Source organism: Ranitomeya imitator, chromosome 3 (genome assembly GCF_032444005.1).
Source record: "Ranitomeya imitator isolate aRanImi1 chromosome 3, aRanImi1.pri, whole genome shotgun sequence".
NCBI lineage: Eukaryota > Metazoa > Chordata > Amphibia > Anura > Dendrobatidae > Ranitomeya > Ranitomeya imitator.
Genome location: NC_091284.1, coordinates 544,181,563 through 544,253,651, shown reverse-complemented (window position 1 = coordinate 544,253,651; position 72,089 = coordinate 544,181,563).

Below are 72,089 nucleotides of genomic sequence, written 5' to 3'. Positions count from 1 at the left end.
AAGGCACCTCAATGGTAAGTCTGTTGGAAGGAAACAATGTGGCAGAAAACGCTGTACAACGAGAAGAGGAGACCGGACCCTGAGGAAGATTGTGGAGAAGGACCGATTCCAGACCTTGGGGAACCTGAGGAAGCAGTGGACTGAGTCTGGTGTGGAAACATCCAGAGCCACCGTGCACAGGCGTGTGCAGGAAATGGGCTACAGGTGCCGCATTCCCCAGGTAAAGCCACTTTTGAGCTACAGAGAAGCAGCACTGGACTGTTGCTAAGTGGTCCCAAGTACTTTTTTCTGATGAAAGCAAATTTTGCATGTCATTCGGAAATCAAGGTGCCAGAGTCTGGAGGAAGACTGGGGAGAAGGAAATGCCAAAATGCCTGAAGTCCAGTGTCAAGTACCCACAGTCAGTGATGGTGTGGGGTGCCATGTCAGCTGCTGGTGTTGGTCCACTGTGTTTCATCAAGGGCAGGGTCAATGCAGCTAGCTATCAGGAGATTTTGGAGCACTTCATGCTTCCATCGGCTGAAATGCTTTATGGAGATGAAGATTTCATTTTTCAGCACGACCTGGCACCTGCTCACAGTGCCAAAACCACTGGTAAATGGTTTACTGACCATGGTATTACTGTGCTCAATTGGCCTGCCAACTCTCCTGACCTGAACCCCATAGAGAATCTGTGGGATATTGTGAAGAGAAAGTTGAGAGACGCAAGACCCAACACTCTGGATGAGCTTAAGGCCGCTATTGAAGCATCCTGGGCCTCCATAACATCTCAGCAGTGTCACAGGCTGATTGCCTCCATGCCACGCCGCATTGAAGCTGTCATTTCTGCCAAAGGATTCCCGACCAAGTATTGAGTGCATAACTGAACATTATTATTTGTTGGTTTTTTTGTTTGTTATTAAAAAACACTTTTATTTGATTGGATGGGTGAAATATGCTAATTTATTGAGACAGGTTTTTTGGGTTATCAGGAGTTGTATGCCAAAATCATCAGTATTAAAACAATAAAAGACCTGACAAATTTCAGTTGGTGGATAATTAATCTATAATATATGAAAGTTTAATTGTAATCATTACATTATGGTAAATAATGAAATTTAACACTATATGCTAATTTTTTGAGAAGGACCTGTATGTGATATAAACATCAGACAAACACTAATAAAAACCAGAGGGCAGCAGAATATGTGAAAATATAATTTTGGTGTCATTCTCAAAACTTCTGGCCATGACTGTACACATAATCAAGTATAACCAATGGTAAAGCTCACACTCACATGTGCATAATCCGGCGCTTGATTCACCGCCGTCAAGCACGGCACCATGTCACCGGTCCTGCGGCAACGTCACTAGAGGGTGCCGTCGCACCCTCTGCAACGTCACAGGCAGGGCACGTGACTAGGCACACGTGCAAGGAGGCAAGCCAAGCGCGCAGCACTGGAGCAGCCGTTGGAAGTATTGGCAAAGAAGAGGGCACAAAAAACATGCCAGAAGAAGGTGACCTTATGCAGAAACTAAAAAACAGGTGACGCACATAAGTTCAGAGCGGCCAAATACATCAAGAACAAAATATATAAACACAAAATATACATATATGTGAAAAATAAATAAAAGTGAAAAAGTACACCAAAATAAATAATGTATTACAGAAAAATAACAATTAGATATACAAAAAATCCTCATACATAATTAAATATAAATAAAATACATTACCATGGTGCCAAAATAATGTGTATGTGATATAATATACAAAAAGACATACAAGAATATATAGATTTAATAAATATATAATATATATCCACAATCCAGTGATGCTGTGAGATTCTTGAGAAGGAAGGTGATAATTCCAAATGTATTTTCCCGATCTGATAGACTACATCTTCTTATTTAATACAGTCCAATCAACGGTCACTCTTATTCTATACTAATAGCGAACCTAAAATACTGAGACAGAGAATTAGTTATAAAGAGATACAATAAACGGCACATAGATCTCACATATAAAGAGATTAAAAATAAATAAAAATAAAAAGAGAATAAAAACAATATATACAATAATATGATCAAATATAAATATAAGTATTGAATAACCACATAAATAATCCATATAACCATATAACTATATAACCACTGGCACAGAGGTCGATGATCAGCAAGAGAGGGAGATCTATAGAAAGCTGGAGAAACCCCATTGGTCATTAAGACAAAGAGGTTTCATTGTTCTGAGAGTCGTTATCCAACGACACTCCTTCCGCGTCAATCTATTCATGAGGTGGCCACCACGAGCCCCTAAATGGACCACATCAATACCTCTAACCTGCATTTCAATTGTTCCCGTGGGATGAAAATCACGATAGTGGGAAGTAGTGTTGAGCATTCCGATACCGCAAGTATCGGGTATCGGCCGATACTTGCGGTATCGGAATTCCGATACCGAGATCCGATATTTTTGTGATATCGGGTATCGGTATCGGAAGTGTAAAATAAAGAATTAAAATAAAAAATATTGTTATATTCACCTCTCCGGCGGCCCATGGACATCAGCGGGAGGATCCGGCGTCCGGCACGGCTTCTTTCTTCAAAATGCGCGCCTTCAGGACCTGTGGTATGACGTCCCGGCTTCTGATTGGTCGCGTGCCGCCCATGTGACCGCCACGCGACCAATCAGAAGCCGCGACGTCATTCCTCAGCTAAAGTCCTAGAATAAGCGCCTTTTAGGACCTGAGGAATGACGTCGCGGCTTCTGATTGGTCGCGTGGCGGTCACATGGGCGGCACGCGACCAATCAGAAGCCGGGACGTCATTCCACAGGTCCTGAAGGCGCGCATTTTGAAGAAAGAAGCCGTGCCGGACGCCGGATCCTCCCGCTGATGTCCAGGGGCCGCCGGAGAGGTGAATATAACAATATTTTTTATTTTAATTCTTTATTTTACACTTTAATATGGATCCCAGGGCCTGAAGGAGAGTTTCCTCTCCTTCAGACCCTGGGATCCATGAGGATACATTCCGATACTTGATGTCCCATTGACTTGTATTGGTATCGGATATCGGTATCGGCGATATCCGATATTTTTCGGGTATCGGCCGATACTATCCGATACCGATACTTTCAAGTATCGGACGGTATCGCTCAACACTAGTGGGAAGGTATCGTCTTCAATTTGGCAACTTCTTCTCTGTGTACATCCTCAAATCCAATCAATCTAGCTGCCCGTATATCTTTTACATGTTCTAAAATCCGTACACGCAACTGCCTTGATGTAAGACCGATATAAATAAGCCCGCATGGGCAGGTGATATGATATACCACTGATGTGGTTCTACAATTGATAGGATGTACTATCTTAAATGTGTGGGAATTTGAAGAATTCACAAATACATCTGTTTTAACCATATATCTACATGCACTACATCCCCCACATGGCCGTGAACCCCAAGCTGGTCCACCGGAGTTGAATATAAATTGTGACCTTGGTGGAATGTAATGGCTATGTGTGATCATCTCACCTATGGTTTTACTCCTCCTCGCGACGATCCTAGGTGTTCCTTCAATCAATTTAGACAGCTCGGGGTCATCTTTCAAGATTGGCCAATAACGGTTCATGATGTCACCCATATCTCTCCATCTGCTATGATAGTTCGTGATCATCCGCAATTGTGGCTCCTCTTTCCCCCGTGTCTGATAATGAAGAAGGCTGTCACGACTCCTGTCTTTGGCCTGTTTGTACCCTCTTTCCACATCATCCGGCCTATAGCCTCGACAAAGGAATCTCTGCTTCAAATCCTGAGCCTGGTTTTCAAACTCCTCCTCAGAATCACAAATCCTCCTGGCTCTAATAAATTGTCCCTTAGGGATCGCTTTAATGGTATGTCTGGGATGTGCGGATCTTGCATGTAGTAAAGAGTTCGTGCTCGTTTCTTTACGATAAATGGTGCTGTGAATATTACCCAATTGGTCAACGGATAGTTGTAGATCCAAGAAGTCTATTTTTCTCTCTTCCACTTTAAAAGTAAACTTAATGTTCCAATCATTTGCGTTGAGGTATGTCAGGAAGCCATCCAATTCCAACCGAGTCCCCTGCCAAATTATAAGGACATCATCTATAAAACGCATCCAACTTAATACATTAGGGCCCGATACACCAGATGGATATGTTAGCATATATTCTCGCTCCCAATGGCCCATAAATAAGTTGGCGTACGAGGGCGCGAAGCACGCCCCCATCGCCACTCCCCGTTCCTGTTTAAAATAACGGTCTTTGAAAGTAAAATAGTTGTGCGTGAGTGCGTATTCCAGTAATTCCAACAAAAATTCCAGTAAATTCGAATCCATACCCTTGTTTAGTAAAAAGAACCTTACTGCCGCTATCCCCCTCTGATGTTCTATACACGTGTATAGTGATTCAACATCGCCAGAAATAAACAACATGTCTGGTTCAATGGTGATGCCCTGTATCCTCCTTAGCACATCACCAGAGTCCTTGATGTATGATGGTAGTTCAAATACACATGGTTTCAGATAATAGTCCAAAAATCGGGAAATCATCTCATTTAATCCTCCACACCCGGAGACTATAGGCCTCCCGGATGGGTTTAGAAGACTCTTATGGACTTTCGGTAAAAAGTATATGGTCGGAACCACTGGAAATGCTACCCGTAATCCTTCCCATACTGTTTTCGTAAGGATGGTCTGCAATGAGCTATATCAGTTGCAGACCAGGAGACCTTATGATAATCTGACTCCCGTACAACGTAGGGCCTTACAGGAGCTCAAGGATATGAAACAGGTGGTATTCAAACCGGCTGATAAATGCGGTAATGTGGTGGTCTGGCCGATACAATTATATGAAAAAGAGGCCTTTAAACAACTAAGTGATGATGCTTGTTATTAGAAAATGCCATCAGACCCCACATCCGCCTTTCAGCTTCAACTGTTTCATATCCTTCACACTGCACTGGAGAATGGGTGCATTACGAAAACAGTATGGGAAGGATTACGGGTAGCATTTCCAGTGTTTTGCACGTGTTTCTTTAGAGATAACCATGGTTAACTGAAGAGAAACAATGATACCAAGCACCAGCCTCCTTTTAAAGTGTCCAGTGATGTCATTCTTACTTAATCATGACTGATTGATTGCCAGCCCTGTCCTCATCAACACCCACACCTGTGTTAATGGATCAATCACTAAAACGATGTTAGCTGCTCCTTTTAAGGCAGGACTGCAATGATGTTGAAATGTGTTTTGGGGGTTAAAGTTCATTTTCTGGGCAAATATTGACTTTGCAAGTACAGTAATTGCTGTTAAGCTGATCACTCTGACATTCAGGAGTATATGCAAATTGCCATTAGAGAAAATGAAGCAGTAGACTTTGGAAAAATTAATATTTGTCTCATTCTCAAAACTTTTGGCCATGACTGTACATATATATATGCGGCCCAGGCCCCCACTTTCTATCACTCCCTGACGAAGCAACGTGTGAAACGCGCGTTGGAGTGCAGGGCAGCAGCAGCACCACGTGGAAAATGAATTTGGGTTAGTATATGGAGACTTCTCCTCTTACTATGTGCTGGTTACCGTCCTATTAGGGAATACTATGGGTAATGTCACTAGATGCACTTTATTCAGGGGTTATATATGCCTGATTGTTTATGCACTTTGTGTAATACTACCTGGATTGGATTAAATAAATATTTATAGGCACTTTATTTATTTATTTGTTTAGATTTATGAAATTTGGTATATGTTTCCCCTTATATGGAACTATTACATATGGTATTTTTTTGATTGATGGTTCAGATTATGAGTGGTGCTCTGCTCCCTTTGGTTTTTAAATTGTCGTTTATATGTTTTTTATTATGTCTTTCTGTTAGTCTGGATTGGTGTCTCTAATAAAAATATTGATATTTGTATATTATGGTTTTTGGATTTATTATTTATTATTTTTTCAAGTGGTTCTTTTTTATTCATTTCAGGCTGATAGGCCTGACCGCTGTCCAGTGGGGAAGCTGTTTGTTCCTGATAGATGGACAAGTAAGGTAATTTCTGAGGTTCATTGTTCAGTGTTGGCTGGTCATCCTGGGATTTTTGGTACCAGATATTTGGTTGCTAGGTCCTTTTGGTGGCCTTCCTTGTGGCGCGATGCTTTTGTCAAGTCCTGTGGGACTTGCGCCCGGGCCAAGCCTTGCTGTTCCCGCGCTAGTGGGTTGCTTTTGCCTTTGCCGGTCCCTGAGAGGCCCTGGACGCATATCTCCATGGATTTTATTTTGGATCTTCCTGTTTCCCAGAAGATGTCTGTTATCTGGGTTGTTTGTGACCGGTTCTCTAAAATGGTCCATCTGGTATCTTTGCCTAAGTTGCCTTCCTCCTCAGATCTGGTTCCATTATTTTTTCAGCATGTGGTTCGTTTGCATGGCATTCCGGAGAATATTGTGTCTGACAGAGGTTCTCAGTTTATCTCTAGATTTTGGCGGGCCTTTTGTGCTAGGATGGGCATTGATTTGTCTTTTTCTTCGGCGTTTCATCCTCAGACTAATGGCCAAACTGAGCGAACTAATCAGACCTTGGAGACCTATTTGAGATACTTTGTGTCTGCTGATCAGGATGATTGGGTGTCTTTCTTGCCGTTGGCCGAGTTTGCCATTAATAATCGGGCTAGTTCGGCTACTTTGGTTTCACCTTTCTTTTGTAATTTTGGTTTTCATCCTCGTTTTTTTTCTGGGCAGGTTGAGCCTTCTGATTGTCCTGGTGTTGATTCTGTGGTGGACAGGCTGCAGCAGATTTGGACTCATGTGGTGGACAATTTGACGTTGTCTCAGGAAAGGGCTCAACGTTTTGCTAACCGCCGTCGGTGTGTTGATCCCCGGCTTCGTGTGGGGGATTTGGTTTGGTTGTCTTCTCGTCATGTTCCTATGAAGGTTTCTTCCCGTAAGTTTAAGCCTCGGTTTATTGGTCCTTATAAAATTTCTGAAATTATTAATCCGGTGTCTTTTCGTTTGGCTCTTCCAGCATCTTTTGCCATTCATAATGTTTTCCATAGATCTTTGTTGCGGAGATATGTGGTGCCCGTTGTTCCCTCGGTTGACCCTCCTGCCCCGGTGTTGGTTGAGGGAGAGTTGGAATATGAGGTTGAGAAGATTTTGGATTCTCGTTTTTCGAGGCGGAGGCTTCAGTATCTTGTCAAGTGGAAGGGTTATGGACAGGAGGATAATTCTTGGGTTGTTGCCTCCGATGTCCATGCCGCCGATTTGGTTCGTGCTTTTCACTTGGCTCGTCCTGATCGGCCTGGGGGCTTTGGTGAGGCTTCGGTGACCCCTCCTCAAGGGGGGGGTACTGTTGTGAATTCCGCTCTTGGGCTCCCTCCGGTGGTTGTAAGTGGCACTTTTGGGAGTTCTGCTCTTGGGCTCCCTCTTGTTTCTAGTGGTATGGCTGCTGCTTGGAGTTAGCTGTCATCAGCTGCCTCCACTTATCGTCTCTTCTGCTCTGCTATTTAGGCCTGGCTCTTTCTTCAGCCAGTGCCACTTGTAAATGGTTCCTGGATGGATTCACATCTCTTTGGAGTTCCCTGTTATCCTGTCCAGTTCAGCAAAGCTAAGTTTTTGCTTGCTCTTTTCTGTCCATAGATTGTGGACTTATCCATTCTGTGCTTTCTATGTTTGTCCAGCTTATCAGTGTGAATTAATTCTGTCTTTCTGGAAGCTCTGGGAGGCAGATTTGCCCTCCACACCTTTAGTCAGGTGTGGAGATTTTTTTGTAAACTCTGCATGGATTTTTGTAGTGTTTTATACTGACCGCACAGTATTCCATCCTGTCCTATCTATTTAGCTAGACTGGACTCCTGTGCTCATCCTGGTTTCATTCTGTGTATGTCTTTTCCCTCTCCACTCACAGTCATTATTTGTGGGGGGCTAATTTATCCTTTGGGGATTTTCTCTGAGGCAAGATACCTTTCCTGCTTCTTTCTTTAGGGGCAGTTAGCTCTTAGGCTGTGACGAGATGCCTAGGGAGAGTTAGGAGCATTCCACGGCTACTTCTAGTGTTGTGTTGAGCTTAGGGACTGCGGTCAGTATAGTTACCACTTCCTTCAGAGCTCGTTCCATGTTGCTCCTAGACCACCGTATCATAAAAGTGCAGACTGTTGTGAATTCTGTTGTCGAGCTCCCTCCTGTGGTCGTGAATGGTACTTCGGCGAGTTCTGTCTATGGGCTCCCTCTGGTGGCTATGAGTGAAGCTGCGGCTTCTGAGGTTCCTTACACAGGTGACGTGGTTTATCCTTTGGTTGGCTGCTCTATTTAACTCCTCTCAGATCGTTACTCCATGCCAGCTGTCAATGTTTTTGCATTTGTTCAGTTCACTCCTTGATCTCTCTGGTGACCTGCCTTCTCCTGCAGAAGCTAAGTTCCTGATAGTCATTATTTGTTCTTTGTTTTCTTGTCCAGCTGGTTATCATGATTTTGTCTTGCTAGCTGGAAGCTCTGGGATGCAGAGTGGTCCCTCCGCACCGTGAGTCGGTGCGGAGGTCTTTTTTGCACACTCTGCGTGGTCTTTTGTAGGTTTTTGTGCTGATCGCAAAGTTACCTTTCCTATCCTCTGTCTATTTAGTAAGTCTGGCCTCCCTTTGCTGAAACCTGTTTCATTTCTGCGTTTTCATCTTTACTCACAGTCAATATATGTGGGGGGCTTCCTTTACCTTTGGGGAATTTCTCTGAGGCAAGGTAGGCTTTATTTTCCATCTCTAGGGCTAGATAGTTCTTAGGCTGTGACGAGGCACCTAGGTCTGGTCTGGAGCGCTCCACGGCTATTTCTAGTGTGTGTGATAGGATTAGGGCTTGCAGTCAGCAGAGTTCCCACATCCCAGAGCTCGTCCTGTATGAGGTTTAACTATCAGGTCATTCCGGGTGCTCCTAACCACCAGGTCATAACAGTACAGCTGGCCCAAAGTATTAATGCATCTCAATAGAGGGATAAGAGAACTTCTGAGACCATTTTTTTTTCTTTGCACTGTGTTTTGTTTCTCTTTTCCCCTAGACCTTTGGGTGGTTCAGGACACAGGTGTAGGTATGGACATTCAAGTTCTGTCCTCTTGTGTGGATCATCTCACTACAAGGGTACAAAACATTCAAGATTTTGTGGTTCAGAATCCTATTTTAGAGCCTAGAATTCCTATTCCTGACTTATTTTCTGGGGATAGATCTAGGTTCTTGAATTTCAAAAATAATTGTAAACTGTTTCTAGCTTTGAAACCCCGCTCCTCTGGTGACCCTGCTCAACAAGTAAAAATCATTATTTCTTTGTTGCGTGGTGACCCTCAAGACTGGGCATTTTCCCTTGCGCCAGGAGATCCTGCATTGCGTGATGTTGATGCGTTTTTTCTGGCGCTTGGATTGCTTTATGATGAACCAAATTCAGTGGATCAGGCAGAGAAAATCTTGCTGGCTTTGTGTCAGGATCAGGATGAAGCGGAGGTGTACTGTCAGAAGTTTAGAAAGTGGTCTGTGCTTACTCAGTGGAATGAATGTGCCCTGGCAGCAATTTTCAGAAAGGGTCTTTCTGAAGCCCTTAAGGATGTCATGGAGGGATTTCCCACACCTGCTGGTCTGAATGAGTCTATGTCTTTGGCCATTCAGATCAATTGGCGCATGCGTGAGCGCAAAGCTGTGCACCATCTGGCGGTCTTCTCTGAGCATAGGCCTGAGCCTATGCAGTGTGATAGGACTTTGACCAGAGCTGAAAGGCAAGAACACAAATGTCGGAATGGGCTGTGTTTTTACTGTGGTGAATGCACTCATGCTATCTCCGATTGTCCTAAGCGCACTAAGCGGTTCGCTAGGTCTGTCACCATTGGTACGGTACAGTCTAAATTTCTTTTGTCCGTTACTCTGATTTGCTCTCTGTCGTCCTATTCTGTTATGGCATTTGTGGATTCAGGCGCTGCCCTGAATTTGATGGATCTGGAGTTTGCCAGGCGCTGTGTTTTTTTTTGGAGCCCTTGCAGTATTCTATTCCATTGAGAGGAATTGATGCTACGCCTTTGGCCAAGAATAAGCCTCAGTACTGGACTCAATTGACCATGTGCATGGCTCCTGCACATCAGGAGGATATTCGCTTTTTGGTGTTGCATAATCTGCATGATGTGGTCGTTTTGGGGTTGCCATGGCTACAGGTCCATAATCCAGTGTTGGATTGGAAATCTATGTCTGTGTCCAGCTGGGGTTGTCAGGGGGTACATGGTGATGTTCCATTGCTGTCTATTTCGCCTTCCACTCCTTCTGAAGTCCCTGAGTTTTTATCAGATTACCGGGATGTATTTGAAAAGCCCAAATCCGGTGCCCTACCCCCTCATAGGGATTGCGACTGTGCTATTAATTTGATTCCTGGTAGTAAGTTTCCTAAGGGCCGTCTGTTTAATTTATCTGTGCCAGAGCGCGCTGCTATGCGGAGTTATATGAAGGAGTCCTTGGAGAAGGGGCATATTCAACCGTCATCGTCGCCATTAGGAGCAGGGTTCTTTTTTGTCGCTGTATAAAGGAATCCTTGGAGAAGGGTCATATTCGTCCGTCGTCATCACCATTGGGAGGTCATAACAGCAGACACTGCTCCTAGGCCCTAAACTAATAACTTGATTAGATGCAGTGAAAATAGAGATACACAGGCGGTATAGTTTTTTTCACAGGCGGGCTACTCTGCTGAAGTGCAGACACTGCTCCTAGGCCCAAAACTATTAACTGGATTAGATGCAGTGAAAATAGAGATACACAGGCGGTATAGTTTGTTTCACAGGCGGGCTACTCTGCTGAAGTGCAGACACTGCTCCTAGGCCCAAAACTATTAACTGGATTAGATGCAGTGAAAATAGAGATACACAGGCGATATAGTTTGTTTCACAGGCGGGCTACTCTGCTGACGTGTAGACACTGCTCCTAGGCCCTAAACTAATAACTGGATTAGATGCAGTGAAAATAAAGATACACAGGCGGTATAGTTTGTTTCACAGGCGGGCTACTCTGCTAACATGCAGACACTGCTCATAGGCCCAAAACTATTAACTGGATTAGGTACAGTGAAAATAGAGATACACAGGCGGTATAGTTTTTTTCACAGGCGGGCTACTCTGCTGACGTGCAGACTCTGCTCCTAGGCCCCAAACTATTAACTGGATTTGATGCAGTGAAAATAGAGATACACAGGCGGTATAGTTTGTTTCCCAAGCGGGCTACTGTACTGACGTGCAGACACTGCTCCTAGGCCCCAAACTATTAACTGGATTAGATGCAGTGAAAATAGAGATACACAGGCGGTGTAGTTAGTTTCACATGCGGGCTACTCAGATGACTATCAGACAATGCTACTAGCCCAAAAGGATTGGCTGAGCCAGAATACACCAAATCCTGTGACAAACACTTGCACAGCACTGGCGCAGACTTGCCTGGCAAACAGTGCTATGAACTGCTGTAACCTACCCTTAAAAGGGCTGATATTACAACTAGTCCCGACTCTTCCCGACTCCCTAAACCTATCTTTCTGACAATTCGCTAAAAAAAAACACTCTTTGGCTGTATAGCGGCCACAGCAGCAGAGGTGCCGTCTAACACTAAGCTGCAGCAGTGAGGAAATGGTGGCGACGGGGCAAATGGCTGGTTCTTATAGGGCAAGGACATGTGACATACACAGCCACTGACACATGCCCTTGCTTGTGTGCATCACATACACATTGCTGTATGTGTGTGCACTGCTGATAGGCTGAGAGACTGCACCGCCCCACTGTAGATGCGGGAAAGAAAAAAAATGGAGATCGGCGTTATTTCAGCACAGATCTATCCCCCCCCCCCGCCCACTATACACTGAAACAGTCTATTAACAATGATAAACAGTTTTAATGTGCAAATCAAGCGAAGCTTTTGCTGAACGAACAGTTATCGTACAGAAACTCGAACAGCCGATTTTTAAGCAAATTGTTCGGGTTCGTCGAACGACTCGAACACCGCCCAAAACAGCTTGAATTTGAGATTGGCGAACAGTTCGACTCGAACACCGCTCATCTCTAATTTGTATACTCCATTAAGGGACTTTTAACTTGTGACCTGTTTTTCCCCAAACTTCATAGTGACACCCACTTTTATGATAAGTTTAAAGGGACTCTGTCACCTGAATTTGGCGGGACTGGTTTTGGGTCATATGGGTGGAGTTTTCAGGTGTTTGATTCACCCTTTCCTTACCCGCTGGCTGCATGCTGGCTGCAATATTGGATTGAAGTTCATTCTCTGTCCTCCATAGTGCACGCCTGCGCAAAGCAATCTTGCCTTGTGCAGGCGTGTACTATGGAGGACAGAGAATGAACTTCAATCCAATATTGCAGCCAGCATGCAGCCAGCGGGTAAGGAAAGGGTGAATCAAACACCCGAAAACTCCGCCCATATGACCCAAAACCAGTCCCGCCAAATTCAGGTGACAGGTTCCCTTTAATAACAACTTCCTTTTCACAAGTCTCTTAGTCAGATTGTCTCAGAAAATATGAAACTAAATGGAAAAGGGGGCTGGCAAAAAAATTAAAGGAATGTTTCAGTAAAACTGATATACTTTGTTTAGTATAGTGCAGGTTGTGAGGATGTGCTACAAAATGTGGAGTTTTCTTGATGATATATTCTTAATCACTTTGCACTATGTCGTATGCCCATTCCTTAATCCCTGTCAGGTTTGATGGGAAGAGTAAAGTTAAAACACATTTTTCCATAAAAACAAATAACACCACAATGAAGCCCAAAAGACCACTTTTAGGCTAATTGGATCCATGAGATGCTTTTGTTATCAAATGTGACATGGCTGTGGTACTAGTGTATGTAATAATTTATCTTATTAACTGAAAAAAACTATGTAAATGTGAACTTGACAGTGTACAGTCATGAGAAAAGCTAAGTACATCCTCTTTGATTCTATGCATAATGTATCAGGACATAATAAAAATCTGGTCCTTTGAAGATCTTAAAATTTGCTAAATACAATCTCAGATGAACATCTAAATACATAAATTACACCGTGTCATTATTTATTTCACAAAAACTAGGTCAACAGCAGTGTGTGCCGCAGGTGTGTGTGAAAAATTAAATACACCATAACATGACGAGAATAAAGAGAGTAAGTAGCACCCTAATGCTCTTAATGAATTGTTCTCCAGAAAGTGTGTCTCACAACCTCTAAAAACACAGACGTTTTGGAAGTTCACTGGTCTGCAGCATTTAGGCATGTTTTAATACAATGCCAAAAAGGAAAGAAATCAGTAACAGTTTTAGAGAAGCAATTGCAGCTGCCCATCAATATGCCAAGGGTTAAAAGTAGAGATGATCAAACCTTTTGAAATTCAAATTTCGTATGTGCTACAATTTTTTTTTTTCAAAACAATTCAATCATTTCTAGTTATAAAGCCATTTTCAAACAATTTGGAGTTCATCTCACTGCAGTGAAATATTATTTTCAAATGAAAAACATTGAAGACAGTAGAAAATATACCTCAAAGGTTAGACCATGAAATCCCAAAAGAAAGCCTCTTCTATCTAAAAAAGAACAAAATAGCATGACTAAGACTTTAGGAACCAACCTCATACCAACTGTCAAGCATGGTGGTAGAAGGATGATGATTTGAGCTTGCTTTGCAGTTATAGGACCTGGGCACTCTGTACTCATTGAGTGCACCATGAAATCTTCTGTGTGCCAAAATATTCTATTATCAAATGTCTCCAGTTATTAAACTGCTTTAATCAGTTAGCATACAAATAAAGAATTTTATAATTGACCTGATTTTTGTATCTGGTATCATTCTCCTTTAGTAAGAACTTTTATCTTTTAAAGTAACATAGTTATTATTAAGGTTGAAGGAAGACTTTAAGTCCATCTAGTTCAACCCATAGCCTAACCTAACATGCCCTAACATGTTGATCCAGAGGAAGGAAAAAAAACTCAGGTGGCAAAGAGTAAGCTCCACAGTGGGGAAAAAAAATTCCTTCCCGACTCCACCTACGGCAATCAGACTAGTTCCCTGGATCAACACCCTAACAAGGAATCTAGTATATATAACCTGTAACATTATACTTTTCTAGGAAGGCATCCAGTCCCCTCTTAAATTTAAGTAATGATTCACTCATTACAGCATCATACGGCAGAGAGTTCCATAGTCTCACTGCTCTTACAGTAAAGAATCCGCGTCTGTTATTATGCTTAAACCTTCTTTCTTCCAGACGTAGAGGATGCCCCCTTGTCCCTGTCTCAGGTCTATGATTAAAAGGTCATCAGAAAGGCTTTTGTACATTCCCCTCATATATTTATACATTAAAATAAGATCACCCCTTAGCCTTCATTTTTCCAAACTAAATAGCCCCAAGTGTAATAACCTATCTTGGTATTGCAGACCCCCCAGTCCTCTAATAACCTTGGTCGCTCTTCTCTGCACCCGCTCTAGTTCAGCTATGTCTTTCTTATTCACCGGAGACCAGAACTGTGCACAGTATTCTAAGCGTGGTCGAACTAGTGACTTGTATAGAGGTAAAATTATGTTCACCTCATGAGCATCTATGCCTCTTTTAATGCATCCCATTATTTTATTTGCCTTTGTAGCAGCTGCCTGACACTGGCCACTGAATATGAGTTTGTCATCCACCCAAACACCCAGGTCTTTTTCATTGATGGTTTTGCCCAGAGTTTTAGAATTAAGCACATAGATTCTGTTCCCCAATCTATTTCAGGGTAGTTGAAGTCCCCCATAATAATGACTTCTCATTGAGTCACAGCTTCATCTATTTGCTTTATGAGGATATTCTCCATTGCTTCCATTATTTTTAGTGTTTAGCTAATTTCCAAGGAGCTTGATCACTAGTATATGTCCAGACCTTTTCCCAGAGTATGCAGTAACTACATTCCAGAGGAGACACCTTAACTCCTACCAGCTATCTATTTTCAAATTATTGATTTCTACACATCAGTTAGTTGTTCACTTCCTTACCCCACTCTGTCAGCTATCAACAGGCTGCTGTTATAAATATTTCAAAATCACCAGCCCACAGCATTGGCTTCTCCCCTATCAAGATTTCTAATCATGGCTTTGTCTGTCCAGAGATGAGGGCTTGTTCAAATACCCTGTTATCTCTACAGGATTAGCAGTGTAAACCACTGAGAGCTGAATATGTTATAGCAGAACTTGTGCTGAGCTTTAAAGTTATACTAATACTACAGCTCTGCTACTCACAAGAAATGTCAAATAAGGAAAAGTATCCATGCTGCCAGGAAGTTGGAAGTAAAGGCCCCTTCACATTAAGCGACGCTGCAGCGATACCGACAACGATCCGGATCGCTGCAGCGTCGCTGTTTGGTCGCTGGAGAGCTGTCACACAGACAGCTCTCCAGCGACCAACGATGCCGGTAACCAGAGTAAACATCGGGTAACTAAGCGCAGGGCCGCGCTTAGTAACCCGATGTTTACCCTGGTTACCATGCTAAAAGTAAAAAAAAACAAACACTAGATACTTACCTACCGCTGTCTGTCCTCCAGCGCTGCGCTCTGCTTCTCTGCTCTCCTCCTGTACTGGCTGTGAGCCGGAAAGCAGAGCGGTGACGTCACCGCTCTGCTTTCCGGCTCACAGCTAGTACAGGAGGAGTGCAGAGCACAGCGCTGGAGGACAGACAGCGGTAGGTAAGTATGTACTGTTTTTTTTTTTTTTACTTTTAGGATGGTAACCAGGGTAAACATCGGGTTACTAAGCGCGGCCCTGCGCTTAGTTACCCGATGTTTACCCTGGTTACCAGTGAAGACATCGCTGGATCGGTGTCACACACGCCGATCCAGCGATGTCAGCAGGAGTCCAGCGACGAAATAAAGTTCTGGACTTTATTCAGCGACCAACGATCTCCCAGCAGGGGCCTGATCGTTGGTCGCTGTCACACATAACGATTTCATTAACGATATCGTTGCTACGTCACAAATAGCAACGATATCGTTAACAATATCGTTATGTGTGAAGGTACCTTAAGGAGTCCGCAAAGTGACTGCCTAGCTCTGAGCTGCTCAAGGGACAATTTGAGAACAATCCTCTAAGCAATACTGCAAATATGAATAGGCCAATATTCCTCTAGAACAATCTGAGAAAGTAATAATTGAGTAATAAAGAAAAATAAAAAATAAAATTGCCTACCCTTAAAATTATAGACCGTTCATGTCTTTGTCAGTGGGCAAACTTACAAAATCAGCAAGAGATGAAATACTTATTTTCCCCACTGTGTATCATATTGTTTTTTTTCCTTATTTTGAATCTTCTTTGTATATTTTTTATAAGCATTGCTTACATTTCTGTAATAAATATATGAAATTTAATAGATCTGTTCTTCTAGCTCTGTAAACCAAACCCCTGAAGCCATATGTTACCTATAATGAGTGTACAATCGGCCTATTTATGGTGCCTTGCGAAAGTATTCGGCCCCCTGGAGCTTTTCAACCTTTTCCCACATATCATGCTTCAAACATAAAGATACCAAATGTTAATTTTTGGTGAAGAATCAACAACAAGTGGAACACAATTGTGAAGATGAACGAAATTTATTGTTTTTTTCAAATTTTTGTAGAAATTCAAAAACTGAAAAGTGGGGCGTGCAATGTTATTCGGCCTCTTTACTTTCAGTGCAGCAAACTCAGTCCAGAAGTTCATTGTGGATCTCTGAATGATCCAATCTTGTCCTAAATGCCTAATGATGATAAATATAATCCACCTGTGTGTAATCAAGTCTCCGTATAAATGCACCTGCTCTGTGATAGTCTCAGGGTTCTATTTGAAGAACAGAGAGCATCATGAAGACCAAGGACCACAACAGGCAGGTCTGCGATACTGTTGTGGAGAAATTTAAAGCCAGATGTGGATACAAAATGATTTCCAAAACTTTAAACAAGGAGCACTGTGCAAGCGATCATATTGAAATGGAAGGAGTATCCTACCGCTGCAAATCTACCAAGACCCGGCCGTCCCTCTAAACTTTCATCTCAAACAAGGAGAAGACTGATCAGCGATGCAGCAAAGAGGCCCATGATCACTCTGGATGAACTGCAGAGATCTACAGCTGAGGTGGGACAGTCTGTCCATAGGACAACAATCAGTCGTACACTGCACAAATCTGGCCTTTATGAAAGAGTGGCAAGAAGAAAGCCATTTCTCAAAGATAGCCATAAAAAGTGTTGTTTAAAGTTTGCAACAAGCCACCTGAGAGACACACCAAACATGTGGAAGAAGGTCAGATTAAACCAAAATCGAACTTTTTGGCAACAATGCCAAACGATATGTTTTGTGTAAAGGCAACACAGCTCATCACCCTGAACACACCATCCCCACTGCCAAAAATGGTGGTGGCAGCAGCTTGGTTTGGGCCTGCTTTTCTTCAGCAGAGACAGGGAAGATGGTTAAAATTGATGGGAAGATGGATGGAGCTACATACAGGGAGAAAACCTGTTGGAGTCTGCAAAAGACCTGAGACTGGGACGGAGATTTGTCTTGCAACAAGACAATGATCGCAAACATAAAGCAAAATGTACAATGGAATGGTTCCCAAATAAACGTATCCAGGTGTTAGAATGGCAAAATCAAAGTCCAGACCTCAATCCAATCGAGAATCTGTGGAAAGAGCAGAAAACTGCTGTTCACAAACGATCTCCATCAAACCTCACTGAGCTCGAGCTGTTGGCCAAGGAAGAATGGGCAATAATTTCAGTCTCTCAATGTACAAAACTGATAGAGACATACCCCAAGCGACTTGCAGCTGTAATTGCAGCAAAAAGTGGTGCAACAAAGTATTAAGTTAAAGGGGCATAATAATATTGCACACCCCACTTTTCAGTTTTTTAATGTCCACAAAAATCTAAAATAACCAATAAATTTCGTTCAACTTTACAATTGTATTCCACTTGTTGTTGATTCTTCACCAAAAATTTACACTTGGTATCTTTATGTTTAAAGCATGATATATTGGAAAAGGTTGAAGAGTTCCAGGGGACCGAATACTTTCGCAAGGTACTGTAAATCATTGATGGTGGCAGCTACTGTTTCTTTTTGTTATTGTGGAGCTGGCAATGACCTACCAGAATATATGAATATATTCCATGCGTTGGAATCGGGACTGTATATACTATATGCTCACTGTGAGTTCCCCAATAACTGGCCTAGTAGTGGAAACAGTCACGGCCACGTCCATCCCTCATCAGTAAATTACGTAATTGTCCTGATGATTGGAGGCAGCGGAGTTGCGTTCACTTGATAAACTGGTAACAGTGCTGGGATCTAGGCGACCCCTTTGCTGTTATTTTTGACAACTGATAACAGTGGTGGGCTCTGTATGACCCCCCCAGTTTTTATCCTTGACACTTTGTAACTTAGTTTTTCTCACCACTGTATATCCATTTTGTCCAATGTGCTAAGCTGTATCATTCAGCTACATAGATCAAAAATTTCCAGCTGCCCTTCTGTAATTTTACAATTCCAAAAGCAACAACAAATAAATACATACACACCTAGATAATTGTCTATATATGGTGAATTTAGGAGAAAACACATGATAGCAGGCTAACTGACATGTAAGACCACACATAAAAATAATGGTCAGAAACATGCAATAGAAATTGCCAAATTTCTGTTGATGAATGTGTTCCTTGACTTAAATAATCTTCTATCCAACAATTATAAAATACTAGATTGTGGCCCGATTCTAACGCATCGGGTATTCTAGAATATGCATGTCCCCGTAGTATATGGACAATGATGATTCCAGAATTTGGGGCAGACTGTGCCCGTCGCTGATTGGTCGAGGCAACCTTTATGACATCATCGTCGCCATGGCAACCATTATGACATCTACGTCGATACTGTGCCCGTTGCTGATTGGTCGAGGCATGGCGGCCTTGACCAATCAGACGCGGGATGTCTACGTCCTTTATGACATCATCGTCGCTGTGCCGGTCGCTGAGTGGTCGAGGCCTGGCGGCCTCGACCAATCAGAGACGAAGGGATTCTACGTCGATACTGTGCCCGTCGCTGATTGGTCGAGGCCTGGTGGCCTCGACCAATCAGAGATGCGGGATTTCCAGGACAGACAGACAGACAGACGGAAAAACCCTTAGACAATTATATATATAGATAGATAGCATCTGTTTGGAGGCATCTACAGAGCTAAATATTTGATTGAAAATTATTGATAAGTGGAGTTTAGAATAAAAAAGCATATTTTTAGATTATGCATCTCTCACTGTATCTTCTTCAGGATTTTCCTGCTTAGAGGCCTTTGTCAGGTCTGCGATTATTCCTTTATGGTAAGCCTAGCTCAACTGGGGGCTGTTCACAAGAAGTGCTGTGATGAGAAAAATAATTGACAAAGGATTTAAAAAAAAAAAAGAAGGAAAACAGACTGGATGCGAGTGGAGATGGTTCCATAATCCTTATGAATCACTCATTATTGCTAGTTAATGAATTATTACTGTGATATTGTACAAGGCAGCCTCCTAATCACCACTGTCCATTGAGAATATCAAGGCAGTGTATGTTGTAGTAAGTATTCGGATCTCATCCCACTGGCTTCTTATTAGCATACATCCAGCAGAAAATCAAGAAAACAGAACAGTATCTACAGCATAATTTAATGTGTTTTTTTTTTCTGCAGGCATATTATTTTTTTTCGACATTAGCAAGCGGTAAGCATGCAAATGAAGCAAGCTTCCAGTGTGTACCATATCAATTATAGGAATGAGATTATGTCTGTTAATTTGTTTTAATTCCAACAAGATGTTTTAGAGTTTAATGTTCCCTTCTTTATCTTTGTCTTTATATGTATGAAATCAAATCATCGGCGGTGCCTGCAACATTTCGTAAATCTTTAGCTGAGCTCCACTAATTGGAATAAAGCAGAATTTAGTTAGCTAATAGCATTTGAATCGTAGAATTATGGATTCAATCATTTATGCTTCGGCAATTAAGATGCGCTTAATGCAACATTTTATAATAACTTACCCAGGAAATCAAGGAGGCAAAAATAAAAATGTAACAATTGTTTTAATAAGTATTTGGCAGCATATTAAATTGCTATTGATACGGATTTTGGGACTAATTGCAGAGATATATAGGTATTGTGTTAAGGTGTTGCCATACCAATATAGCTGATAATAGAACGCAAAGTTTTGCCTCCATCCAAACCAAAGGTCTCAGGTGAATTTTAAGCCTTAATTATTCAGCATAGAGATTTTTCTCCTTTCCCTTTTAAAATGATAGTCATGCTGTTAGGCATAACAATTGTTCATGAGTGAGAGCTGCTTATTGTCCCTCTTGATTTTGCCTCTAAGGCAAGCTTCTTACTCAGCTGAGGTCAAGGGTCACCTGCTAAATCATGCATACCCAGAATCCCATGTGAATTATGCAGTTGACAAACTGCCGCTAATGATTAGTAAAACCTGCATTAAAACCCTGGCTCCAAATTGATATTACTTGAGTGATGGATTACACCTCTAATGAGCGGATTATTGCCACAAGTGACCTTGCTGACTGAAAAGAGTGTTGCAATAAAACTAACATCTTTCAGTATCTCATGTCACTGCAGAACTTCGATATATTAGCTATTTGTAGCCATGTAACATTGACGCGTTTCCGGGCCAAAACAATTGCTTTCAAGATGAGAAGATAAAATGGCAAACAAGCTACAGAATACAGGTTCATAGTAGCAACACCTCATTACATGAAAATGAAATACACTACTTTTAATTTTCTATCAAGATACAGAGCTAAAAATTTTAGATAGGATTTTAGAATAATGAATATAAAGTTATTATAGATACCAGTAATGATTATTTGTAGCCACATAAAAAGGAAAATTATGATAAGATCAATAAGGGTATATACCCAATGCCCAAAACTCTTATAAAGCACACAGTACTTATTAACAATGTGCATATGGAGTGCCCACAAGGACTGTGGGGTACTCGGTACCGGGCCGATTCTGTTCTTAAAGGGGTGGTCATGGTGGCAGTGACCTGGTCCATGGCCCTGGGCGTCTAGTAAAAGGGGGTTAATGAAAATGGAAATAAAGTCTAATGTAGTAATGTTCGTGAAGCCACCTGTGGTATTCTGCCAGGGGTGGCCAATGCTGCTTAAAGGGGTCCTCTGGGGCTGATGGTTTTTCAGCTTATATGGTATAGCTCCCCACAGGTACAGCTAGATCCCCAGGGCTCCCGCTGTAGTTGGTAAGAGGGATGATTGACGATGGGGTGCAGGACTGAGGGTGCAGGAAATAATTGCAGGACACAGGGATAGCAGTTTCCTTTATCTTTTACAGGTAGAATTCAGTTACAGTCCAGGGTACAGGTAACAGGTGATGGTGGTGTCCGGACAGCCTGAAAACAGCTTGGGATCCACTTAGCCAGGTGGGTTCGGAGGCCTTCCTTCTGCACTGTATATCTGACCCTTGCTGCCTGAAGCTCTGCACGAGTACTCTCAGTATCTGTATTCTCAACCTGTATGGCTGACAGCATGAACCTTTCATGGGCACTGTCCTCTCTCTCTGGCAGCCCCAGGCTCCTGACTTGCTGTGGTATCTGCAGGTGTTAGATGGGACAGGAGACTTGCAATCTCCTGCCCTCCGGGTTCAGTGGCTGGGTCTGCAATTCCCACGCCACCACTGACCCTTGTGTCCGGTCTCTTGACGCTTTCCTCTGGGGTGAGTCCACTCACAGCTCCAGAACCCAGGCTCCCCTCCTTTGCCTCCTCTTTTCTCACTGTCCCTAACAGACTGTCTAACCCCTCCCCCAGGCCAGAATTTTTAAGGAAGTTCCCCTGAAAGCGGGTTTAGAGCTCACCCTTCTGGTCTGGAGTCAGGACAATATTGCATGTTATTATTACCTGATTAAGGGATCCCTCCTTGTTTCCAGGCATGACATCACCTCCCCCATGAGTAAGACAATTCCATTGTGGCATCCAGACTCCTGAGATGCCACACATACAAATGTCTTTTGAATATTTGATGTACACATGTTGAATCATGACACTAAGGCCATATTCAGATGACTATATATATTTTCTAGTCGATTTTCATCGAAGAAATAGGACAACTTCCATCTATGTGCCATTTGTTTGTAATCTATGTCCCCATTTATAACATCTGTATGACATGATCTTTGTATAGCTTCCAAAATTATGCATCAAGAGTTTAAATTGTACATGATCAAATACAATTTGCTATTAATAATGGCAATATATCTGTAAAAATTTGATGCAATGTGGACGACCCATATGGGATCTGATTTTGTTTGATTACCCAAAGACTTGAATAGGTGAGTCTTATCCAAAATAAGTAACAGAAAAGTGCATGCCACAATTTTTTTTATACAGACACTTGGTCCATGTGAAAAAAACTGTCATCTGAACAGCCCTATTCAATAACATTGACCAGTGTCTGATTTTATGACTTTCACAATTCCATACCTCAGCTTGTCTGGGATGCAGTTACTGACAGCTTAGAATCTGATACAGGGGAGGGTGCTGGCTGTCTCTATGTGTTCATTATCCCAGGTGATTTTGAGGCTGTTTAACTGGGCTGTTAGTTCCACACCTTTGTCTGACGTACATTCAACTTTTGTGTGATGTGTCTCTCTGTGCCTTGTATTCTGTTTGTTTATCTTTTATTGCCTGACCTTGGACCTAGTTCTGACTATCTGTCTATTTAACCCATTGCTCTGATCCACTGTCCTCCTGGTATTTTGACCTCAGACCGTTACATGACTACGCCTTTGTCTCGTCCTTCTGTTTATGGCATACTCACCTGGCTTTTGACCTCGGACTCCTTGACTATCCCTTGTCCATGACAAGTGACTCAGCATCACAAAGACATTACTGGTTGGTATAAAAACGTTGGAGACAAATACAAGCCAACAAAATGTTTTGCTTAAGTCTTGTGGCCAGCACTCTACCTTCAGCGAGCCTTGGGTATTCATAACCCTGTTGCAGACACACTGATTGTCTTTCCTTTGACCACATTTCTATACATTCAGGGAATGATACACAAGATCTGCCACTTTGGAAACATACTGACCCACTCAACTAACAATTTACAATTTGGCCCTTGTCATTGTCGCTAAGATCGTTATGTTTCTCTATATCTTCTGATAGACAACTTCAATATCTGACTGTTCAGTTACTGCCTAATGTATCATAACCCTTGACAGGTACCCTAGTTATGAAATCAATGTAATTCACTTCACCTTATAGGGCTATCTGTATCAATATTTTTATGCCAATTTGTTCTTTTATGCCAATAGAATCTTCATTCTGTTTTTCACTGGAGAAGGTGCTCTGGAGAGTCGCTCTTAGTAGTTTTGAGATTGTAGCAGGCGGTTTCCTGTGGATACCTCTAACCTCCCTTTTGGTGTTCTTTTTGTTTTGCTTTTCTGCCTCATTACTGTGCACGCTTTGTATTTTATCTTTTGCGTCTTCCGTTTATTTGTGACTTGGTTCCTCCTGTCTATCCAGCCTGTGTTGACCCTTTCACTCCTGCTCGTTTCCTCCTTGGGGGAGCAGTAGTTTAGGATTTTGTAGGAGCACAGAGAAGTACAAGACCCGGGTATCTCTACCCTGGGATTAAGGATAGTCTAGGGCTCCTGTTCTGCCTTCCTCCACGTAGGATGCTGTGTGGATTCCAACATACGGCTAAACCTTCATCCACATCCCAGTAAACAGACTGTGTTGATGCTTAAGTCTTATTTATTAGGGTGATGATAACCAAAACTATAACGTTGAACAACAATGGTGGACAGTATTCATAGTAGATGATCAAATAGTGAATGATGTTGATGTACAAGGTGGATGTTCAGTGAATAATCATAGTGAATGACTGATCATAGTGGATGACTGGTGAAAAACTGTAAAGAATAACAGCATTTCAGTATATGCACATACAGGGTGCAATCACATAAATAACTGGGACATTACAGCAAGAATTATACAGAGTGCATTACACAGTAATTCTAACAGCACTGCCCTATTCTATACAAGAATGCATCTATCTACATGCAGAGTACACCTGAACCTAACTGCAAGCTGCAAAGCACATCTGCCTAACTATATCTGACTATAGGAGCTGCATAAGGCTTAAATACTAACACAAACATAAGATGCATTAAACCTTTATAAACGTACCGAGATCCGTTAGGACAGGGGTAAGAAAGTAAGCGAGACAGGAGCACGTGTGCCTCTCTGCAGATCTGAGGAAAAATGGCTACTGAAGCTTGTCTTCACAAGAAGAATGTGGGCGGAACTAACCCATAAGACATTGCTCTTAGGAGGGAAAGGTTGGTAAACAACATGAAAAGTAGGCAACTGATGACCTCCAGTGGCCACAACTTGAATAACATGATAATTAACTCTTTGCACATTAAGATGGGCAGAACACTCCCCGCTTGGCGTCAACAGATGCCACAATTAGGTTCTTTTGGGGAAAATAATAATACAAGCTCAGTAACGGGTCTGAGGAACAGTTTGTTTTCTCCAAGCTTGCACACTCTGACCTCTACTTTCCGCACTTTCCCATCTTTACTGGGCAGGGTCTTAATGACTAGGCCGAGTGGCCAACTGTCTTTGACGAGTACAACATCGCCAGATTGAATGTTTGAGCGGTCTTTCTGCCACTTTGTCCTGCCTTGCAGAGTGGAGAGATACTGTTTCCTCCATCTATTCCAGAAGACGTTGGACACGCTTTGTACTTGCCTCCATTGTCGTCTGTAGAGGTCTTTGTCATTGAATTCTCTGAGTGGAGCTTTCGGGACACAGGTTTTCTGTGTGAGTAACATTGCAGGAGTAAGGATGGATGGATCTCCAGAATCACTAGAAAGTGCTGTCTTGTAGGACTGGGTTGCAAGAAATAGACAAGCTATAGCTCGAACAAGTGACTTCCAGGTGGAGAACCTGCTGAACCGGTGAGATTCGAGGTGGCAGCTTGAAATCTCTGTATGTAGAGCAGACACTTGAGGTCGGATCTCTTCGTCTGTGTCTGGACCCACTAGTTCGAAAGTTTCAGGCCTGTTGATCTGGGACATCGAACGGTACAAAGAGGTAGGACCTGTGAACCATGAAGTGTCCTTCAGATGACTGGGTGCAACGGATCTAGTCGCGTGGTCCGCAGGATTGTGATGAGTAGGTACGTAGTGCCACTGATTAGGGTCGGTGGATCTTCTTACCCGAAGTACCCGGTTGCTGACGTAGACATAGAAGCGTCGTGTCTCGTTACAGATGTACCCCAGTACCACCTTGCTATCGGTGTAGAACTCTGCATCCCCGATCTTCAGGCCCATCGCATCCGAGACCAGCTCGGCCAACTCAACTGCGAGGACAGCAGCACAGAGTTCCAGTCTGGGTATCGTGTGTTCACGAAGTGGCGCCAATTTCGTCCGGCTCATAACGAACCCGATATGGCATTGTCCGCTTACGTCTGTGGATTTGAGGTACGCTACTGCTGCAATCGCTTTGACTGATGCATCACAGAAAATACAAAGTGTTTGCGTTTTGACCTCTGTGGATGGCACAGGAGCATACGGTCGTTTCACACGAAGGTTGGTCAGGGCTTCAAGAGACTTCCTCCACTCTGCCCACAGGTCAGCCTTTCCCGCTGGAAGTGGATCATCCCAACCAGTAGTGTCTTGGGTGAAGTCCCTGAGCATCAGCTTTCCTTGGATGGTTACTGGAGCTACGAACCCCAAGGGGTCGTGTAAACTATTCACGAAGGAAAGAACTCCTCTGCGCGTGAAGGGTTTCTCATCCTTGCTGATCTGAAAGGTGAAGGTATCTGTCTTCAGGTCCCACAGCAATCCAAGGCTCCGCTGCATAGGAATGGGGTCGATGCTGAGGTCTAAATCCTTTAGATCGCTGGAATAGTCTTCAGAGGGAAAGGCTTCCATCAACTCTCAGCTGTTGGAAGAAATCTTGTGTAACCTTAGGTTAGACTGAGCGAGCATGTCACGAGTCCTCTTTAGTAGACTGATTGCGGCCTCACTTGTCGGTGTGGACTTCAAACAGTCATCCACGTAAAAATCCTTTTCCACAAAGGACCTGACGTCCGAGCCATACTCTTCTTCACCCTTTTTGGCAGAATGTCGGAGGCCGTAGATTGCGACCGCTGGGGAAGGACTGTTCCCAAAGATGTGTACCCGCATCCGGTACTCTGCGATGTCTTCGTCCGGGTCGTTGTCACGGTACCAGAAGAACCACAGGTAGTTTCTGTGTTCCTCTTTGACGAGAAAACAGTGGAACATCTGTTGTATGTCGGCCATAAATTCCACTGAATCTCTACGGAAACAGAGTAATACTTCCAGAAGTCTGTTGTTGAGGTCTGGGCCCGACAGTAAGACATCATTCAATGACACGTCTTCGCATTTGGCACTTGGGTCGAATACCACTCTAATTTGACCTGGCTTCTTAGGATGGTACACTCCGAAGATGGGCAGGTACCAACACTCCTCTCCGTGTCGAAGTGCAGGTGCAATCTCTGCGTGGTTGTTCTGGAATATCTTTCCCATGAAGGTGAAAAAATGTTCCTTCGTCTCAGGTGACTTCTGAAGCTTGTGTCTTAGGGAGATGAATCTGCTGTAGACCAATTCCTTGTTGTTGGGTAGGCGTCTCCTCTGAGGTCGAAATGGTAGAGGTGCGATCCAACTATTTGCCGTATCCTTGACTATTTGTTCGTCCATGATGTCCAGGAATATCTTGTCTTCTATAGACATCGCTACCTTGTTGTCTTCCTTCGTCCTGTGGAAGACTGTACATCCTATGTGGTCTTGTTCAACTTCACAGGCGTGGTCTTCGTTGATAGGAACTGAGAAAGGGCAAGGTAGGGGAGTGCTGCTCGGTAGTTCCTTTACCAGCAGACTATTGTGACACGGCTGGAAGAGAGATGGATGTCCATTTTCTAGTGTGCTGGTAAGCATACTGTTGACTGAGACCGGCTTGTGTGCTCCTCCTAGACAGACATCTCCTACAATGACCCATCCAAGGTCTTGCCTCTGCGCGTATGGAGCATTCAGTGAGCCGTTGATATATTCTCTAGTCTTGTGGACTCGTAGAATATCTCTTCCCAGAAGTAAAGCTATTGGCGCTTCTGGTTCCAACTTAGGTATCAGGTGGGCTATACGCTTCAGGTGGGGGTGAAACGTTGCCACCTCTGGTGAAGGTATCTCAGACCTGTTGTCAGGAATCTGGTTGCACTCCAGGATGGTCGGTAGTGACAGACAGGTCTGGCCATCCATGGACTCCACTTTGTATCCGGTTGCTTTCCTCCCCGCCGTCTCGACGGTACCTGAACATGTCCTAAGGGAGTAGGGAGAACTGGGGCCTACAATGCTGAAGTTGTCAAAGAAGATGGACCTGGCTAAAGACCTATTACTTTGGTCATCTAGGATTGCATATATCTTGAGCGCTTTGTCTCTGTGGCCTGTTGGATAGACTCGGACAAGGCAGATTTTTGAGCAGGATCTTCCTCCCTTGAGTCCCTTACAGATCTCCGTACATTGAGAGGTGACCGCAGGGGTGTCTTCGTCGGTGTTCTTCTGTTTCTCATCGTGCTCCTCTGCTTGTGACAACACTCCTGGAGGTGGTCCAGGATGCAAGGCTGTATTGTGATCCGTGCTGCTGCATTCTGCACATTTCACGCTAGCTCCACAGTTCCTGGCGAAGTGAGAGGTCGTAGCACAGCATTTGAAGCAGATGTTGTTTTCCTTGAGGAATCCTTTGCGATCCTCTAAAGTCTTCTCCCTGAAGGCTCTGCACTTTAGTAGAGGATGTGGTTTCCTGTGTAGAGGACACTGCTTACTGACATCCTGAGGTTTGCTCTCTTCCGTAGGGGGCTTAGTTGTCTTGTGTGGAGGACCTGTGGAATCAATATCAGTTTTATGGACTGCCACGGGTGTCTTACTGGGTTTGACACCAGGGGTAGTGGAGCATGACAGAGTGAAATCAAAACTAGGGTCATTTCTGATCTTGGCTTGCTGGGTGACAAACTCAACAAATACAGCAAAAGGAGGGAATGGTACATTATGAATTTGTTTATACCGTGAACCATGTATAATCCACCTTTCTTGAAGATTGTAAGGAAGTTTTTGTACTATTGGATTGACACCCCTAGCAGTGTCTAAGAATGCCAATCCAGCCAAGTGACCTTCCTTCTGGGCGACCTGTAACTCTATCAATAAATCATTCAATTCTCTAAGTCTTTGATAACCCTTGGGCCCTATCTTAGGGAAATCATCAATTCTTTTGAATAAAGCATTCTCTATTACTTCTACGGACCCATAGCATTCGTCAAGTCTTTCCCACACTTTACGTAAACCTATGTGTGGGTATTCTATGTTAATGTCTCTTAGTCTTTTAGCATGCTCGACCGATTCAGTTCCAAGCCACTTTACCAGGAGATCTAACTCCTCACTACTAGAAAGGTCCAGTCCCTGAATGGCGTTCTGGAACGAAGCTCGCCACGACCTGTAGTTTTCGGCTTTGTCAGTGAACTTTACAAGTCCTTTTGTTACCAGTTCTCGACGGGCAAAGAACTTTGCTAAGTCTATGGTGGCTTGATCAGTGTTGGTACGAGCCGGTATGTTATAGCCATGTCTAGTGTGTGGTGCATCACCATACCTGTGAGACGCTCTTGGCTTCGGACAGTCTGCATAGTACCTTTCTGGTGAAGAAGATGTCTCTTTAAGGTGAGGTGGGAGCTGTACCTTCTTCTCAGTGGAACGGTAGCTGTGGTCGACTCCTCTGTCTTGGACGTCTTCTTGTTTGTAGTAGTGAAGTTCGGGGTTGGATCGATGATAATCGGCGTAGGCTGATCGTTGTAGTCTGTCGAGGGTGTTCTCCATGCTGGAGTGTCGATGAACGTACTCTGCGACGCGCTGAGCTGGATTTTGCTGCTCTAGATCTGTTCCAAGAACGTTGCTGCGTCTCTCATAATCAGGATCCTTCATGGCTTCCAAGTACTCTGCCTTAGCTATTGCAGCTGCTGCCTCTTTGTCTACCATAAGTCTTTCTAGAGACACTTGCAGGCGCGCACTTTCTGCTTCTTGCTCTGCCCGCAAACGTGCATTTTCTGCTTCATGCTCTGCCCGCAAACGTGCGGTTTCGGCTTGCAGGCGTGCAGTTTGTTCTGTCTGCAAACGCACCTTTTCTGCCTCATGCTCTGCTTGTCTCAGCTTTAGATGCATTTCTTTCTCGGCAAAGGAGGACCTCGCTTTGGCTGCTTCAGCTTCAGCACGAGCGACAGCAGCCAGCTCTGCTAATGATGACCTGCTCGAGCTTGCTCGTGACCTTGTCTTGAGTGAGGATGTGCTGTTTCGAGACATTGTGCGCTTAGCTGCGTACTGCTGAGTGTTTTGGCGGGAAACTGAGTCTAGGTGCGGTGAGCTTCCGCGTGGCGGGAATGATGTAGCTCCTCTTGGCGGGCTGCAGTATAGTCCCGCGGCTGTATGGCGGCTGCTGTGATACCCGAATGCGGAGCAGTGTGGGTGTTAGCGGTTCCGTACAGTCTGAACAACTACAGCCTGCGACCGGCTATCAGTTTCACTGAAGGCAGCTAATCTGTTCTTACTTTACAATCACCGCCTGCGACTGGCGGTCTCGTTTTTCACTGTTCTGCCTTCCTCCACGTAGGATGCTGTGTGGATTCCAACATACGGCTAAACCTTCATCCACATCCCAGTAAACAGACTGTGTTGATGCTTAAGTCTTATTTATTAGGGTGATGATAACCAAAACTATAACGTTGAACAACAATGGTGGACAGTATTCATAGTAGATGATCAAATAGTGAATGATGTTGATGTACAAGGTGGATGTTCAGTGAATAATCATAGTGAATGACTGATCATAGTGGATGACTGGTGAAAAACTGTAAAGAATAACAGCATTTCAGTATATGCACATACAGGGTGTAATCACATAAATAACTGGGACATTACAGCAAGAATTATACAGAGTGCATTACACAGTAATTCTAACAGCACTGCCCTATTCTATACAAGAATGCATCTATCTACATGCAGAGTACACCTGAGCCTAACTGCAAGCTGCAAAGCACATCTGCCTAACTATATCTGACTATAGGAGCTGCATAAGGCTTAAATACTAACACAAGCATAAGATGCATTAAACCTTTATAAACGTACCGAGATCCGTTAGGACAGGGGTAAGAAAGTAAGCGAGACAGGAGCACGTGTGCCTCTCTGCAGATCTGAGGAAAAATGGCTACTGAAGCTTGTCTTCACAAGAAGAATGTGGGCGGAACTAACCCATAAGACATTGCTCTTAGGAGGGAAAGGTTGGTAAACAACATGAAAAGTAGGCAACTGATGACCTCCAGTGGCCACAACTTGAATAACATGATAATTAACTCTCTGCACATTAAGATGGGCAGAACAGCTCCCCTAGAATAAGGGACAATATATGGTCTCTTTGTCCTGCCTTTTCTATGTCATAGCATGACATTATTGCTGGACGCATAATTTTTTATCCTAATATGGATCTGGTTGTTCCACTGCAAAAACAAATGCAAACTCAGTCTTTGGAGGTGACAGATCTGTGGTCTTTAGTTGTACAGCAACAACAGCAAACTGCAGGTCATCCAGACACAGCATGAACCCAAGGTGACCCTCCTAGACCAGTTCTCTGGGGGCCAGGTTAAGTTCTTGGCTTTTCGGAAAACTGTAAACTGTATTTGAGGCTATGTGCTCATTCCTCTAGGAGGGAGGAATAATGGGTGGGGATTGTTGTCTCCCTAATTCAAGGGGATCCCCAATCCTGGGTCTTATTCTCTTCCTGGAAAACTCTCAGTCTCTCAGATTGGTAGAGGAATTTTTTGCAGCCTTAGGCTACTTTCACACTAGCGTTTTTTGCAATACGTCACAATGCAAAGTTGTTTGCAGGATGCGTTTTTGCCCCATAGATTAACATTAGCGACGCATTGCGACGCATTGCCACACGTCGCAACCGTCGTGCGACGGTTGCGCCGTGTTGTGGCGGACCGCCGGGAGCAAAAAACTCTACATGTAACGTTTTTTTCTGTCGACGGACCGCTTTTTCCGACCGCGCATGCGCGACCGGAACTCCTCCCCCACCTCCCCAAACCTCACAATGGGGCAGCGGGTGCAATGAAAATCTGCATCCGCTGCCCCCATTGTGCGGCGCAAACAACGCTAGCGTCGGTAACCTCGGCCCGACGCACTGCGACGGGCTGAGCCCGACGCTAGTGTGAAAGTAGCCTTAGGTCTCATCTTTGATGACCCTGACTGGGTTTTCCTTGCTCAGTCAAAGCTATCCAAGCTCCAGCAGGGGTGTCGGCCAACAGAGGAGTTTTGCTCTAAGTTCCAGAGATGGACCACTGACACCAGATGGAATGATCAGACCTCAGAAGCCAGGTTTTAGCCCTGTCAGTAAGTCTAAGGGTATGTGCACACTTTCAGGTTTTTTCACATTTTTTTCACGTTTTTTCACGATAAAAACAAGATAAAACCGCATTAGAAACTGCAGACATATGCATCTTATCATTTAGAATGCATTCTGCAATTTTTGTGCACATGATGCGTTTTTTTCCGCGAAAAAAACGCATTGTGGTGAAAAAAGCAGAATGTTCATTAATTTTGCATTTTTTTTTCGCATTTTCCTGCTATTCTATGCATTTGGAAAAAACGCAGGAAAAAACGCTTAAAAACGCATCAAAAACGTGCAAAAAACGCATCAAAAACACGCAAAAAAATTTGAAAAAACGCATGCGGATTTCTGGCAGAAATGTCAGGTTTTTGTCAGGAAAATTTCTGCCAGAAATCCTGACGTGTGCCCATAGCCTAAAGGACGTGTTGGTCTTGTACGAAACTCCTGAGTACTTGGAGGCAGCTATGGCCTTAGTGATCCAGATTGGCAGACACCTCAGAGATAGACCAGTGATAACCCTTCCCCCAACTGTACTCCCTAGAGGGGACAGCTCCCTTATGTGTACTGATGAACCAATGCAGTTGGGGAGGACCTCCGTACAGTCCAATACTCCTGCGGTACACAGCAGAATGGGTGTTTGTTTCTTTTGTGGTCTTTTGTGATTTGTTGTTGTCTGTCCCTCAGCCTTTAAACTAATGAAACAGGTGGAATACTTTTGGCCGTAGTTTGGGTGAAGAACTACAACCTGGGTGTATACTGTACATTTCCTCCATGAGCTCGATTTCCCCTCAGTTTCTCTTATCTGCAGAGGTTGTTGTTGGTACTAAAACTGAGAGAGTGTCTATTTTTTGGATAGTGGGGCGGGGGCCAATATGGTGGATGATCAGTTTGCCCGGACTCATAGATTATCTTTTAGTGTTCTGGAAAAACCTATTCTCATATTTTCTATTGATTCCGTGACTCTTGGTAAGCGGTGTTTAACACAGGTGGTGCATAATTTGGGTCTTCACATTCCTCATAAAGAACGCATTTTTTGCTGTGTGCTGGAAGGTCTTACTACTCCTATTGTATTTGTCTCCTGTGGTTTATTATGAATAACCGTCAGACTAGTAAAATAGTTAAATTAAACGATTTCTGTAACAATAACTGCTTTAATTCTTGTCTGTCTACTGTCTCCACCATGACCCTACCCTCATATCTGTCCGATTTTTAGCATTCTCTGAAGAAGGGTGCCAGGAACTGACTATTCATCAAGCTTATTACTGTACCATTATCTTGCTCCTTGGAGCTAAACTACCCAAAACCAGGTTATACAATTTTTCGGGGCCCAAAAGACAGGCAATGAAGGTGTATATCATGGAAAGTCTTGCCTGCGCAGGCGTGTACGACGGAGGACATAGAATGAACTTCAATCCAATATTGCGGCCAGCATGCAGCCAGCGGGTAAGGAAAGGGTGAATCAAACACCCGAAAACTCCGCCCATATGATCAAAAACTGGTCCCGCCAAATTTAGGTGACAGGTTCCCTTTAAGGGGAACATCACCTGGTTCTTGCAGGTCACCAAGGTAATAAAGCTATTATGGATTTTATTTCTCAGAATTTCTGGTAGCCCAGGCTGCGTCAAGATGTTGTAGATTTTGTGTCTACCAGCAATACTTGTGCATGCTATAAGACCCTGCTTACTCGTATATCTGGGTCTTGCTGCCTATTGTTACCTAATAGACCATGGACTTATCTATTTATGGATTTTATTAAGGATTTTCCGCCATCTGCAGATAAAATGGTGATGTTAGTGGTGGTGGATAGTTTTAGTAAAATGGAACATTTTGTTAATTCACCGGCTCTTTCAAATGCTAAAATGTTGGATCACGTATTTATTAGTGAAATTGTGAAGCTTCATGGGATTCCCTCCTATGTTGTATATGATCAGGGAACCCTGCCTGTATCTAAATTTTGGAGGGCTTTTTGTTCTTGCCCAGGAATTCAACTTTCTTTTTTTTCAGTATTTCATCCTCAATCAAAAGGTCAGACTGAACAAAGCCTAAATACATAGGTGTTTTGTTTCTGATGATCAGGAGAATTTGTTGTTATACCTACACTTTGCAGAGTTTGCGCTTTACAATTGCCGCCAATAGTCAACTGGTAAGTCACCATTCCTTGGTGCATGCGGGTTTCACTCATATTTCTGTACTTTCAGCAGCGAGGAGGACTCGAGGATTCCTGGAGAGAAACATTTCTCCTCACTGCTCTCTTCCATTTGGCAAAGCATACAGAACAACCTGAAGGTGAAGGAAAATAGATACAAATGCATGACTGATAAAAAACGTTTGCCAGGTCTGGACCTTTGTGTGAATGACTATGTGTGGTTGTGTAAGGGGATAGACTATTTTACTGTAACACCCTTTTGTCTCTCGTTCATCCCGGTACTGTATGTTATAGTGTCTTATAAGTGTATGTATATAATGGTGCTGCTACACGATTAGGTGTATTACCATCTTTTGCAATTTTTTAGCATATCCCTTTATGTACAATCTACGGTGTAACATATGTTTTACTAATGTTTAACCTGTGTTAATATTTGCCTACATAGGGAAAGTGTAGTGTGGCCACTAGATGGGGACACTATAGTAATCTTAGTGTATTCAAGAACATAATTTAGGCAGATGGTTAATTGTAGGAGAGCCTGCTGTGTGGTAAGTAAGTGTATTATGTTAGGTGAGCTCAGAAGGGCCTAGGTGCCAAAGCGTCCAAACAGGCTCTAGGCCCAGGATACCGCAGCAGCCACGCAACGTTTGAAGAAGAGAACCCAGAAATTCAGAGTCCTATAGGGACAGAAGGACAGTCTTCAGCAGCATTCCATCAGTGGAAAGCTGAGGAGAGGAAGTGGTCCGGAAGACGTACAGGGCACAGATTGTTCACCATGTGGCAGGTCATTGCTTGGGCTGAAACTTTAAGGTCCGGCGCGAACGGACGAGTGGAACCTCAAACCTAGTGAGTCTACACCAAGATGATGCTGCGGTACCACCTAAGGCGCTATTACATCATATTGTACAAGAGGACATGGAGTGGAGTACAGGGAAAGTACAGGACGTGAACTGTATGGACTTTGATGCTGATATTGTTTCTGACGAGAATATGCTGCAAAGTATGTCAAGTAAAGTTACCCGTTTTGAATTGCAATTGGACTGTGTATCTGTTTATTCAGAAGTGACTGAAACTAACCCTGAAGAGCAGAGGGAAATTCCAGATGGAGCAGCAAGCGGGAACACAAGTTAGCTCAAAGTGAGATGTGATTTTTATGTAGAGGGAGACCAGGGTCTGCCAGACCCGTTATGCTCGGCCACGACTGCGCCCCTGGTCGGCCCCCACAGTTCTCCACCAGAAACATTAAGTTGAAGGTCCTTTACTGGAAAGTGGTCCAACGTTCATTGGTACATATAAGGTAACTGCCATCGTTAATCCAATAGCTTTTCATCTTGAGTTGCCACTGTCGCTCTATCCAGTATCTGTTGCACTGCAAAGGCTATGGTGTAGAGGAGAGAACATGAGTACCCGCGTCCGAAGTTAATGCCGGTAGATTCATTTGTTCTTTCCATATAGCATCTGTGGATAAGCCTGGTACTGAGGGTCCTTGATCAGTGGTGAAGATGGGGTTAAACAGAACTCACCAAATCTACAGCAGAAAAAACAGAAATTTTATAAAAATTTCAGCAACCAGCCTAGTGAGTGATACATCATTGGTATCAGGGTATCTTCCCCAACATCATGCTGACTTCAGATATAGTAACAAAATCCTGGGGAAAGATTACCTTTAAATTTAAATACATGTATAATATCAATGGCAGCCTGGGCACATTGTTTATTCTGTGGCTTTTTAATGGGGTTATGAAAGGCTTGACTTTCACGTGTCAAGTAAAAAGTAAATCAAGTCTATCCATTAAGCAAAGTAGTTTTCTCATTGCCAACTTAGAGCTCATTAATTATTTATAGATTTAATTCTGCTAATATCAAGAACACATTAAGGAAGTGTTTATTTATTATTGATGTAAAATAACACAAATGGTAAGATAAGCACACTTCTGCCTTTAGTTTTTATGTGCCTGGGTTATGGCTTAGTCAAGTGTTATCTTTAATATTAACATTCAAATCTTAATAAATTAGACTATATACCCATTATAATACAGCACAAATAGCATACTCTTAAATATGTTGCTTAGTTTTTTATTCTAAGGATTTTAGATATAAGTAAAATATATATTTGAAAATGTATTGTATGTTTGCCCTAATATGTTAAGCTACAGTATGTGCATGCCATATTTGAGTTCTATGTCAGTATACAGCAAAAGAAAATAGTTTCAATGTCTATGTCTTCAATGCATATAATATGTAAATAAAAGCCCATAGCAAATGCATTATTTGGGTCCCCTATGCCAACCCAAAAAATATTGGGCAGAGTAGGCAAGGTCATGGTGCAAAGACAGTCACAAGAGCATACCTACTGCCTACTGTGTGAGCCTATTGAAGTCCCTTAGTGTTTTCACCCACTGCAATACCCTTTTCATGGTCCCTTAGAGCTTTATCCTGTCAAAATATCCCCACACACAGTATGATACCCTTGCAGTGAATTGCCCCAAATAATTTGCTCACACAATACCCCCATATGGACAGTATGATGAACCTATTGTGCCCTTAGCAAAGTATGATTCCCCAACAGTGCCTCTAACACAGTATGATGTTTCCACAGTGCCCTCCTAGCACAGAATAATGTGCCTGAAGTGCCCTTCATAGTGTATTATGACTTATTAGTTACCCACAGACATAATGAAGCCTGCAAGAGAACCCTCACAAAGAATTATGTGCCCACAGTCACCCCATCCATAGTATGATGTCACCACAGCACCTCACTCAGTATGATGAACCCACAGCATAACTATTCCATAATACTGCCACATAGTAGGAAACTCCAACAACTCCCCAAATAATATGATGTCCCAACAATCTCCCACAGTATAATGGCTCTCATAGCCTCCCGACATACAGTATGATGGACTCCATAGACTCCCTTCGCATGATATGATAATCCCCATAGCCCCCCACACAAGTAGTATAATGGTCACCACAGCTCCCCACACAATTTCATAGATCCCACTTCCTCCCACACAGTATCTTGGTGCCACAACTCTCTATACAGTAGAATGGCCCCTCAGCCCTCTCAAAGTAGGTTTGCCTCCAAGTACTCATACACAGTATAATTAACCCCAAAGATCCCTTTTAGCACTGTGGAAACCCCCACCGCTCCTCCCACACAAAATGTTATTGCTCTAAAGTGCCCAACACAGTATCATTGCATCTACAGAAAATACTCATCACCTGCCTGCAGCGTTGGACTGAAGTAGTTTGGGTCTATCAGAGAAAATCATTCTTGCGGCCTACCATGCTTAAGGGGTACTAGCATCAGAGTCTTCCCTTAGCTTCCATCTAGCCAAGTTGATAATCGGAATTTTTTCCAACTATATACCTGTCCAAACAATCGCCTGACATGCCAGCAAATTGTTGAGTGCAATTATTTTTATGCTTGATTTAAAAACATCCTTATCGGCAGCAGATAATTTTGTGTGAACAAGACAAGTGCTGCTGAGAACAATGGTATTCTATAAACACAGAAAGATTGTATTAATTAGACATGTGCCACATACACACCAGTCACACACTAGACATAGGACACATACACACCAGTCACACACTAGACATAGGACACATATACACCAGTGACAAGCTAGCCACAGGACACATATACACCATTCATATGCTAGACACCGGACACATATACACCATTCACACACCAGTCACACGCTAGACACAAGACACATACACACCAGTCATATGCTAGAAACAGGACACATACACACCAGTCACATGCTAGAAACAGGACACATACACACCAGTCACATGCTAGACACAATACACATACACACCATTCACACGCTGGACACGGGATACATACACAACAGTCACACACTAGACACATGATATATACACTACAGTCACATTTTAGACACATGATATTTAAACACCAGTTACACGCTAGACATAGGACATATACACACCACTCACACTCTGGACACAGGATACATACACACCAGTCACATGCTAGACACATGATATATACACTACAGTCACATTTTAGACACATGATATTTAAACACCAGTTACACGCTAGACATAGGACATATACACACCACTCACACTCTGGACACAGGATACATACACACCAGTCACATGCTAGACACATGATATATACACTACAGTCACATGTTAGACACATGATATTTAAACACCAGTCACACGCTAGACATAGGACATATACTCACCACTCACACTCTGGACACAGGATACATACACACCAGTCACATGCTAGCCAAAGGATACATGATCATCAGTCACATGCTAGACAGAGGATATATACACACCAGTCACAAGCTAGACACATGATATTTAAACACCAGTCACACGCTAGACACAGGACACATGCACACCAGTCACACGCTAGAAACAGCACACATACACACAAGTCACATGCTAGACATAGGACACATACACACCATTCACACTCTGGACACAGGATACATACATACCAGTCACACTCTGGACACAGGATACATACACACCAGTCACACTCTGGACACAGGATACATACACACCAGTCACACACTAGACATATGATACACACACCCCAGTCACATGCTAGACACATGATACATACACACCAATCACATGCTAGGCACAGGACACATACACACCAAACACAAACTAGAACGCTAGACACATGATATATACTTACTAGTCACATGCTAGACACATGATATATACACTGTGTGCAGAATTATTAGGCACGTTGTATTTTGATCCCATGATACTTTTTATACATGTTGTCCTACTCCAAGCTGTTCAGGCTTGAGAGCCAACTACCAATTAAATAAATCAGGTGATGTGCATCTCTGTAATGAGGAGGGGTGTTGTCTAATGACATCAAAACTCTATATAAGGTGTGCTTAAATATTAGGCAACTTCCTTTCCTTTGGCAAAATGGGTCAAAAGAGAGACTTGACGGGCTCTGAAAAGTCCAAAATTCTGAGATGTCTTGCAGAAGGATGCAGCAGTCTTGAAATTGTCAAACTTTTGAAGCGTGATCACCGAACAATCAAACGTTTCACGACAAATAGCTAACAGGGTTGCAAGAAGCGTGTTGGGCAAAAAAAAGGTGCAAAATAACTGCCCATTAATTGAGGAAAATCAAGCGTGAAGCTGCCAAGATGCAATTTGCCACCAGTTTTGCCATATTTCAGAGCTGCAATGTTACTGGATTAACAAAAAGCACAAGGTGTGCGATACTCAGGGACATGGCCAAGGTAAGGAAGGCTGAAAAACGACCACCTCCTAAAACAAGAAACATAAGATAAAACGTCAAGACTAGTGTTGAGCCACCTCCCTAGTGTTCGGGTTCGGTTCGGTTCGTCGAACAGGGACGTGTTTGACGAAATGTTTGTCGAACGTTCGACAAACACCGTTGAACCCCATTGAAACCAATGTCAGGCAAACACAAACACATACAAACACATGGAAAACACATAGAAAACATCTTAAAAGGTGTCCAAAAGCTGACAAACTGCTCAGAAGACACAACAAACACATGGAAAAGCCACAACTACATATAGTCATGCGAAAAGAAAAGAGGTGGAGGAGTAAAATGAGGAGGAGACACAGATATAGGCATTAGGGTTGAGCGAAACGGATCGTTCATTTTCAAAAGTCGCCGACTTTTGGCACAGTCGGGTTTCATGAAACCCGACCCGATCCCTGTGTGGGGTCGGCCATGCGGTACGTGACTTTCGCACCAAAGTTGCGTTTCAATGACGCGAAAAGCGCCATTTCTCAGCCAATGAAGGTGGACGCAGAGTGTGGGCAGCGTGATGACATAGGTTTCAGTCCCCACCATCTTAGAGAAGGGCACTGCAGTGATTGGCTTGCTGTCTGCGGCATCACAGGGGCTATAAAGGGGCGTTCCTGCCGACCGCCATCTTACTGCTGCTGATCTGAGCATAGGGAGAGGTTGCTGCCGCTTCGTCAGAAGCAGGGATAGCGTTGGGCAGGGTCCATTAACCCCCAAACCGCTTGTGCTGTAGCGATTTCCACTGTCCAACACCACCTTTTGTTTGCAGGGACCGTGGAGGCTACATTTTTTTTCCTCAGCGCTGTAGCTCATTGGGCTGCCCTAGAAGGCTCCCTGATAGCTGCATTGCTGTTTGTACACCGCTGTGCAAACCAACTGCTTTTTTCAAAGCACAAATCCTGTTGTTCCTTCCTTTCTGCACAGCTATCTTGTTTGTTTGTCCACACTTTTTATTTAATTTGTGCAGCAGTCCACTCCTTGTTATTGCTGCCTGCCATACCTTGCTGAGATTACTGCAGGGAGATAGTAATTGTAGGACAGTCCCTTTTTTTTTTTTTTTTTTTTCGTTACATCTGTTCAAGCCACTTTCTGCCACAGAAAATATACTCTAATACAGTGGCCCAGATTTATTCACTAGTCTCCCTGAATAAAAAAAAAAGGGTGCATATTAAAATTGGCAAATCTGCATCAGTGGCAGTCCCGTGTGTGGCATTTGTGTCTCATTTTCTGGCACAGAAAACATACAGTCTAACAGTGGGCCTGATTTCTTGCCACTTTTCCCAGAAATAAAAAAAAAAAATAGTGGGAGATTAATATTGGCATTTGTGCTTCAGTGCCAGTCGTGTGTGCCATCTCTCTCAAATTGTGGGCCACAGAAAGCCTAGTGTCTGTTTTTTTTTTTTTTATTTTGGTTTTTAAATTCTCCCTGAAAAAAAATAAATAGTGGGAGATTAATATTGGCATTTGTGCTTCAGTGCCAGTCGTGTGTGCCATCTCTCTCAAATTGTGGGCCACAGAAAGCCTAGTTTTTTTTTTATTATTTTGGTTTTTAAATTCTCCCTGAAAAAAAAAAATAGTGGGAAATTAATATTGGCATTTGTGCTTCAGTGCCAGTCGTGTGTGCCATCTCTCTCAAATCGTTGGCCACAGAAAGCCTAGTGTCTGTTTTTTTATTTTGGTTTTTAAATTCTCCCTGAAAAAAAATAAATAGTGGGAGATTAATATTGGCATTTGTGCTTCAGTGCAAGTCGTGTGTGCCATCTCTCTCAAATTGTGGGCCACAGAAAGCCTAGTGTCTGTTTTTTTTTTGGTTTTTAAATTCTCCCTGAAAAAAAATAAATAGTGGGAGATTAGTATTGGCATTTGTGCTTCTGTGCCAGTCGTGTGTGCCATCTCTCTCAAATTGTGTGCCACAGAAAGCCTAGTGTCTGGTTTTTTTTTTTTTTTGGTTTTTAAATTCTCCCTGAAAAAAAAAAATAGTGGGAGATTAATATTGGCATTTGTGCTTCAGTGCCAGTCGTGTGTGCCATCTCTCTCAAATTGTTGGCCAAAGAAAGCCTAGAGTCTGTTTTTTTATTTTGGTTTTTAAATTCTCCCTGAAAAAAAATAAATAGTGGGAGATTAATATTGGCATTTGTGCTTCAGTGCAAGTCGTGTGTGCCATCTCTCTCAAATTGTGGGCCACAGAAAGCCTAGTGTCTGGTTTTTTTTGGGGGGGGGTTTAAATTCTCCCTGAAAAAAAATAAATAGTGGGAGATTAATATTGGCATTTGTGCTTCAGTGCAAGTCGTGTGTGCCATCTCTCTCAAATTGTGGGCCACAGAAAGCCTAGTGTCTGGTTTTTTTTGGGGGGGGGTTAAATTCTCCCTGAAAAAAAATAAATAGTGGGAGATTAATATTGGCATTTGTGCTTCAGTGCAAGTCGTGTGTGCCATCTCTCTCAAATTGTGGGCCACAGAAAGCCTAGTGTCTGGTTTTTTTTTGGGGGGGGTTTAAATTCTCCCTGAAAAAAAATAAATAGTGGGAGATTAATATTGGCATTTGTGCTTCAGTGCAAGTCGTGTGTGCCATCTGTTAGGAGTCGAGTTTCCTCTGCTGCACTGGGGGAATCTCGATCCGTCTCCGCTGCGGTCTCCCATTCTTCTCCAGCCGCGGTGGAGTCTGCTCAGCAGGGACGTCGATCCCAGCATCTCGCTCAGTCTGACTCTGTGCGAAGAGTTACTGCTGCTTTTCCTGCTTCTGCCATTGAAGCCAGTGCTGGGCAGCGGCGAGTGGACGTTTCTGGATCTAAGTCCTGCTTTTCTCTGTCTGAGCATGCCCAGGGCAGGATCTCCCGTTGGAGATCGAGGGTCACATGCTCAGGTATTGCAGCACATCCCATTGGTCCTCTTGGCAGGTCCTGAAAGGGCAAAACTTCCGGAGCTGCTTCCTGTGCTGCTACTATATAATCTGCGCATGACCGCACGGCCATGCGCTAGTATTGTCTTGTAAATATGTGTGTGTGTTGTGAGTGATAGTCGCTCTTTAAATAACCCTCCCTATTGAATGTCTGTTCGCGGAAGGTGTATGTTTGCTATCTAGCGCCCGACTTATCCAACAGCACGAAACACACATTACAGCTACCAGTTGCTGTGTCCGCCAGTACGGCGCCGTGCGCTTGCTCTGCGCTTTCCTGACCCAAGCCTGGGTGGTTAGTGGCATCCGACAGTGCGGCACCGCACGCACTCTTGTGCCTTTATATTATTATTTTTGTTCCTCTGACACACCCAGTTGCGATGTTGTGCCAGCAAGTGTCTAATCGGACTTCAATCCTGTATAGGGGTTGAGTCCGCTGACTTCTTGCTCGCGCTTTATGTGCGGTACTGCGGTCCTGTGACGCAACAGGATCGCTTCCTTCACGCAGGGTGAAGTTAACCCATGTGTGTATACTTAGTACCGCCATATAGTCCGTCTTACTAGCAGCAGGGTCTTTTACCTGCACGGTGGACCTCGGACTGCGAACGCACCTAGTTTCTTATTATCTATACTTGGTGCGTTCCGCCGGTCCTTAACATAATACTAGCGCCAAGGTCTGGCTAGTAAATGATGGACGATCAGCGTTCACAGCGGTACATCCAGCAGCTGGAGGGAAGGTTGGCGGCTCTTGAGCGTTCAACCTCAGCTGTGGATGTCACTGCTGTCGCTGTTCAGGCTGCTAGTGTTGCTGCAGCTACCTTGTCCACTGCCGCTCCTGTCCCGACTCTAACTCGCCTCCCGCTTCCAGAGAAATTCTCTGGTGACAGTAAGTCTTGTAGGGGTTTCGTGAGTCAGTGCTCTATCCATCTCGAGCTTCTAGCCTCTCGTTTCCCTACAGAGCGGGCTAAGGTGGGATTTATAGTGTCTCTTCTATCGGACAGGGCGTTGCAGTGGGCTACGCCGCTATGGGAGCGTAACGATCATGTGGTACAGAGCGCTCCGTTGTTTCTGAGCACTCTGAAACAGGTCTTTTTAGGACCTCGTGTCACCCATGATACGGCGCTCCAATTGTTGGCATTGACTCAGGGCTCGTCCTTGGTCAGTCATTTTGCCATCCACTTCCGCACCTTAGCATCTGAGCTGGAGTGGTCGGATAAAGCTCTCATTCTAATATTTTGGAGGGGGCTGGCTGACCACGTTAAGGACGCCCTGGCCACTAGGGAGATTCCCGCCACACTGGAGGAATTAATAACTCTATCCACTCGTATTGATCTCCGCTTTCACGAGCGGAGGTTAGAACGAGCCCAGTGTAGGCAAAGGTTTCGGCTGGCTCCCACCTTCGCCAAACCTTTGGAATCTCCAGACCAGGCTCCTGAGTGCAATGAGCCTGTGGTAGAGTCACGAGCGGGATCTAAGTCCCGGACCGCTCGTGCACTCCAGATTTGTCATCTTTGCCAACAGTCAGGACATCTTGCCTCCAGATGTCTCCAGCGGTCGAGGAAACGTCAGCGTCTAGTGGTAGTTGGTGGAGGTGCACTAGACACGGCGACGTTTGCCTCCAAATTGTCCTTTAAGGGGACAATAACATTGGGCTCATCCTCTCACTCGGTAGAACTCTGCGTGGATTCTGGGGCGGAGGGCAATTTTATGTCTTCGCCCAACGTCACACAATTCCTCTGGTCATGCTATATCAACCAGTAACGGTACGAGTGGTGAATGGGTCGACACTGCCCGCACAGATTACACATCAAACTATCCCTTTTACTCTGTCCATGTCACCATCTCATCAGGAGGTTATATCTCTACTCGTCATTCCTGAGGGAATTGATGAGGTTCTCTTAGGGATACCTTGGTTACGGTACCACTCTCCTCACATCGAGTGGTCCTCAGGCAGAATTCTGGGATGGGGTGAATCTTGTGGGAACAGGTGTCATCGAGAGTGCGTTCAGGTTGCTACTACAGAGGTACCCGCAGATCTTTCCTCTCTCCCCAAGCAATATTGGTCTTATGCAGACGTGTTCTCCAAAAAGGCAGCGGAGACCCTTCCGCCCCATCGCCCCTATGACTGTCCTATTGATCTCTTGCCTGGTGCTGAGCCTCCCCGGGGTCGAGTCTATCCATTATCTCTCCCGGAAACGGAAGCAATGTCTCAGTACATTCAAGAGAATTTGGCAAGAGGGTTCATCAGGAAGTCAGTGTCACCTGCTGGGGCAGGGTTTTTTTTCGTGCAGAAAAAGAGTGGAGAACTACGTCCATGCATAGACTACATGGGTCTTAATGCTATCACAGTTAAGAACAAGTACCCTTTGCCTTTGATATCTGAGCTTTTCGATAGGCTTCGGGGAGCTAGAGTGTTTACTATACTAGATCTGCGGGGTGCTTATAACCTGATTCGCATCCGTGAGGGGGACGAATGGAAAACGGCGTTTAACACCAGAGATGGGCACTATGAGTATCTGGTGATGCCCTTCGGGCTCTGTAATGCACCTGCCGTTTTCCAAGACTTTGTCAACGACATCTTCCGGGATATGCTTTCCACCTCGGTTGTAGTCTATCTGGATGATATCCTCATCTTTTCTCCAGATATTGACTCCCACCGGAGAGATGTTGGCAGAGTCTTCGACCTCCTACAGGCAAGCTCTCTTTATGCGAAGTTGGAGAAGTGTGTGTTTGAGCAGGAGTCCTTACCTTTCCTGGGCTATATCATCTCCGCCCAGGGATTGGCTATGGAACCTGCCAAGCTACAGGCTGTGATGGACTGGCAAGAGCCCCATTCTCTTAAAGCGGTGCAGCACTTTATGGGGTTCATAAACTATTACCGCCAGTTCATTCCCCACTTCTCAACTCTGGTAGCTCCCTTGGTGGCCCTCACCAAGAAGGGAGCGAATCCCAAATTGTGGTCGGAAGAGGTCTCCAAGGCCTTCACTTCTATTAAGTCCCACTTTGCTAGCGCTCCCATCTTACATCGTCCCGACGTGGATAAGCCATGAGGTGGATGCCTCGTCCGTTGGTGCTGGAGCAGTCCTCTATCAAAAGGATGCTCAAGGTCGGAAGCATCCATGCTTCTTTTTCTCTAAGACCTTCACGCCAGCGGAGAGAAACTACTCCATCGGGGACAGGGAGTTGCTAGCAATGAAGTTGGCCTTTTCGGAGTGGAGACACCTTCTGGAGGGTGCGCGGTTTCCCTTCCAAGTGTACACAGACCACAAAAATTTGGTCTATTTACAAACAGCCCAGCGGCTAAATTCTCGCCAGGCCAGATGGTCCCTGTTCTTCTCCCGGTTCCACTTTTCCCTTCATTATCTCGCCGGGGAGAAGAATATCCGTGCTGATGCTCTCTCTCGCTCCCTTATGTCAACTGAGGAGGAGGAAGAGGAGCCTCGGCTTATTGTCCCTTTCGAGAGCCTGAGAACCGTAGCGCCGGTTTCGCTAGAGTCTGTGCCTCTGGGCAAGACTTTTGTGCCCATTAATTTGCGACCAGAGGTTCTCTCTTGGGCTCATTCGTCCAGGGTGGGTGGACACTTTGGGACAAAGAGGACATCTGAGCTACTGGCGAGGACGTACTGGTGGCCGCATATGGTCCGGGATGTCAGGGATTATATTCTGGCGTGTGTCTCCTGCGCCAAAAATAAATCTCCACGTCAAAGGCCAGCTGGGTTGCTCTATCCCTTGCCGGTGGCAGATAGGCCCTGGGAGATGGTCGGGATGGACTTTGTTGTGGGTTTACCCAAGTCTCGCGGCTGTACCATCATTTGGGTCACCACCGATCATTTCTCAAAAATGGTGCATTTGGTGCCGCTACCACGGTTACCTTCTGCACGGGCCTTGGCAGCGTTGCTCATCAAAAACATCTTCCGCCTACATGGTATGCCTGACAAAATTGTCAGTGACCGGGGTCCCCAGTTTGCGTCTCGGTTCTGGAGAGAACTTTGTCGTCTTCTCAGTATTGAGTTGAATCTCTCTTCCGCTTATCATCCCGAGACGAATGGGTTGGTAGAGAGGGCCAACCAGACCTTGGTCACATACCTGCGACATTTTGTTTCAGCCAGGCAGGATGACTGGGCATCCTTGCTATCATGGGCAGAGTTTGCACTGAACAACGCCGTAGCCAACTCCACTGGACAAACCCCATTCCTCCTCAACTATGGTCAGCATCCACGGGTACCTGTGCCTATGCCCGTGTCTTCCGCCGACTCCAGGGTGGCAGACTGGGCTGTGGAGGCACGGGATATTTGGGACCGCACTCAAGATGCCATTCGGGCCTCTAAGGAGAGAATGAGGTCCTCCGCCGATGCTCATCGGTGCCCCGCTCCGACCTTTGCTCCTGGCGACTTGGTGTGGCTCTCCGCCCGTAACATCAGGCTGCGAGTTGAGTCCACTAAATTTGCTCCTCGCTACTTGGGTCCGTTCAAGGTCCTCGAGCAGGTTAATCCTGTGGTCTATCATTTGGCCTTTCCACCACGCCTGGGTATCACCAACACCTTTCATGTGTCCCTCTTGAAACCTGTGTATATGTCCCAGTTTTCCGAGTCATCTGCTGGGACATCGGGTTCGTCTACGGACGATTATGAGGTGAACGCTATTTTGGGGTGCAAGTTGGTACGTGGCAAAAAATTTTATTTGGTGGACTGGAAGGGTTATGGCCCCGAGGACAGGTCCTGGGAGCCTGTTGAGCACATTCGGGCCCCGCAGCTCATTGCTGCCTTCGAACGTGGCGAGGCCCAAGGAGGGGGGTAATGTTAGGAGTCGAGTTTCCTCTGCTGCACTGGGGGAATCTCGATCCGTCTCCGCTGCGGTCTCCCATTCTTCTCCAGCCATGGTGGAGTCTGCTCAGCAGGGACATCGATCCCAGCGTCTCGCTCAGTCTGACTCTGTGCGAAGAGTTACTGCTGCTTTTCCTGCTTCTGTCATTGAAGCCAGTGCTGGGCAGCGGCGAGTGGACGTTTCTGGATCTAAGTCCTGCTTTTCTCTGTCTGAGCATGCCCAGGGCAGGATCTCCCGTTGGAGATCGAGGGTCACATGCTCAGGTATTGCAGCACATCCCATTGGTCCTCTTGGCAGGTCCTGAAAGGGCAAAACTTCTGGAGCTGCTTCCTGTGCTGCTACTATATAAACTGCGCATGACCGCACGACCATGCGCTAGTATTGTCTTGTAAATATGTGTGTGTGTTGTGAGTGATAGTCGCTCTTTAAATAACCCTCCCTATTGAATGTCTGTTCGCGGAAGGTGTATGTTTGCTATCTAGCGCCCGACTTATCCAACAGCACGAAACACACATTACAGCTACCAGTTGCTGTGTCCGCCAGTACGGCGCCGTGCGCTTGCTCTGCGCTTTCCTGACCCAAGCCTGGGTGGTTAGTGGCGTCCGACAGTGCGGCACCGCACGCACTCTTGTGCCTTTATATTATTATTTTTGTTCCTCTGACACACTCAGTTGCGGTGTTGTGCCAGCAAGTGTCTAATCGGACTTCAATCCTGTATAGGGGTTGAGTCCGCTGACTTCTTGCTCGCGCTTTATGTGCGGTACTGCGGTCCTGTGACGCAACAGGATCGCTTCCCTCACGCAGGGTGAAGTTAACCCATGTGTGTATACTTCGTACCGCCATATAGTCCGTCTTACTAGCAGCAGGGTCTTTTACCTGCACGGTGGACCTCGGACTGCGAACGCACCTAGTTTCTTATTATCTATACTTGGTGCGTTCCGCCGGTCCTTAACACCATCTCTCTCAAATTGTGGGCCACAGAAAGCCTAGTTTCTGTTGTTTTTTTTTTGGTTTTTAAATTCTCCCTGAAAAAAAATAAATAGTGGGAGTTTATTATTGGCATTTGTGCTTCTGTGCCAGTCGTGTGTGCCATCTCTCTCAAATTGTGGGCCACAGAAAGCCTAGTGTCTGTTTTTTTTTTTTTGGTTTTTAAATTCTCCCTGAAAAAAAATAAATAGTGGGAGATTAATATTGGCATTTGTGCTTCAGTGCCAGTCCTGCGTGTGTGGCATCTGTCTCATTTTGTGCCACAGAAAACCGATTGTGTAACATTGTGCCTGATTTTCCTTGCAGTCTCACCCACCTATAAAGGGATATCTAAATCCTACAGAAGTTTGAGTTCACTTTGTAAGTTGTTTTACAGTAACAAATACCATTACTTTGGTTACGTTTTTAAAACAATGAGGAAGTCTGGTGGAAGAGGTCGTGGCCGTGGGTGTTCATTGCCAGCTGGTAATGATGGTAGTGGTGGTGGAGCATCAGGTGGTGGGAAAAACAATATAGCACCTAAGTCTCGAGCTGTGGAGCCAGGTTCGTCGTCTGGCTACACAAGGCCTTGAACGCTCCCTTTTCTGGGAGTAGGAAAACCGCTTTTAAAGCCGGAGCAGCAAGAGCAAGTTTTGGCTTTCATTGCTGACTCAGCCTCTAGCTCTTTTGCCTCCTCTTCTGAAACTGGTAAATGTAAAAGCAGCGCGTCGTTAGTGGATGTTCACGCTCAGGGACAAGTCGCTCCATTGTCCTGTTCAGCAAAAACAACAACAGAGAAGGATGCGTCAGGCGACACAACGGGTTACTCCATGGAGCTCTTTACACATACCGTTCCTGGGTTAGAAAGTGAAACAGTTAACAGGCCATGCCCATTACAAGTTGAATCGGACATGAAGTGCACAGATGCACAGCCACAGCCAGATTACTATGCTGTTCCTTTGACTCAGACCACCACATTGCCCTCGCAGTGTACTGATCCAGAATCAGACCCTAATGAGACTATGGAGCCCCGTCACAAACGCTATACCACCGGCTTACACGGTAACACAGATGAAGTTGCACATGAGATAGAAGAGGAGGTCATAGATGACCCAGTTGTTGACCCCGATTGGCAGCCATTGGGGGAACAGGGTGCAGGCGGCAGTAGTTCTGAAGCGGAGGAGGAGGGGCCACAGCAGGCATCAACATCGCAACAGGTTCCATTTGCCGGGCCCGTATCTGGCCCAAAACGCGTGGCAAAGCCAAAACCAGTTGGAGAACAGCGTGGCCATCCGGTTAAAGAAGCTCAGTCTGCAATGCCTGAAAAGGTATCCGATGCTAGAAAGAGTGCAGTCTGGCATTTTTTTTAAACAACATCCAATTGATCAGCGCAAAGTCATCTGTCAAAAATGTTCAACTACCTTAAGCAAAGGTCAGAATCTGAAAAGTCTAAATACAAGTTGCAAGCATAGACATTTAACCAGCATGCATTTGCAAGCCTGGACTAACTACCAAACGTCCCTTAAGGTTGTAGCACCCTCGGCCAATGAAGCTAGTCAGCAACGCTACATCCCTTCCGTCACTGTAAGGCCACCATTTTCCGCACCACCTGCAGTATCTGTGCAGGTTTTGTTGCCAGGCCAAAGCAGTCAGGGTCAGGGAATCACCAGTTTCGTAGTAGGAAACACTGCATGTAGGGCACCGGCAAGAATACCGTCTCCAACCGTCTCTCAGTCTGCCATGTCCACCGGCACCCCCGCTAGTTCCACGATCTCCAGCTCTCCAGTCCAGCTCACCCTACATGAGACTCTCGTTAGATAAAGGAAGTACTCATCCTCGCATCCGCGTACACAGGGTTTGAACGCCCGCATAGCTAGACTAATCTCGTTAGAGATGATGCCCTACCGGTTAGTTGAAAGCGAAGCTTTCAAAGCCCTGATGGACTACGCTGAACCACGCTATGAGCTACCCAGTCGACACTTCTTTTCGAGAAAAGCCATCCCAGCCCTCCACCAGCATGTTAAAGAGCGCATCATCCATGCACTCAGGCAATCTGTGAGTACAAAGGTGCACCTGACAACAGATGCATGGACCAGTAGGCATGGCCAGGGACGTTACGTGTCCATCATGGCACACTGGGTGAATGTGGTGGATGCAGTGTCCACAGGGGACAGCAATATTGGGACAGTTCAAAGTGCGCGGACTTTGCTCGCATATCCGCCGTTCGCCCGTACACTCCAGCCGTATGCAGACCTATCAGCGGTCTTTGAACCTTCCCCAGCATCGCCTAATCATCGACATTGCAACAAGGTGGAACTCAACACTGCACATGCTTCAGAGGCGGGCTGTTATGTATTTTTGGGAGGATACACATACACGGGCAGGTAGTAGGATGGCAGACATGGAGTTGTCAGGTGTGCAGTGGTCGAAGGTACAAGACATGTGTCAAGTCCTTCAGTGTTTTGAGGAATGCACACAGCTGGTAAGTGCAGACAACGCCATAATAAGCATGAGCATCCCCCTAATGCGTCTGCTGATGCAAAGTTTGATGCACATAAAGGAGCAGGCGTCTGCAGCAGAGGAAGAGGAAAGCCTTGATGACAGTCAGCCATTGTCTGGTCAGGGCAGTGTACAGGACGAGGTAGCGGGCGAACAGGAGGAGGACGAGGAGGATGATGGGGATGAGTATTTTTTTAATGAGGAAGCTTCTCCGGGGCCACTGGAAATTGGTGGCGTGGCAAGGCCGGGTTCTACCTGTCAGCGGAGGTTGGCACCCTATTATCCTGCGCCGTGGCGCCCCCGCTCCTCGTCGACTAGCCCTGCTATCCCTTTTATGCCCTAAGTAGGGTCAGGAGAGAAAATCCCACTCAGACAATAATTAAATATGGATAGCTTGGAAGGACATGAAAAAGTCAGTAAAATATCTAACTAGATCTAAGGGTCTCACCTGACTTGGTAGTCTGTGTCCCTTACTTAATGTATATATACATCAAAATTATTATTTAGGCAAGACGATATAAACAACAGGTAGGGATGTCACCAAGAAGGGGGCGAATCCCAAATTGTGGTCTGAGGAGGTCTCCAAGGCTTTTATCTCTATAAAGTCACACTTCGCTAGCGCTCCCATTCTTCATTGCCCCGATGTTAATAAGCCATTTATCATGGAGGTGGATGCCTCTTCTGTTGGTGCTGGAGCAGTCCTCTTCCAAAAGGATGCTCAAGGTCGGAAGCATCCTTGCTTCTTTTTCTCCAAGACCTTCGCACCAGCAGAGAGGAATTATTCCATCGGGGACAGGGAGTTGCTAGCCATGAAGTTGGCTTTCTCGGAGTGGAGACATCTCTTGGAGGGAGCACGTTTTCCCTTCCAAGTCTTCACAGATCACAAAAATTTGGTGTATCTGCAGACAGCTCAGCGGTTGAATTCTCGCCAGGCCAGATGGTCCTTGTTCTTCTCCCGATTTCATTTCACTCTCCATTTCCTTTCTGGGGAGAAGAACATTCGGGCTGACGCTCTCTCTCGCTCCGTTGTGTCATCTGCGGAGGAGGAGGAGGAGCCTCGGCTTATTGTCCCCACCGAGAGTTTGAGAACCGTGGCCCCGGTTTCGCTGGAGTCTGTGCCCCCGGGCAAGACTTTTGTTCCATCTAGTTTGCGACCGGAGGTTCTCTCTTGGGCGCACTCGTCCAGGGTGGGTGGACATTTTGGTACTAAAAGGACATCAGAGTTACTGGCGAGGACATACTGGTGGCCGCATATGGCTCGTGATGTCACGGAGTACGTTCGGGCGTGTGTCTCTTGCGCCAGGAACAAGACTCCTCGGCAACGGCCAGCTGGGTTGCTTTATCCTCTGCCCGTGGCTGACAGGCCCTGGGAGATGGTTGGGATGGACTTTGTGGTTGGCTTACCCAAGTCTCGTAATTGCACCATTATCTGGGTGATCACCGATCATTTTTCCAAAATGGTGCATTTGGTGCCTCTTCCACGGCTACCATCTGCACGGGCGTTGGCTGTCTTGTTTATCAAGCATATCTTTCGCTTACACGGTATGCCAGACAAAATTGTTAGTGACCGGGGTCCCCAGTTTGCGTCTCGATTCTGGAGGGAGCTATGTCGTCTACTCAGTATTGAGTTAAATCTCTCTTCGGCATATCATCCCGAGACGAATGGGTTGGTAGAAAGGGCCAACCAGACCTTGGTCACATATCTGCGACATTTTGTTTCTGCCAGACAGGATGACTGGGCATCCTTGCTACCGTGGGCAGAGTTTGCACTTAACAATGCCGTAGCCGACTCTACCGGTCAGACTCCATTCCTCTTAAATTACGGCCAGCATCCGCGTGTTCCTGTGCCCATGCCTGTGTCTTCCGCTGATCCCAGGGTGGCAGACTGGGCTGTGGAGGCACGGGACATTTGGGATCGCATGCAGGATGCCATTCGGGCCTCCAAGGAGAGAATGAGGTCCTCCGCCGATGTTCATCGGCGCCCCGCTCCGACTTTTGCCCCTGGCGACTTGGTGTGGCTCTCCGCCCGTAACATCAGGCTGCGAGTTGAGTCCACTAAGTTTGCTCCTCGCTACTTGGGTCCCTTCAAGGTTCTCGAACAGGTTAATCCTGTGGTCTACCGCCTGGCTCTTCCTCCACGCTTGGGTATCACCGACACCTTTCATGTGTCCCTCTTGAAACCCGTATACATGTCCCGGTTTTCCGAGTCATCTGCCGGGACATCGGGTTCGTCTACGGACGATTACGAGGTGAACGCTATTTTGGGGTGCAAGGTGGTACGCGGCAAAAAGTTTTATTTGGTGGATTGGAAGGGTTATGGTCCAGAGGACAGGTCTTGGGAGCCTGCTGAAAACATTCGGGCCCCACAGCTCATTGCTGCCTTCGAGCGTAGCGAGGCCCAAGGAGGGGGGGCCCTAGGAGGGGGGGTAATGTTAGGAGTCGAGTTTCCTCTGCTGCACAGGGGGAATCTCGATCCGTCTCCACTGCGGTCTCCCATTCTCCTCCAGCCGCAGTGGAGTCTGCTCAGCAGGGACGTCGCTCCCAGTGTCTTGCTCGCTCTCACTCTGTACAGAGAGTTACTGCTGCTTCTTCAGCTCCTGCCATTAAAGTCAGTGCTGGTCAGCGGCGAGCGGACTTCCCTGGGACTAAGTCCTTGTTTGCGCACACTGAGCATGCCCAGAGCAAGATCTCCCGTTGGAGATCGAGGGTCATGTGCTCTGGCTCTGCAGCGCATTCCATTGGTCCTCTTGGCAGGTCTTGGAAGGGCAAAGTTTCTGTGGCCACTTCCTGTCCTGCAATTATATAAACTGCGCATGACCGCACGGCCATGCGCTAGTGTACAATTGAATACGTGTGTTTGTTGTGAGTGCAAGTCGTTCATTAAATACCCCTACCCTATTGTATGACTGTTCGGGTATGGAGTATGGCTGCTATCTAGCGCCCGACAAATCACTCAACGTGTCACACACGTATCAGCGTCTATTGCTGTGACCGCCAGTGCGGCACCACGCGCCAGCAGTGCGCTTCCTGACCCACGACTGGGTGCTTAGTGGTGCCTGCCAGCATGGCACAGTTCACACTTCGGTGCTCTAATTATAAGAGTTGCCTAACACACCCTGTTGCGGTGTTGTGCCAGCAAGGGTCTAATCGGACTTCAATCCTAGTTGGGGTTAAGTTCGCTGACTGCTTGCTCGCCTTCTATGTGCGGTACCGCGACCCTGTGACGCAACAGGATCGCTTCCTTCACGTTGGGTGAAGTTTAACCCACGCGAGTATACTTATTAGTACCGCCATATAGTCCGTCATTACTCAGCAGCAGGTTCCATCTCTGCACGGTGGACCCCGGGCTACGAACGCACCGTACACTATCAGTCTTATTATTTGGTGCGTTCCGCTAGCCCTAACAGTTACTAACTATTTTTCATCCCTTATCGATGTTCTCCCTCAACCGTCTTTCCCATTTGATTACTCGGCATCCAAATTGGACACCTGGCCAGAATTGGCAGAATATGCATTGCAGGAGCTTGCTTGCCCAGCAGCTAGTGTGCTATCAGAAAGAGTATTCAGTGCTGCTGGTTCAATATTAACCGAAAAAAGGACTCGTCTGGCTACCCAAAATGTTGATGATCTAACCTTCATTAAAATGAACCACTACTGGATTTCAAATTATTTTGCCCCACCTTTCCCGGCTGACACCTAGCTTTCCAATGAAAAGGTCTTGCTTCTGGACTGCTCTGACTGAGTTTTCCAATCTCGTAATTTGCAGCAGCTGTTTGTCCAGCATACAACATGTTTACACCTCCCTAAATGGCCAAACTCCCCCCATGTGGCCGTGGTCTCGCCACTTGGCGCAAGCACCCGTGAGAGTGCCGTTTGTCTGAAGAGGTGGGTGTGCACGCTTTTGGTCGACGGCACTGGGCCCCTCATAGTACAATAAAGTGTCTCTGGCGGTGGTGGCACGCAACCAACGTCAGACACTCCGTTGTAACATGAGGGGCCCTGGGTCTGTACCGCCGGCCACAAGACAGTTTCCCCCCCCAGCTCAAACAGTGCTCTACGATTTGCAAAATTATCTCTCACAGCTCCACCAATGTTTAGTCTATGCGCTGACATCCTTCAATGCCTGGCACTGACAATACCAATGTGTTGACATGTATGATGCTACTTAAAATAGTCTGGGGCAGTGTCCTATATTTACACCAGTAAATACTTTGCGCCAAATTACTAGGTCAGAAACACAGCAGAGGAGACCACCCCTGTACCTAAGTATGCCACCCTTTTGTTTTTTGGTTTTGTTGTATTGCGAGACATTAACATCTATTTGTTTTTTGGGAGTACTAACTGTCAGACACTCATTACAATCGGCCTTCGCTGACAACACCAATGCTGCCTGTGTACCCCTGCAAGATAATTCCAAGTGCATAGAGCCTACTTTTTTTATGTTAGGCCTACTAAGCCTGTCTGCTGTCCCTACTTCCAATAGTCCTCCACTGACCACACCACTGCTGCCCGTGTACCCCTGGAAGCTATTTTAAAGTGCCTACAGTCTACTTTTGTTATGTTAGGTCTACTAAGCTTGTCTGCGGTCCCTCCTTCCAATAGTCCTCCACTGACCAGACCACTGCTGCCCGTGTACCCCTGGAACCTATTTTTAAGGGCCTAAAGCCTACTTTTGTTATGTTAGGCCTACTAAGCCTGTCTGCGGTCCCTCCTTCCAATAGTCCTCCACCGACCAGACCAATGCTGCCCGTGTACCCCTGGAACCTATTTTAAAGTGCCTACAGCCTACTTTTGTTATGTTAGGCCTACTAAGCCTGTCTGCGGTCCTTCCTTCCAATAGTCCTCCACTGACCAGACCACTGCTGCCCGTGTACCCCTGGAAGCTATTTTAAAGTGCCTACAGCCTACTTTTTTTATGTTAGGCCTACTAAGCCTGTCTGCAGTCCCTCCTTCCAATAGTCCTCCACCGACCAGACCAATGCTGCCCGTGTACCCCTGGAACCTATTTTAAAGTGCCTACAGCCTACTTTTGTTATGTTAGGCCTACTAAGCCTGTCTGCGGTCCCTCCTTCCAATAGTCCTCCACTGACCACACCACTGCTGCCCGTGTACCCCTGGAAGCTATTTTAAAGTGCCTACAGCCTACTCTTGTTATGTTAGGCCTACTAAGCCTGTCTGCGGTCCCTCCTTCCAATAGTCCTCCACTGACCAGACCACTGCTGCCCATGTACCCCTGGAACCTATTTTTAAGGGCCTACAGCCTACTTTTGTTATGTTAGGCCTACTAAGCCTGTCTGCGGTCCCTCCTTCCAATAGTCCTCCACCGACCAGACCAATGCTGCCCGTGTACCCCTGGAACCTATTTTAAAGTGCCTACAGCCTACTTTTGTTATGTTAGGCCTACTAAGCCTGTCTGCGGTCCTTCCTTCCAATAGTCCTCCACTGACCAGACCACTGCTGCCCGTGTACCCCTGGAAGCTATTTTAAAGTGCCTACAGCCTACTTTTTTTATGTTAGGCCTACTAAGCCTGTCTGCGGTCCCTCCTTCCAATAGTCCTCCACCGACCAGACCAATGCTGCCCGTGTACCCCTGGAACCTATTTTAAAGTGCCTACAGCCTACTTTTGTTATGTTAGGCCTACTAAGCCTGTCTGCGGTCCCTCCTTCCAATAGTCCTCCACTGACCACACCACTGCTGCCCTTGTACCCCTGGAAGCTATTTTAAAGTGCCTACAGCCTACTTTTGTTATGTTAGGCCTACTAAGCCTGTCTGCGGTCCCTCCTTCCAATAGTCCTCCACTGACCACACCACTGCTGCCCGTGTACCCCTGGAAGCTATTTTAAAGTGCCTACAGCCTACTCTTGTTATGTTAGGCCTACTAAGCCTGTCTGCGGTCCCTCCTTCCAATAGTCCTCCACTGACCAGACCACTGCTGCCCATGTACCCCTGGAACCTATTTTTAAGGGCCTACAGCCTACTTTTGTTATGTTAGGCCTACTAAGCCTGTCTGCGGTCCCTCCTTCCAATAGTCCTCCACTGACCAGACCAATGCTGCCCGTGTACCCCTGGAACCTAATTTATAGTGCCCACAGCCTACTTTTGTTATGTTAGGCCTACTAAGCCTGTCTGCGGTCCCTCCTTCCAATAGTCCTCCACTGACCACACCACTGCTGCCCGTGTACCCCTGGAAGCTATTTTAAAGTGCCTACAGCCTACTTTTGTTATGTTAGGCCTACTAAGCCTGTCTGCGGTCCCTCCTTCCAATAGTCCTCCACTGACCAGACCAATGCTGCCCGTGTACCCCTGGAAGCTATTTTAAAGTGCCTACAGCCTACTTTTGTTATGTTAGGCCCACTAAGCCTGTCTGCGGTCCCTCCTTCCAATAGTCCTCCACTGACCAGAGCAATGCTGTCCATGTACCCCTAGAACCTATTTTAAATTGCATAGAGCATCCTTTTTTTAATTGTAGGTGTACTAAGTCTGTCTGCGGTCCATAATTGAAATTGTCCTCCACTGACCAGAGCAATGCTGCCTGTGTACCCCTGTAACCTTTTTTAAACTGCATTGAGCCAAATTTTTTGTTTAAGGCCTACTACCTGTGTCTGTCTGCGCCACTCAATACAGCTGTCCTCCTCTGAAAAAAGCTGAGCGTCAATAGTCTGGTTTTCAGCCTATAGGAATTTGAAAACTGCATTGGGGTTACTACTTCGGTAGGGCCTACTAACGGTGTCTGCCGCTCCAAGGTGTTCTCCAGGTTGCCTCTCCATAGCTTCGATCTTCTAGCTCTCGTTAAGTAGTTGTTGAAACAACACTGCATTAGGCCTACAAGTTGGGTATGGGTTGTAGAGACGGTGTCTGCCGCTCCAAGTTGTTCTCCAGCTTGCCTCTCCATAGCTTCGATCTTCTAGCTCTCGTTCAGTAGTTGTTGAAACAACACTGCATTAGGCCTACAAGTTGGGTCTGGGTTGTAGAGACAGTGTCTGCCGCTCCAAGGTGTTCTCCAGGTTGCCTCTCCATAGCTTCGATCTTCTAGCTCTCGTTAAGTAGTTGTTGAAACAACACTGCATTAGGCCTACAAGTTGGGTCTGGGTTGTAGAGACGGTGTCTTCCGCTCCAAGGTGTTCTCCAGGTTGCCTTTCCTGAGCTTCTATCTTCAGGCTCTTGTTAAATAGTTGTTAAATGGAACAACTGCATTTGGCCTACTAGTTGGGTTGGGGCCTACTAACCGTGTCTGCCGCTCCTTGCTGTTCTCCTGGTTTCCTGTCCTGAAATTCCATTTTCAGGCTCTCGTTAAGTAGTTGTTAATGTTAGACTGCATTTGGCCTACTAGTTGGGTTGGGGCCTACTATCGGTGTCTGCCGCTCCTTGCTGTTCTCCTCCACTGAACAAAGCTGTGCCGCCTGTTTACTACTGTTGCCAATTTTGAACTGCATTTAGACTACTTACTGATTTGGGCCTACTCTCTGTGTCAGCCTCTCATTCCAGTTGTCCTCCACTGCAATGCCCCCTGGTTAGTCCTGTGTTACCAATTTTGAACTGCATTTAGCCCACTTTATTCTTTGGGCCTATATCTGTGTTTCCTCCTCATCCTGCCCATTGCCCAGCCAGTGATAGATGAGTCTGCTGGTACATTGACCCATAACGCAACATTCCCTGTGCATGCTACACAGCAAGATTGTGACCCTGCTGAAAGTCAGGTTCCTCTTCCCGCATACCATACCACCTTACACAGGGACAAAGAGGAAGGTGCAGATGAAAGTGCAGGTTCCTTCATCAGGTGGGGGGAGGAATACTCGTTGGCGACGTCACTGGCACAGGGCCCCTCATAGTACGCAAAAGTGTCGCTGCCGGTGGGAGGCGCCCCCGCCGTGCAAACACACCGCCGTACTTTGAGGGGCCCTGTGCCTGTGCCAATGCCAACGAGTGGGCCCCCCTGCTTGCTCAGGATCACAGCACTTGCAAAGTTGAAATACTTACCTCTCCCTGCTCCACTGCCGTGACGTGGTCCAGATTTCCTGGGCCCACTAAATACTTGAACCAGCCCTACCCCCCACAACTTTAGCCAAATGACTCCCAATTTCCAATGCCTTACTATTATTATAAGGTAAATTAAGATTGACAAGCTTCAGTAACAAGAATGGATGTTTTTGCCATTAAAATGGGCACTGTACATGTTTTCCTGGCCTCCACTCACTGCCGACTATGCTCCCCCATTGACTTGCATTGGGTTTCGTGTTTCGGTCGATCCCCGACTTTTCACGATAATCGGCCGATTCCACTCGACTCGACTGTTGAGATAGTCGGGTTTGACGAAACCCGACTCGACCCTAAAAAACTAAAAGTCGCTCAACTCTAATAGGCATGTCATGCCCTTCTAAAATCAGGAAAGGCTGGAGTAAAAATCTAAACTCACTCTACCAAAACCCAGACGTCTTGACAGAAAAAATTAAAAAATAAATATCTTTAGGTAGAATGGCGGTGGGTCCATTCAGAACACTTTCCTTAGAAGATGAAGTGGTACCCCCGATGGGAGTTGTGCCAAAAAATGAACCCAATACATTCAGACTAATCCACCATTTGTCATATCCAAGGGGCAGGTCAGTAAACGACAACATCGACGTGGAACCAAGTACAGTACTATATACTGTATCTCCTTTGACGAGGCAATCAGGCGGGTCAAGAAGTTGGTAAGGGGCACCCTAATGGCCAAAACAAACATTGAGGGGGTGTTCCGGTTACTACCTGTGCCTCCGAATAGTGTCCTCTCATTGGGCTGCTTCTGTGAAGGAGCATACTACATAGATCGCTGTTTGCCCATGGGGTGCTCCATATACTGCTCACTATATGAGGCGTTTAGTTGCTTCCTCGAATGTGTCGTCATGGACGTTTGTAAGGCGGTACATATTATCCATTACCTCGACGACTTCTTATGCCTGGGCCCAAAAAATTCGCCACAGTGTGAAAACATGCGGTAGTCCACCTGTGAGATGGAGAGAGAGTGGACACCCCAGAGCCGAGGGGTTAGATTGAGAAAGAAAGAAGGCGGTGTTGCTTGCTTCATGAGTGGGGTACTCTGCTGAGTAGTAGAAATTGCTACTAGGCCCAAAAGGATTTCCTGGGCCAAATGCTGTTAAAAAACAGTACTTAGGTAAACAGGCGGTGTAGCTTGCTTCATGGGTGGGGTGCGCTGCTGAGTAGCACCAAATTCTACTAGGCCCAAAAGGATTTCCTGGGCCAGATGCCATTAAAAATAGTACTTAGGTAAACAGGCAGTGTAGCTTGCTTCATGGGTGGGGTACTGTGCTGAGTAGCACAAAATGCTATTAGGTACAAAACGATTTCCTGGGCTAGATGCAGTTACAAAATAGTAGTTAGGTAAACAGGCGGTGTGGCTTGCTTCATGGGTGAAGTATGCTGCTGAGTAGCACCAAATTCTACTAGGCCCAAAAGGATTTCCTGGGCTAGATGCCATTACAAAATAGTAGTTAGGTAAACAGGCGGTGTAACTTGCTTCATGGGTGAATTATGCTGATGAGTAGCACCAAATTCTACTAGGCCCAAAAGGATTTCCTGGGCTAGATGCTATTACAAAATAGTACTTAGGTAAACAGCTCACCAACACAAAAAGAGGACTTACAAATCCTCCAAAAAATTCAAAAAAGTGACAGAAAAAAGCAGAGATGTTTTACCTGCTGAAGCCTCCAACTGAATGCACCAGCGGGGCGTAGCGGACCCGATAAATGATGGCAAACACACAGGTGCAAAAAATACCGATGAAACAACCACTTTCAATCCAGTGTTGGCTGTTTGGCATTAGTGCACAAAAAGATAAGAGATACTAGTCTGTATATGGCATAATTCACACACGCAATGCAAGGCATCTGGTTTACAGCCTATTAGTAACGCACATACAGGCGGGCTGCCCAGTGCTACAAAATGCATGCTGTGTGAACAGAGGCCAATAGTTTACAGAGCCATCATGGTCCGACTGCGCCCTGCAAGATAAAGTGCAAAAAGAAAACCACATATCAATGTATGTAAGGTATTAGTTTATATTGGGGCCTCAATACGTAAGCTGGCAACCCACGTCAAGGGTCCTTACAATTTGCCAGTCCTAACGCTAAACATTGAATAAAAGCTCACCGACACAAAAAGAGGACTTACAAATCCTCCAAAAAATTCAAAAAAGTCACAGAAAAAAGCAGAGATGTTTTACCTGCTGAAGCCTCCAACTGAATGCACCAGCAGGGCGCAGCGGACCCGATAAATGATGGCAAACACACAGGTGCAAAAAATACCGATGAAACAACCACTTTCAATCCAGTGTTGGCTGTTTGGCATTAGTGCACAAAAAGATAAGAGATACTAGTCTGTATATGGCATAATTCACACACGCAATGCAAGGCATCTGGTTTACAGCCTATTAGTAACGCACATACAGGCGGGCTGCCCAGTGCTACAAAATGCATGCTGTGTGAACAGAGGCCAATAGTTTACAGAGCCATCATGGTCCGACTGCGCCCTGCAAGATAAAGTGCAAAAAGAAAACCACATATCAATGTATGTAAGGTATTAGTTTATATTGGGGTCTCAATACGTAAGCTGGCAACCCACGTCAAGGGTCCTTACAATTTGCCAGTCCTAACGCTAAACATTGAATAAAAGGCGGTGTAGCTTGCTTCATGGGTGGGGTACGCTGCTGAGTTGCACCAAATTCTACTAGGCCCAAAAGGATTTCCTGGGCCAGATGCCGTTAAAAAATAGTACTTAGGTAAACAGGCGGTGTATTTGCTTCATGGGTGGTGTGACGCTGTAAGAATCTGGCTGCACTCGGATGTAACCCGAGTGCAGTCCTATTAGAGCATGTAGATTCAAACAGTGAGAAACGGAGAGTGGACCCACTGGACCGTGATGACGAACCCCTCTCGGACGAGCTGACCAGGTGGACCGCCCCCTATACAGGGAGAGTTAGGGGCAGGCCCGTGAGGGACTATTGCCACGGAAGCTGGAGGGTCGACTGAGAACAGATGGGAACACAGCAGGCACAAAGGGAAAGAGGGAACAGAAAGGAACTACTGAGACAAGGGAGAAGATGGGAACGCTACGGAGGCACGGAGGCTGGCAGGACAATATGGAGACACTGAGGCTGACGGGAGCAAGGAAAAGATATAGGAGCCGGGCAGGTACCGCAGAGGAAAAGGAACTGAAGGAACAAGGCAGGAACACAGGAAACAGGCAGGCACTGCAGAGGGCGGAGGAGACCCAAAGTCAGAGAGCTAGCAACGCACAGAGACCACAGGTGGCCAGAAGCACTTGTAAACACAAATTAACATCAGGCACAGAGAAGCAGCAGGAAGCAGTTTACATAGCAGCATGGGAGCTACTTCCGGGTTACAGTCCTCCAGGATGACGGAGAGGACAGGAAAGAGCGCCAACAGAGGAATCAGATGTGCGCACGCGCAGAGCTGAATGCGACGTGCGCGCGCACCCGGCGAGCGGCAGTGGGGAGAGGCGGCGGCAGCAACGGCATGACAGGTGGGGTAATGTGCTGAGTAGCACAAAATGCTATTAGGTACAAAACGATTTCCTGGGCTAGATGCAGATAAAAATTAGTAATTAGATCAGCAGGCGGTGTAGCTTGCTTCATGGGTGGGGTACACTGCTGAGTAGCACTAAATTCTACTAGGCCCAAAAGGATTTCCTGGGCTAGATGCCATTACAAAATAGTAGTTAGGTAAACAGGCGGTGTAGCTTGCTTCATGGGTGGGGTACACTGCTGAGTTGCACCAAATTCTACTAGGCCCAAAAGGATTTCCTGGGCCAGATGCCATTAAAAAATAGTACTTAGGTAAACAGGCGGTGTAGCTTGCTTCATGGGTGGGGTAATGTGCTGAGTAGCATAAAATGCTATTAGGCCCAAAAGGATTTCCTGGGCCAGATGCAGATAAAAATTAGTAATTAGATCAGCAGGCGGTGTAGCTTGCTTCATGGTTGGGGTACACTGCTGAGTAGCACCAAATTCTATTAGGCCCAATAGGATTTCCTGGGCTAGATGCCATTACAAAATAGTAGATAGGTAAACAGTCGGTGTAGCTCATTTCTTGGGTGGGGTACGCTGCTCAGTAGCGCCAAATTCTACTAAGCCCAGAAGGATTTCCTGGGCCAGATGCCATTAAAAATAGTACATAGGTAAACAGGCGGTGGGTGGCTGGGCTACCCTGCTGACTAGCAGACACTAAAGCTTTGGAGCAGACCTCTGAATCCCAGACCATATTAAGAGTAAACAACTCTGCAGATGACCCCACCCACCTGGAATTGACGATGGCAACGTCATGTAAAACTCAGCAAGGGGACTAAATAAAAGAGTCTCCATTTTTTCCAAAAATTGGGCCACAGACACCACTTAAGTGGCATCAATTTTGCCAGAATTTTTTTAAAACGGTTGGTGAGGTGATTTTCAAAAATCATCAAGATTTTAGTCTCCCCAAGATGACACAAGGGTAGAAAAGTCCTTGCGGATCCAGGATTTGTTCATCTTGATGAACGTTAGTCTGTCTACATTGTCACTGGACAGCCGTGTGCGCTTATCTGTCAGCACACCACCAGCAGCGCTGAACACACGTTCAGAGAGAACGCTGCCTGCAGGGCACAACAAGATCTCCAAGGCGAGAGTGGCGAGCTCAGGCCATTTTTCAAGATTGGAAGTCCAAAATGAGCAAGGGTCCAGTTCCACAGTCATGGCATCGATGTTAACTTGGAGATACTCTTGTACCATCCTCTCTAGGCGTTGGCTGTGCGTCAGACTTCTTGTCTCCTGTGGCCTTGCAAAGGATGGTCTAAAAAAATCTTGAAACAATTGGAAAAAATTGCTGTTACCACCAGATACGATGTTACTGTTATGATTTGAGTGATGACTCGATAGTCCCACGGTTGGCAAGTTAGAACTCAGAGATTGACTATGTGCACCACTGGTGTTTTATGGAAAAGCAGATGTTAGATTCTGTAATAGTCTCTGCTGATACTCCTGCATGCGTGATGTTATGATCAGGTGGCCTTGGAGCAGCATGAAAACTTTCTCTGGAGTAGGTGGTAACTATACGGACCGCAAACCCCGATCTTAACACCGCAACTAGAAGTAGCCGTGGGGTGTGCCCAACAAAACCTAGACACCTCGACACAGCCGGAGAACCAAACATTTTCCTCATTGTCTCCACCAACAGGAGTTACAGTTTGGGAACGAGGGTCTACATTATGCTCAGAACCTTCTTCATCTGGGCCTGGATTCGACTCACAAAGATTCTGGGCATTAGCGCAGATCATTTCCTCATCTGGATTCACAGAAGCTCGGGAGCAGACCTCTGATTCCCAGGCTATAGTATGTGTAAACAGCTCTACAGACTCAACCATGTGTGTTACTACATGCTCAGATGGGCAGCTGGAGACTTGGGAGCCATGAGGAAGCAAATGCGATTGGGGTGACAACTCTGAGGACTAGAGTAGTTGTGATGTTGAAGTTGACATGGAGGAGAGCCTGCTTGAATGAGCACTTGATATCCGTTCAAGCACCTGCTGTTTTTGTGCCTCATCTGGAATTTTTGGCGATGCTTGTAGCGATGGTCGTAAGAAAGTGATCATATCAGATTGTCCACGAAAAGAAGTAGACATCTTACTTTGGCTGGAAGATGGTCTTTCTTCTGCAGATGTTACTGTTGCTTTACCACCTACATAACCTTTTTTTCCCTTTCCAACATGCCTATTCCCCTTTCCACCAGCAGCAGGCCTTTTGCCACTCATTTTAGTGCTTAACTAATTGGCAACTCTGTATCTGTAGTTGTTGGCACAACAACCGATGGATGAAAACCGAGCAGAACTGAGTGGCCAAACTGTGGTACTAGGCCCAAAACAAATAACTGGATTAGATGCAGTGAAAATTGAGATACACAGGCGGTGTAGATAGCTTCACAGGCGGGCTACTCTGCTGACGTGCAAACACTGCTCCTAGGCCCAAAACTAATAACTGGATTAGATGCAGTGAAAATTGAGATACACAGGCAGTATAGTTTGTTTCACAGGCGTGCTACTCTACTGACATGCAGACACTGCTCCTAGGCCCTAAACTATTAACTGGATTAGATGCAGTAAAAATAGAGATACACAGGCGGTGTAGTTAGTTTCACAGGCGGGCTACTCTGCTGACGTTCAGACACTGCTCCTAGGCCCTAAACTTTTAGCTGGATTAGATGCAGTGAAAATAGAGATACACAGGCAGTATAGTTAGTTTCACAGGCGGGCTACTCTGCTGACGTGCAGACACTTATTATGATACGGTGGTCTAGGAGCAACATGGAACGAGCTCCGAAGGAAGTGGTAACTGTACTGACCGCAGTCCCTAAGCTCAACACAACACTAGAAGTAGCCGTGGAATGCTCCTAACTCTCCCTAGGCATCTCGTCACAGCCTAAGAGCTAACTACCCCTAAAGATAGAAGCAGGAAAGCTATCTTGCCTCAGAGAAAATCCCCAAAGGATAGATTAGCCCCCACAAATAATGACTGTGAGTGGAGAGGGAAAAGACATACACAGAATGAAACCAGGATGAGCACAGGAGGCCAGTCTAACTAAATAGATAGGACAGGATGGAATACTGTGCGGTCAGTATAAAACACTACAAAATCCACACAGAGTTTACAAAAAATCTCCACACCTGACTAAAGGTGTGGAGGGCAAATCTGCCTCCCAGAGCTTCCAGCAAGACAGAATTAATTCACACTGATAAGCTGGACAAACATAGAAAGCACAGAATGGATAAGTCCACAATCTATGGACAGAAAAGGGTAAGCAAAAACTTAGCTTAGCTGAACTGGTCAGGATAACAGAGAACTCCAAAGAGATGTGAATCCAACCAGGAACCATTTACAAGTGGCACTGGCTGAAGATAGAGCCAGACTTAAATAGCCGAGCAGAAGAGACGATAAGTGGAGGCAGCTGATGACAGCTAACTCCAAGGAGCAGCCATACCACTTGAAACCACAAGAGGGAGCCCAAGAGCAGAACTCACAAAAGTGCCACTTACAACCACCGGAGGGAGCCCAAGAGCGGAATTCACAACAGTACCCCCCCTTGAGGAGGGGTCACCGAACCCTCACCAGAGCCCCCAGGCCGATCAGGACGAGCCAAGTGAAAAGCACGAACCAAATCGGCGGCATGGACATCGGAGGCAACAACCCAAGAATTATCCTCCTGGCCATAACCCTTCCTCTTGACAAGATACTGAAGCCTCCGCCTCGAAAAACGAGAGTCCAAAATCTTCTCAACCTCATATTCCAACTCTCCCTCAACCAACACTGGGGCAGGAAAGTCAACCGAGGGAACAACGGGCACCACATATCTCCGCAACAAAGATCTATGGAAAACATTATGAATGGCAAAAGAGGCAGGAAGAGCCAAACGAAAAGACACCGGATTAATAATTTCAGAAATTTTATAAGGACCAATAAACCGAGGTTTAAACTTAGGAGAAGAAACCTTCATAGGAACATGACGAGAAGACAACCAAACCAAATCCCCCACACGAAGCTGGGGACCAACACACTGACGGCGGTTGGCAAAACGTTGAGCGCTTTCCTGAGACAAAGTCAAATTGTCCACCACATGAGTCCAAATCTGCTGCAGCCTGTCCACCACAGAATCAACACCAGGACAATCAGAAGGCTCAACCTGCCCAGAAGAAAAACGATGATGAAAACCAAAATTACAAAAGAAAGGTGCAACCAAAGTAGCCGAACTAGCCCGATTATTAAGGGCAAACTCGGCCAACGGCAAGAAAGACACCCAATCATCCTGATCAGCAGACACAAAGCATCTCAAATAGGTCTCCAAGGTCTGATTAGTTCGCTCAGACAAAGAGCGGAATTCACAACAGACACTGCTCCTAGGCCCAAAACTATCAATTGGATTTGATGCAATTAAAATTGAGATACACAGGCTGTATAGTTTGTTTCACAGGCGGGCTACTCTGCTGACGTTCAGACACTGCTCCTAAGCCCAAAACTAATAACTGGATTAGATGCAGAGAAAATGGAGAAACACAGGCGCTATAGTTAGTTTCACAGGTGGGCTACTCTGCTGATGTGCAGACACTGCTCCTAGGCCCTAATCTGTTATCTGGACCAGATGCAGTGAAAATAGAGATACACAGGCGGTGTAGTTAGCTTCCCAGGCGGGCTACTGTCATGATTCCAATGGCAGGGAATCACAAAAGGACAAGCACCAACGAGCTCTAGGGTGATGGAACCTGAGCTGACCGCGACCCTAAACCTGAACACACAAATAACAATAGCCGGGGAACGTGCCTACGTTGATCCTAGACGTCTCGCACCAGCTGAAGATCTAACTTCCCCTATTAGAAGAAACACAGACCTCTCTTGCCTCCAGAGAAATACCCCACAGAAATAGCAGCCCCCCACATATAATGACGGTGAAATGAGAGGAAGGCACATACACAGTATGAAAACAGATTCAGCAAAATGAGGCCCGCTGAAACTAGATAGCAGAGGATACAAAAGTAAACTGCGCGGTCAGCAAAAAACCCTCCAAAAAACCATCCTGTAATTACTTGAACTCATGTTCCAACTCATGGAACATGAGGAGCAATTACAGCCCACTAAAGCAACCAGCAGCAAAGAGACAATTATATGCAAGCTGGACAAGACAAAAATAAAGCAAAACGTGGAACAAGAAAATCAAAACTTAGCTTGTCCTGAAGATTACTGAATCCAGAAGCTGAGGTAACAAAACACTCTGATAACCTTGATAGCCGGCGGGGAAATGACAAGAAAGCCCGGTTAAATAGGAAACTCCCAAATCCTAATAGAACAGGTGGACACCAGAGACAGCAGAACACAAATCACCCAGTACCATCAGTAACCACCAGAGGGAGCCCAAAAATAGAACTCACAACAGTACCCCCCCTTGAGGAAGGGTCACCGAACCCTCACGAGAACCACCAGGGCGACCAGGATGAGCCCTATGAAAAGCGCGGACCAAATCATCAGCATGAACATCAGAGGCAACCACCCAAGAATTATCCTCCTGACCATAACCCCTCCACTTGACCAAATACTGGAGTCTCCGTCTGGAAACACGAGAATCCAAGATCTTCTCCACAACATACTCCAATTCTCCCTCCACCAGCACCGGAGCAGGAGGCTCAAGCGAAGGAACAACAGGTACCTCATACCTCCGCAACAACGACCGATGGAACACATTATGAATAGCAAACGATGCCGGGAGATCCAAACGAAACGACACAGGGTTAAGAATTTCCAAGATCCTATAAGGACCGATGAACCGAGGCTTGAACTTAGGAGAAGAGACCTTCATAGGAACAAAACGAGAAGACAACCACACCAAGTCCCCAACACGAAGTCGAGGACCCACGCGGCAACGGCGATTAGCAAACTGCTGAGCCTTCTCCTGGGACAACTTCAAATTGTCCACCACATGACTCCAAATCCGATGCAACCCATCCACCACCATGTCCACTCCAGGATAATCAGAAGGCTCCACCTGACCAGAGGAAAAACGAGGATGAAACCCCAAATTACAAAAGAAAGGAGAAACCAAGGTAGCAGAACTAGCCCGATTATTAAGGGCAAACTCGGCCAGCGGCAAAAAGGTAACCCAGTCATCCTGATCAGCAGAAACAAAACACCTCAAATAATTTTCCAAGGTCTGATTAGTTCGCTCCGTCTGGCCATTCGTCTGAGGATGGAATGCAGACGAAAAGGACAAATCAATGCCCATCTTAGCACAGAACGTCCGCCAAAATCTAGACACAAACTGGGATCCCCTGTCAGAAACGATGTTCTCCGGAATCCCATGCAAACGAACCACGTTCTGGAAAAACAGAGGGACCAACTCAGAGGAGGAAGGCAACTTAGGCAAGGGTACAAGATGAACCATTTTAGAAAAGCGGTCACACACAACCCAGATGACAGACATTTTTTGAGAGACAGGGAGATCCGAAATAAAGTCCATGGAAATGTGCGTCCAAGGCCTCTTCGGGATAGGCAAAGGTGACAACAATCCACAGGCTCGAGAACAGCAAGGCTTAGCCCGAGCACAAACCTCACAAGACTGCACAAAAGAACGCACATCCCTCGACAAGGAAGGCCACCAAAAAGACCTGGCCACCAAGTCTCTAGTACCAAATATTCCAGGATGACCTGCCAACGCAGAAGAATGGACCTCGGAGATGACTCTACTGGTCCAACTATCCGGAACAAACAGTCTCTCAGGCGGACAACGATCAGGTTTACCCGCCTGAAACTCCTGCAAAGCACGTCGCAAGTCTGGGAAGACGGCCGACAAAATCACCCCATCCCTAAGGATACCAGTGGGCTCAGAATTTCCAGGGGAGTCAGGCACAAAACTCCTAGAAAGAGCATCCGCCTTCACATTCTTTGAACCTGGCAGGTATGAAACCACAAAATTGAAACGAGAGAAAAACAGTGACCAACGAGCCTGTCTAGGATTCAGACGCCTGGCAGACTCAAGGTAAATCAGATTTTTGTGATCAGTCAAGACCACCACACGATGTCTAGCACCCTCCAGCCAATGACGCCACTCCTCAAATGCCCACTTCATGGCCAAAAGTTCCCGATTACCCACATCATAATTCCGCTCAGCGGGCGAAAATTTTCTAGAAAAGAACGCACATGGCTTCATCACCGAGCAATCGGAGCTTCTCTGTGACAAAACCGCCGCCGCTCCAATCTCGGAAGCATCAACCTCAACTTGGAAAGGAAGCGAAACATCAGGCTGACGCAACACAGGAGCAGAAGAAAACCGGCGTTTAAGTTCCCGAAAGGCCTCCACAGCCGCAGGAGACCAATCAGCAACATCATCACCCTTCTTAGTCAAATCCGTCAAAGGCTTAACAACACTAGAAAAATTAGTTATAAAACGACGATAGAAATTAGCAAAGCCTAAGAACTTCTGCAGACTCTTAAGAGATGCAGGCTGCGTCCAGTCACAAATAGCCCGAACCTTGACGGGATCCATCTCAATAGTAGAAGGGGAAAAAATATACCCCAAGAAAGAAATCTTCTGGACTCCAAAGAGACACTTTGAGCCCTTTACAAACAAGGAATTAGCCCGCAGGACCTGAAACACCTTCCTGACCTGCTGAACATGAGACTCCCAGTCATCAGAAAAAAACAAAATATCATCCAAATACACAATCATAAATTTATCCAGATATTCACGGAAAATATCGTGCATAAAGGACTGGAAGACTGAAGGAGCATTAGAAAGTCCGAAAGGCATTACCAAATACTCAAAATGGCCCTCAGGCGTATTAAATGCGGTTTTCCACTCATCACCTTGCTTTATTCGTATAAGATTATACGCACCCCGAAGATCAATCTTAGTGAACCATTTAGCCCCCTTAATGCGAGCAAACAAATCAGTCAACAAAGGCAAAGGATACTGATATTTTACGGTAATCTTATTCAAAAGACGATAATCTATACAAGGCCTCAAGGACCCATCTTTTTTGGCCACGAAAAAAAAACCTGCTCCCAAAGGGGACAAAGATGGACGGATATGTCCCTTTTCCAAGGACTCCTTAACATAATCCCGCATAGCAGTATGCTCTGGCACTGACAGATTGAACAAACGACCTTTAGGAAATTTACTACCAGGAATTAAATCTATAGCACAATCGCAATCCCTGTGAGGAGGAAGCGAACTGAGCTTAGGCTCCTCAAAAACATCCCGATAATCAGACAAAAATACAGGAACCTCAGAAGGAGTAGATGAAGTGATAGAAATCGGAGGTGCATCATCATGAACCCCCTGACATCCCCAGCTTAACACAGACATTGTTTTCCAGTCAAGGACTGGATTATGAGTTTGTAACCATGGCAGACCAAGTACTAGAACATCATGTAAATTATACAATACCAGGAAGCGAATCACCTCCTGATGAATGGGAGTCATACGCATGGTCACTTGTGTCCAGTACTGAGGTTTATTCATAGCTAAAGGTGTAGAGTCAATTCCCTTCAAAGGAATAGGGACTTCCAGAGGCTCAAGACTAAACTCACATCGCTTGGCAAATGACCAATCCATAAGACTCAGGGCAGCGCCTGAATCTACATAGGCATCGACGGAAATGGATGATAATGAGCAAATCAGAGTCACAGACAGAATGAACTTAGACTGTAACGTACTAATGGCAACAGACTTATCAACCTTTTTGTGCGTTTAGAGCATGCTGATATAACATGAGCTGAATCACCACAATAAAAGCACAACCCATTTTTCCGCCTATAGTTTTGCCGTTCACTTCTAGACTGAACTCTATCACATTGCATTGTCTCAAGTGCCTGTTCAGAAGACACCGCCAAATGGTGCACAGGTTTGCGCTCCCGTAAACGCCGATCAATCTGAATAGCCATAGTCATAGACTCATTCAGACCCGTAGGCGCAGGGAACCCCACCATAACATCTTTAATGGCCTCAGAAAGGCCATCTCTGAACTTTGCAGCCAGGGCGCACTCATTCCACTGAGTAAGCACTGACCATTTCCGAAATTTTTGACAATATATTTCTGTTTCATCTTGCCCCTGAGAGAGAGCTAATAAAGCTTTTTCAGCCTGAATCTCCTGGTTAGGTTCCTCATAGAGCAAACCCAATGCCAGAAAAAACGCATCCACATTAAGCAACGCAGGATCCCCTGGTGCCAATGCAAATGCCCAATTTTGAGGGTCACCCCGCAGGAAAGATATAATAATCTTAACCTGCTGAGCAGGGTCTCCAGAAGAGCGAGATTTCAAAGAAAGGAACAGCTTGCAATTATTCCTAAAATTCAGAAAACTAGATCTATCTCCAGCAAAGAACTCTGGAATAGGAATTCTAGGTTCAGACATAGGAGCATGTACAACAAAATCTTGTATATTTTGAACCTTAGCAGCAAGATTATTCAAGCTGGAAGCTAAACTCTGGACGTCCATGATAAACAGCTAAGGTCAGAGCCATTCAAGGATTAAGAGGAGGAAAAAAAAAAAAAAGAAAAAAAAAAAAACCAGCCTGGCTGCAATTAAGGCTAGGCAGCAACCTCAGAGGAGAGAAGAAAAAAAAACTTCCTCAGACTACTTTTCCTCCTACTTCAGCCCAAACATTTTGGCCGGCTATACTGTCATGATTTCAATGGCAGGGAATCACAAAAGGACAAGCACCAACGAGCTCTAGGGTGATGGAACCTGAGCTGACCGCGACCCTAAACCTGAACACACAAATAACAATAGCCGGGGAACGTGCCTACGTTGATCCTAGATGTCTCGCACCAGCTGAAGATCTAACTTCCCCTATTAGAAGAAAGACAGACCTCTCTTGCCTCCAGAGAAATACCCCACAGAAATAGCAGCCCCCCACATATAATGACGGTGAAATGAGAGGAAGGCACATACACAGTATGAAAACAGATTCAGCAAAATGAGGCCCGCTAAAACTAGATAGCAGAGGATACAAAAGTAAACTGCGCGGTCAGCAAAAAACCCTTCAAAAAACCATCCTGTAATTACTTGAACTCATGTTCCAACTCATGGAACATGAGGAGCAATTACAGCCCACTAAAGCAACCAGCAGCAAAGAGACAATTATATGCAAGCTGGACAAGACAAAAATAAAGCAAAACGTGGAACAAGAAAATCAAAACTTAGCTTGTCCTGAAGATTACTGAATCCAGAAGCTGAGGTAACAAAACACTCTGATAACCTTGATAGCCGGCGGGGAAATGACAAGAAAGCCCGGTTAAATAGGAAACTCCCAAATCCTAATAGAACAGGTGGACACCAGAGACAGCAGAACACAAATCACCCAGTACCATCAGTAACCACCAGAGGGAGCCCAAAAACAGAACTCACAACAGGCTACTCTGCTGATGTGCAGACACTGCTCCTAGGCCCAAAACTATCAACTGGATTAGATGC